Source organism: Stegodyphus dumicola, chromosome 1, assembly GCF_044657685.1.
Source record: "Stegodyphus dumicola isolate Sdum_Otavi_A_Nest chromosome 1, ASM4465768v1".
In the NCBI taxonomy this organism is placed as follows: Eukaryota; Metazoa; Arthropoda; class Arachnida; order Araneae; family Eresidae; genus Stegodyphus; species Stegodyphus dumicola.
Genome location: NC_140768.1, coordinates 161,544,165 through 161,616,253, shown reverse-complemented (window position 1 = coordinate 161,616,253; position 72,089 = coordinate 161,544,165). Strand labels below are relative to the sequence as shown.

The window sequence follows — 72,089 nt, the reverse complement described above, 5'->3', positions numbered from 1 at the left end:
CTCTGGATCCATACATTCCATGTGAGGAAATTCAAACATTAAAATCTGCATCTTTAAATTTTCAGCCTGGTTGGCTCAGTGACAATGTTATTGATGCTTTCCTTTTTATTAGTCTTTGTGGTTCTTCTTCAGTAGCAGCCAAGTGTTATCATACACCTTTCTTTCAATCAGGTAGTAAAGATCAAACTGTATGGCAAAAAGAGGATTTAGCTTCTGTTGATTTCTTTTTTATTCCAGTTCTTGTAAAAAATAATCATTGGGTTTTACTGGTAGCAAGAATTAAAGATAAAATGTTTCAATTTTATGATCCGCTTGGTTTTAACTCAGTTCAAAATTCAGTATCTTCATTAATTCAGCTGTGGCAAAAAGTCATAAATAGTATTTTAAACATTAGTGATAGTTGGTGTGTTTCATTTCCAAGTCACACTGTTCAAAATGATGGTATGAGTTGTGGTGTATTTATATGCTATTTTGTGCATCAACTTAGCCGACATTTGGATATTGATCAGCCTTTTAATACATATGATTTCAGAAAGTTTATTTATACTAGTTTAGGTGGGAAGATAAATGAAGGAAAGTAAGTTCAGGAAATAATTTTGCATGTTTTAATGATAAGAAACAGAAGACCAAGATTTTTGAGTTTTTATTCCTACACCAAAGTACACTAGTCAGGTTATATGGTTTCATCTTACACAGTTTTAATCTGTTTCATTTTTTAATACCTTCATTATGTTGAAATAACAGTGGCTTTCTGAAGCTTGCCAAAATCTTCTGCAGGTCATGATTTAAAATGTTTAATGATTTTTTTTAGTACAATTTAATATTCATGTAATAAAGTTTGTTTTAAGAAAATTTATTTTTGCTTTATTTGTATAAAAATACTGTGTCTGTATAAAAAAACCATGAATCTGTTTAACCATAGTTCTATTGTTTGTAACCTTTGTTTATAAAATTTTAATTTTTTGTAATTTTTTGCCAAGCCATTGGAAATGATAAAAAAAAAATTTAAAGATTGAAAACTCAAGTAAATGGATGTGTCTGAGATAATGAGAGCTAAAGTTTTAACTAGTCTGGTTTTGAATGATATATTTAGTATATTTGTTTTTTAAAAATTTTAATTCTCTTGTAGTATTAAATTTATGTAAGTGATGTATTTTATCCTGTTTTTCATATTCAAAATAATTAATATGTCCTAAACTTATCTTTTTATTAGTATTTTATATCATATAAGTAAACACTTTTTAAAAAATTTAAACAGCTTAATTTTTTTTTTTCTGAAACTTTCATTGTAATCCATCTCATGAAGTTAGTTTATTATAGGCCTTTAACAAACATTTTTACTTTGGCTAGCTACAAACTTTACTTTTAAAACCTAAATTATAGTAATTATGTAGAACTGAATGTAAAAATGCAAGTTTTGGGGAACCATTATGGTAACGAGCTGACACAGTACCTCCTGGGTGGCATGGAAACCTGTGTATTTTTATGCTATGCTATTTCTAAATATTAAATTTTGTAAGATCTATCTACTTTTCTACATACACTGACTTAGATCCTACAATGAACCTGGCAAATTGTCACAGGTGTGAAATAAATACCAGCACAGTAGAGGCGTGCAAAATAACCCTTTATTCACCTTCTAAAACTGGGCCGAAATTCTCATAATATAGCCTTCAGACCGGCGTGATCCAAAACAGTTTTGCCTCCTCTTTGAAATTTCCTAATGAGAAAAGTCGTTAGTCCCCCCCCCCATGGATACAGTAAAATTTACATGTTTGTCAGACGCTGTCCCATAGTAGATGAGTTGCTAGATTTGTGATTTTTTCAATATTTATTTTGCTTTCATTTAAATGAAGTTCTGAATAAATATGCAGTACTGGATGCATATCTAGTGCACTATTTATTTAGAACAAAATGTATGCAATGTTTATATTTCACTCACTATTTCTGATCAATCTCGTAAATAATTTGTGAATTTTTTAACTTTGTTTTCACTCTTCATTTATATTCGCATATTTTCGTATTAGAAATAAGAAAACAAGAGAAAAATTTAACAAAACATAATAAATACAAACTAGCTTTGTAAGTCTGCAGGCTGGAATGTGATTTTTAATAACATATTTTCATTAACAAAATAATGGTAATGACTAATTTAATGAAATAATAATAATAATATTTATTACCATTAGACGATTAGAATGAGATTCAATACAATTAGATTTTGAGATGAACTTACAGCAATAATAAAGCTTTACATAACAACTTTAAATCTGCTTTTTTTTTTTCGATAATTTTGTTATTATAAATCACAGAATTCTAATCGGTGTGATACTAAACGGATGAGGCCAAAAGGCTTACTCGAGTGACCGCGAAATTACGAAACGTGTGCTAGGCTAGCGAAACACGCTCTGAATAAACTGATATAATCACACATTTAAATAGCACTTCACTTAATTTTAAATTTATGTCCTGGAGGGAATGTGAAGGGAAATTTGAGAAGTTGAGAACAGGAAAACTTAAAATAAATATGTTATGCAAATTAAGAAAAACCATACAATTTGATACATTCAAAATTTTATATATTGAAATTTAATAATTAAATTGCTGTGATGAATCTTGTTTCGATTTCATATTTAGGCCTTGATGTCTGTCAGTGTTGGGACTGTTTCTAATGTTAATAATTTTAAATAGTCTCCTAAAACTAGTTTAAATTTTTGTTTCAGGAGGGATTTTTTTTATAATCAATTTCTTTTTCTCTGTTAGCCATTAAAATCTCTGCTGACATTTTTTTATTGTTAATATTGAAATAAGAGCTTACATGATGTTTTTGTGTCTGTTTAAAGATATAAATGTAAATTAATTTACGTAGATTTCAATATAGTTTTGACCATATTTCATGAAATCCCAATGGCACTTGTTTTTATGATTGTCTATGTAGTACATTTGGATAGCTTTCAAAAAATAAGTGCTTTTAGGATATTTTCAGATTTCCCTTTTGTGAAAATTAGGACATCTTAGTTCTATGTCTGGTGTCTGGACCCTCCTTAGGATAGCAAGTTCACCTATGCTCAGTTTTGCTTTAATATAGTTTTTCTTGATTGTTATTTTATCATCTGTTGATTATTATATGAAATAAAAATATTTCTTTAATATAATGATATTTGTCAAACATCAGTTACACATGTGCATTTATTAGTAACAACTGTGTTTTATAATGAAATTTTGGTACTGTTTTGTTACCGGGACTGGATTCAGAAATGTACATACATTCATGTGTACATATATATATATATGCATACATGAACACATACATTTCTGAATCTGATCCTGATAACAGAACAGTACTGAAATTTTTGAAGGAATTGATTTTAACAAATGATAGACAAAAAAATATGTTAGTTTTTGCATGGGGTGAAAACAAAAAATGGAAATGTGTAATCACTACTTTCAATTAAAGTAGCACAAGGGAAACACTACATTTCAAGACATAAAAGAAATGGTAAGATTTATTTCATAATTATAATATGGTTTTTTTTTTTTTTTTTTTTCTTTTTACATTCTGACAAGGAATTGCAGATATTCCATTTTAAGTGAAGACAGTTTTTTTAAGATTGCTTGGATGTGATTTGCTGTAGATCTTTGAAAACCCTTTGGTAACAGCTGTTCTGACAAGAGAGATTGGATTGATGTGAAGGTGCTAAGATTCTTGGTGTAATGAAATGAATGGCTCAGGACATTATTAAGTAAGGAATAATTTTTGTTGTACTAAACAAGAGTCGCAATGTCCGAGTCTAGTTATGAAGAAAAAGTGAATCCTGTTGCAACTGTCGAATGTCGTATTGGTGATCAATATGATATTAATAGCCAGTCATCTAATTCGTGTAAAAGGTACAATGATGGCTTGCTGGTATGTGGCTGAAAAGCTGCAACTAATCACATTTCCCTGCTTTCCAGTTGCAAATTGCTGTTCTACAACAAGATAGTGAAATAGCATCTAATGGAAAATATTTGTAGGAATTAATAAATCTCAAAATGTCTGGCATACTTTCTGTATAATCTAGCAAATCACAATACATGCTTTTGATCAATTTGCATTAAAATCTGTCTTGTTCATTCACAAATGCTACATAATTTTTCCTTTTATTTCTTTCCTTTCTCTTTGAATAATTTTCCTCCTAAATTAATTAATTTTCTTGTTTTTAGAGCAGAAAATGCCTTAACTAACTACTCATTTTCCTATGCTATTATTTTTTGAAAGAACTGTTAGTTTTCCATCATTTGTTGAAAATCGTGAATATTTTTTTATTGGCTTCACAAAACTGCATTCTTCTGAGGCTTTATATATTGGGATGCACTGATACGCACCAGAGGAAAAGTTTCCCAAATTATTTTCATATTTGTAATGTAGTATAGTTAGCTGCTGATAATTTATTGAAATATTGGGAAAAACAGCCTTAATTCATCTGCAAAATCTGATACATTTTGGTGCTATGTTTTTGTTTTTTGTCTTTTATGACCAGGGTTTAGTTTCTAAAATGCCGAAGCCCTATGCAAGACCATCAGGAAAGAGGAACAAAAGTAAATAAATAAATAAAATGGCTATTAGAAACTTTAATAATTTAAAAACCTAAGTAGTTATAATAATAATATAAAATAGCCTGGATAAGCTGGACCCAACCAGAATTTTTGGTTATAAACTTCGATAGAAAAACTATAAATAGTTTTGTGGAAATAATCCACGCCTCTCACCTGCACATCCATGTCCATATTATTTGTCTATATCAAATTTGCGGCTCCGGGTGGTAAGAGTGGGATGACAACTATAATGAGTCTTACATCAGGAAGCAGGCAGATGAATTAGACTACAGACAGTACCTTACCAAATATGTAACACGACACAAACATTATAAATAAATAATGGTGTGTGGACTGCCAGAAAAACAAAACGATAGATTACTGTACTGGTTTGCAAGATAGCAGATAGTAGTGAATAAGGTAAATTATTAGTAGTAGTACTAGCAGAGCTACCCGTTCTGAGAATGGATTTTATAGTATTCATCTTTAAAAGTTTTTTTTAAGTATATATATTTCATAAAAGTATTGCTTCTTTTAATCTGGTTACAATAACTCCTTGTAAACTACATTTGTAATATGTTCTTTTGAATCTACGGGCAATGCGATTTTTAAATTGTATCTATTTCTTACTCTACTTAATGTGACAAAAGGTTCAGCTAAGTGTATACCTACACTTTTTTGAATGATTGTCCTTGTGCTTTATGTGTAGTCATAGCAAATGCTGGTATAATTATTATTATTATTTTTTTAAGAATACTGTTTATTTTTATATATATTTTTACAATAAAAATTAAAATTTTGTTTCATTTGTTATCGCTCCTCCTTGGATCTGCCAGTGCCAAGGGGCCCCCTAGATCCTCTGCGCACAGCGCCGGAAATGAGCTTAAACCAGCACTGAAATGTACAGAGATGAATTAAAATTTAATAAGCAATTTTTAATATAATTTTATTGCTAAAAATAAAATTTTCGAGACCATATTTCTACTGAAATTATTGTTCAGTTACACAGAAGTGCCGGAGCGTTCTTATTTAGGACTCAGGTGCGCTCCGTCTAGAATTATGATTCATCTCAAAAAACCAAGCTTATACGATTTTAGGTCTGTTTATGACTATATACTGTTGGTTAGTTGGTGGATATTTTGGCACATGATTATAATGGGTCAAAAGCATGATAATCTATTCTCTCCTTTAGAAATGGTATGAAATTATAAAAATCAGCTAACACATGTTGAAAATGCATTATGTAATGAGAAAAATGCAAAACAACATAAAAGCAACAAAATAATGAAACGCCTCGTAGTAAAACCGTGATGTGAAGGGATGCATAAAATTCACAAGATCAAATAAAATATAAAGTAAAGTAAAATCTCTAATTATTAAAGTACGTTAAAACGCTTTACAACCACTTCAGATTAAGGAATAAAACCCAGTCTCCCTTAAAAACTTAAATGGATTAATATCTGGTTAATGTTTTCATTAAAGTTAGGGAGAAAACATGAAACCAGTACCTTTAGTGCGGGCAGTAATCACTTCCCAAATCTATGATTTTCTGCCAAAGTTTTGGTAGTTTTTCGGCATAGAAACTTGTTGGCCAAGAATCCAAAAAACATCACCCTCATTTCAGACGTCCTGTGCCGAATGGAAGATAGCACCAGCAAGATGTAACTGCAGATGTGAAAAAAAGTAGAAATCCGAAGCAGCAATGTCAGGGCTATATGGGAGGGGGGGTGACAAAAGATTCCATTCGAGTCCTTACAGAGTCCAGTCAGTGAAAGCAAACACATGTGGTCTTGTATTATCTTGATGGAACATTACCTCTTTGCTCCGGAACTCAATTCAACGTTTGCCCTTAATAGCAGCGCCAACACAGACTAGCATCTCGCTCTTTATCTTTTTCCAGATACATATTGCAGATAATACCCCGGCAATCCCATCAGATACAAAGCATTATCTTTTTGTTAGCCAAATTGCCCTTTGCGATGCTGCCGATGGGCTCGTCGGGTGCAGACCAACCCCTCTTTTTGGCCTGTGTTGTTGAAGTCCACTTTTCATGACAAGTGATGATCCGGTACAGAATTTTATTCTTGCGTTGATATTCGAGCAGATTAGTGCAGGCCCAAACACGTCCGTCCTTATCTGCTTGAATCATCTCATGTATCACCCAGCGATTCAACTTTAACGTCAAGTGTATGAGATGCATACTGCGACCAATGGACATGGCACTAACTCATTAACAAGCTCTCAATTGGTTGCATACTGCACTTCTTCCACATACTCTCGCAGGCGGACCTCATCAACATCAGTAGGCCGACTCGAATGCTCTGCCTCTTGAATGTCGTAATGCTTGTTTTTGAAATTTCGATACCAAACCTTCACCAGCACCAGATTTAGATTTGACGAGAGCCTAAGCTATTTGAAATATGGGGCCCTTTATGAGGGATATCAGTCAATTTTTTTTATATGGGATATGCTACAATATTTCGGAGGGCCCTAAGCTATGTTCACCTTATACATAAATCCGGCACTGACCTTAACAATGTCAAACATTAGTAGTACATAAAGCTATACGAGGTTCGAATCCCGTGAATGGGCTGGCTGCATGGGTGCTTTCGTGGTTTTCCCCATGTGTAACATGTTTACGAGACAGTTTCCCTTAGAAAGTCCTCCACGAAGGCATTCCTCCCCTTAGGCAGATAGCCCTCGAGGCTTTGCCATAGTCACACACACATCTAAAGCTATACACACGATTTGGTGACATTCTGTAGCTGACTTTTTGCAATAAAACTGAAAGTAAATGATAGTTTAAATCTCGTAGCGTGATAGTTCCATTTCAGACATCTTGTACATAATAATAATGATATTTTTTTTTTACAAATTTCACAATATAGTGTTCTAAAGCAAGTCTCTTCCTTTGAAACGCCAAAAATTGTTTGACAAAATATGATTCAACACGTCAACGCGAACTATTTGCTCAAACGATATTTGCGGTGGCAGGAAATTTTCGTGAGACCCGATTGGTTTTCCAATTAAAAGTCGAGAGAAGTACCTGAAAAAGTGAAATAGTATTTCCTGAAGTCTATCAAAACGTGAGCATTTCTAACAAAATCTGTCATACAGAACATTAACTCCGATTCGGGCAACATTACCTGGCTGCTTCTAGAGCGCCTTAACATGATACAGAGGCCTTCCTCAGTTGACTGCGCTGGCGGGGCGCCAACCCACCGAACAGCCCGCAGGGACTTCTCATGTTCATCGCCATAATCCATCACACTGAGGGCTACGCGGGGAGCCGTCCCCCCCCCTCGGCACAGCACTCAAAATCTACATGAGAGCGCCCTCACAGCAAAGGCAACGGATACGACAGTACCAGTACGGTCCCTGCCAAGCCCGCGCCTACCATAGGATGGACCTGTGGTTCTAGTCCTGTGAAGTCTGATTATTTACCCAACAAATCGAAGCTGGCAGGACACAAGTCCAGCCAGTGGTCTGGGAGAACCCCGGGTCTCCTCCCATAAATGGTCGGTTCGGGAAATTCCCACCAGTCGATCCCCTGGGATTGGTTGCTTAGCGTCATTAGGCTATACGAGCAAAGGCTTGGACCAAGGCACAGCATAGTTTCCAGCGGGACCACGAGGAGGCTGACGCTAAGCTGTGGGAGACGCAAGCAGGGAAGCCTAAAGCCATTCCCACAGTCCCCGCCCATTGATCAAACGCCAGGTCTCCTGCCTTCCGCCACTGCCTACGACGATCTCAAGCGCACGGTTCACACCGCCTACAGTGGTTTCCAGCCGGTTTTGGACATTTGTCCTCGGGAGGCCAATCGCCACCCGCCAGTCATATAGGACAGATTAATATTACAACTGGAATATACTGGTTCACTATCCGCTTTTAAGAGATAATTGTGCGTAATTTGGAAGTGACCGTTTGTCAGACAGGTTCAAATGACTTCCTCCTACTCTGATTCCCAATATTTAATTCTAGGCATTATGCTTCTAATTTTATTATTCACTTGCAGGTCCTTGCCATAGACTCAGGATTTTACCCTTGATAATCACTTTAATATTTCTCAAAGTAACAAGCTGATTTAAACAGTCCCACGGCAGATTTTGCTGTGATATCTGCCAGTTCGTTACCCGTTATCTGTATGTGTCCAAGAACCCAGCAGTAAAGGATCTCGTACTCACGGCTTATTAAGTTTTAAGGTAGTCAATAACACTTCTGTCACCATCGGTTTCTGGGTGTAGAGAAACTTTGAAAAGCTTTTTGTTCACTTAACAAATCGATGTAAGTTGTACAGACATTAGGTTATTTCGAAGCAAGAGACAAGAAAAATGAGCAATGCTCTAGCCGGGACTCAAACCAAGGAATGATAGAAAGGCCGGAGAAATAACTTTATAAACTTTTTTTGGCTTAGATGAATATTTAACAGCGTCATACACCGAATTATTTAAGTTCGTAATACCGATACGTAAGTATCAAAGTAAATATACGAAGTAACTTGAATGTATTGTAATACCGATACATTCAAGTTACTTCAGCTTTAAATAGTCAGCAAGCACATTGCAGCCTTCTTTTCTCTACGTGACGTCGAAACGCAAATGATTTTTATACAGGAGATATTCTAAAGGCTCTAGGGAAAATCCGCAGAGCTCAATGATGAATCGAATCAAGTTTCAATAATACAAAAGTCTCTACCGAATCATTAACTTCTGAGCCAGTCTAGACATCGCTGGTGGCTCTTGAGGCATCAACCACTAGGAGTTTTGACCTCTAGTTGGCGTTGTGCTCTGAGGCCTTTGGCTAGAAATAGAAGGATAAACGCTTTTGCGCGACTTAGATTAGTATCTAGATTAAGACACTGTATTCTAGCGATGAGGATTGAAAATTATATGCAAAGTATATAAATGCGCTAACACTAGAATAATAAAATGTGTTGAGAGTAATAATATGGGTTGAAGTAAGGTACAAACAAAGACCTAATCACGTTTTATCGGGAGTCCAGTCTAGAGCGGATGAATGGCCTATATATGCGGACAATGATCCCATCCTCTGCACCCCAAAAGGTGTTCGCCAGGACCTTTGAGAAGGTAAAAGTTCTGAAACGTTTCTTCCTCAGGTACATCATTCGTGGAAGGAAAGTAAGTTTCCGATTGAACAATCACTCCTAGGAATTTCCCTTCGGGCGTAGTTGGAATTAATGACCCTTCATGTTAAATCTCAGGATGCAGATTTCCCTTTCTGCAAAAGTGCTTGTGACAGCCTTCCGTTTTGAAGACGCAAATCCATTTTTCTTTGACTATATCTGGATCTTATTAATAGTGATCCGTAATTGCCTCTCCACATATCTCATATCTGCCCCTTGGTAACTTGAAGATTGTCAATGTACAATTATCCTGAAACAGTAAGAGGAAGTTCCTTTAAGATACGGTTTATTTTTAGCGTGATTAAGATAACACTCAAAACACACCCATGAGCAAACCTCGTCTTGTTCAAAGTTATACAAAAAAAAAAAAAAAAAAAAAAAAAAAAAAAAAAAACAGAGCCAATTCTAACTTGAAAACTTCTAGCCTTAAAAAAATTTTGAGTGAAAATTGGAATGTTTTCCACGTCACAGAGCATTTATTTAATTACGGATAAAAGTTAACAGACTAAATAGAGATATAACAGTTGTTTAGCGGTTCCTCGCGCTAGATAAACACAAGGAAATTTTTCATTTTGTTATACAGTCACTTCTTGCCCTCACGGAATCAGAACAAAATCGGAAGTCGATAGCCTCCACCTTCGCATAGTGTCTATCCTTGTCTGTCTCAGGTACGCAGGCGATGATCTGCCTATCAGGTTGTTGGCTGCAGAACTTAGCGTTCTTACACACACACACACACACACACACATTAAAAACGGTGTCACTTTCTGAAGATTTCCTGATGGATTACTAATTATCAGAAACTGCAGTTTATTTTTTATTCTTGTCAGAATTTGCATTTGTCTTAACTTTTATAGAAATAGGACAATTTTCATTTTGTTCATTTGTTTGTGTATTAGAAGCCATATTTAGTGAAATAAAAGATTCAGCCCCGGCAGCAGCCCAGCCCACCACAGAGTCCAACATAGGGATGCAAATTCCTGCGACAGGGTGAACTGACTTTATACGCAATCTGAAGCCCCACAGTAAGCTTTCCAAAATGCGGAAACACCCGAAACCACTGATACCAAGGACTAGTGACCAACCGACTGACACTACAGGGAACAGCTAAAAGCCTCCTGTTTTAATCTGAAGCAGAGAGCAAAGTAGTGTGTTGGGGACAGTACCCCACCCCTCAACTACCAGGATCCTCCTTTCCAGCTTTATGGGTGACAAGGCACGGCAAACGCGTAAGCGGTTTCCTGTTCATGAGAAACTGGAAAGAAAGTAATGTAACAGAATCACACATTCAGTCCCAACAACCGAAAAGGAAACCCACTAAGGTGCAAGAAACGAAAATAGAACAGAAAAGCAGAGACGAAAAAGAAAGGAAGAAAGATCACTAGGGCTCCAGGATCGCGAATCCCATTTCACCAAGAGGGTGATCTTCTGAAGGATTAGGATACTTCGGGATTGCCAGACTCACAACAAGCTCTGAGGGTGCTGTTCAGCTGTTATCATTGTTAAATTTATAAGGTATTTCTCCCGCTTTCCTAGCGTGCCTTCGTGGTGTAGTGGTTCTGCACGCTGGGCTGGTATTCCAGAGGTCCGTGGTTCGATTCTAGGCGGAGACGGTTGCTAATTTTTCATCTCTCTGGCCTCCAGAAAATACCTAATGTCTCTACAAATTGATTAAGACAAAGCACAAGAGGCTATTTCTCCAAAAGATTTAACTTTGTAGAGGACTTTAAAAGGGATTCTGGTGAGACATGGGAAAACACGAAAATTATAAACATCCAAACCAGGTCAAACTACTGGTATTCAGTGGTCCTATCCATCCAGCCATTGGTGGGTGTCAACTGCTGTTCATAGCTCGTTCACTGTGAATTTCTTATTGTATCAAATGATTCCCAGCACAACACAGGATGACTTATATTGTTCAAGCTTCTATCTCCAAGATAAAAAAGGTAAAAACGTTTACTCATTGATGATTTTCTTGCCTAAAATAGGCATATCTCTGCTTTTCTCAAAGAAATGCCTTTAGAGAGTTCTACACGTCATATATGTAGAATCTCAAAATTAAGTTACACTATAAGGTATTTCTCCCGCCGTCCTTGCTTCCTAGCACGTCATATATGTAGAATCTCAAAATTAAGTTACACTATAAGGTATTTCTTCCGCCTTCCTAGCGTGCCTTCGTGGTGTAGTGTTTCTTCACGCTGGGCCGGTATTCCAGAGGTCCGCGGTTCGATTCCCGGCGAAGGCGGTTGCTAATTTTTCATTTCTCCAGCCTCCAAAAAAAATCCCAATGTCTGTCTTTACAGTGGTGCCCAAACTAAAAGGGTTGTGGATGATGACTCTCCATACCCAGGATTTGACGATTGTCCGCTAAAAACCCCAGTCTCCCTTTAAAAGGGGGGGTATATAAGGTATTTCTCCCGCCTTCGTGGTTCTGCACGCTGGCCCGGTATTCCAGAGGTCCGCGGTTCGATTCCCGGCTAAGGCGTTTGCTCATTTTTCATCTTGCCTGCTTCCAAACAAAATCCTAATGTCTCTACAACGCCTGCGAAAAGTGTTATCAATCATATGCTTTTTTTTGGGGGGGGGGAACTATTGATCTAGAAATTTTCAGTTCTATCTATCATCGTACAGTCTTAATGTAGAGTCATTAGGATATTTTCAAGCAGGAGACGTGAGAAATAAGCACTGCTCTCACCGGGGACTCGAATCTGGACTTTTCAATGCACCGACTGTGCTAACTGTTACACCACAAAGGCATGCTGGAAGGAGGGAGAAAATACAAAATGGTTCATTAGGTTGTAAGATTCTGTAAGTAATCAAGAATATGTGATCGATGACTCATACATTCTTGATATTCAAGTAATGAAAAAAAAGTCTTAAACTTCAAAATTTGTGCATGGAAACTTGCTTGTGATATGTAGCAAAAATATATGCTCTATTTTGAAAATGTGAAGTTACAGTAGAGAAAAGCTTTTGTTTTAGTAAAAGCAAAATAATTATAAATTTTTACTATGCAACACATATGTCAAAGACAAGCATGATTGATATACACTGATGTGCAAAAATTAAGGACAAGATGGTTTTTTCAATATAACTTTGTACAAAAGCTTTCCAAATCAACACATTTAATACCGTAAGATCCCCAATACGTAAGGACATGAGTAATGTACACAACACTTACTAAAAGAGAAATCAGAGGGATAAAAAGAAAATTTATTGAAAAAGTAGCATGGAGCGCAATGCAACTGAAGGCCGAAACATCCCTTTGATGGGTGTCCAGCAAGAAACATCCGGTCTTTAATAGGGGATATGAACTCCCCTGACTGCTAGGCAGGTTTCACAGTGTTTGCCCATGCTGAGAATGAGGGTGTCAATGAATTGTTGAGGCATTGCTGCCCATTCGTCTTGCAGCGCCAATCAAAGCTCCGGAATCGTTACTGGTGGTAAGATACGAGCTGCCAAGCGTCTGCCTAGAAAATCCCATACATGCTCGATGGGATTGAGATCCGGTGATCGTGCCGGCCAATCCATACGTTCAATATCCTCACTCTCTAAGAGCTGTTTGGCAGCTACTGTGTGATGACATGGTGCATTGTTGTCCATGAAAAGGAACTGCGGTCCCATAGTGTTTCTAAACAGACGCACATATGGAAGAAGAATCTCGTTACAATAACGGGTCCCGTTGACTGAACCTGCATCGAAGATGTGAAGGTCTGTACGACTACCAAGCATGATGCCTCCCCAAACGAGAACACCACCACCTCCATACCTGTCCCTTTCAATGATGTTCGAGGGATGATTGCGGCTTCCCCGCTATCTCCAGATGAGTATGCGATGAGAATCGCTACTCAGACTGAATCTGCTCTCATCTGTAAAGAGTACTCGTCCGCATTCATTGTCTTTCCAATTCCAGTGTTCCCGGCACCACAGAGAACACCTTCTCCGATGGGCAGGCATTAGAGGTACACACCGTACAGGGCGTCGTGCAAACAGACCACCACCGTGCAGTCTTCTGGCCATGGTAAAACGCGATATCGGTCGTCCAGTCACCTGTGTTGTGTGTCTAGCGATTTCTCCCGCTGTCTCCTGCTTGTTTCTTCTGGCCTGTAAGTCAATATACTGGTCATCTGCGGGTGTGGCTCCTCGTGGACGACCACTACTAAACCCCCGGATAGCTGTTCCTGTAGTTTGAAATTGTCTCCAAAGTCGTGAAACGATGCTGTGAGCAATTCCGAACTCTGCAGCCACACTTGTCACACTGCGGCCTTCCTCCAACTTCCCAATGATTCGACCTCGGGTAAAAGCATCCAGGTGTCGTCTAACAGATTGATTATTCGCCATTTCTCGCTGAGGCAGCAACTCGGTGTGATTTTAACTGCTATACGGCGTGCAATCTCTTTGCCAGAAATACTGATCTTACACCGACAACATGCTGTATAATACTCAGACACTCCCCCATTACGTCTACCTGCATATCTGCGCATGTGCTACCATACATCACCTTACTTAATCTCCTGATTGGTCTTTCTGTCCGCTCTACCTCTTCGTTCAGCTGATATGCTAATTTTTCAACTTCATCCTTAATTTTTTCACACCAGTGTACACAAAGCATCCTATGACTCTAAGCCTGCAGAGTATCGTATGATGGTATTGACAGTTCAAGAACACTGGCTACTTATATAAAGGCAAGAACCCCAGATGGCCAGTCATTTCCAATGAAACAGTGCAAAAATTTAGTTTCACATATAAATTAGTAACTGAGCTATAGGAAACTTGCATTAGCCCCTTATTAAATTTATATCTAAGCTATAATAGATACAACTTATTCTTCTTGTTTAGACTCAGAAAATGCTGCTGCTGAATCTACACATGCATGTATAATGAATGGTTAACATTCATACCTATTTTTTTAAAACTATTTGAAGAAAGATTTAATTGCAGTTTGTTCACATACAGCTGGTGTGACATTAAGAAGGGAAAAAAAGTAGCTGTAATCAAACTTTTAGATATTTTTCTTAATATTGTAATTTATTACTGTATACTGCTTAGCTTCTTATTTACAGTAGTATCACAAGATTCAGTAAGCAAAACCATTAAAGAAATCATTTTGAAATATTTCTTGATACATTTTATCACCAATCAATGAGATTAACCCTCCAAAATCAATGAGATTAACCTGAGACTGGTAAAGGTAAACGTATTGAAATATTTAAAAATTGATATTTTGTGATTTATTGGTAAAAGATATTACGTTTTTCTCATTCATATACAATTATTAGTATTTTCTGTTTTTGTAAAAAATATAACAGTTCATTAGAATTGCATAAGTTGTTTATAGAGAATAAAATGCAAACTCTTTGTCAAGTTTTTCATAGCTAATCACTGCATGTAATCCACAAACAGGATAGGTCTACAAATTACATTAGTAGCAAATATGTGTTCTATAACCAAACATAGGGAAGATTTTGCAATGTTGATTACAACTAAAACCATATTATTTACAGATGCTGCAATATAAATTTTGCAATCGTATGCATGGAAGACAATTCTTCCACTATCTAGTGGTGAAGCATTTGTTGGATAGGTACGTTTGTGTACTGGACATGGAAAATTGTCATGCTGTTACTGAATAGAAATTATATTTACTTGAACATTTTATATGCCATTTCACTGATAAAGGTACATGGGTCCTTTTTTTCTACAGAAACACTGTAAAAGGTATGTCAGATTTTAATACGTTATAGTTGTTATTTCTCTAAATGAAATATGATTCAGAAAAATACACATTTCCTCTCTGAAAACTGTTGTATTACCTAATAATAAATTTCTATCTTTTTTTTGGATTGATCAATATCAGAAGATGACTCAATGTTGTTCAGATGACCATGAGATCATTGACCATACACTCCGCAATCTTTTGCTTTTGGAATGTGCTTTAGACTATATTTATATGCTCCTATTGCTAATAATATCAAAACTCCAAGCCTGCATTATAGCTCCTTTGATGACCATCAGCAGGGAAATTTTACTATGTTTGTGAATAGAATTGTGATACCCGGTCGATATGTGTCCTGTACCAACAGGAACACACAATGACCTTTATGGTATTATGTCAAATTTGATGAACTTTTATTTCATTTCATGTAGTAATAATTTTTTATCTGTAATATGTTACAGAATAAAACATTTTAAAACTTACAAATCATGTAATATCTGTATATTTATTAATTTCATTGTACTATAGCTCACTGTATGACTCCCTCTTGAATTTTTGTAGTAATTTAATTGATTTGATTAAAAAAACTGCACCAAATCACAAGGCAAAAATAAAATCCAAATATTGTAATCTGTTTTAGCAGAGTGAATGTACCAAGAAAACAGATAATTCACCCATTTAAATTTTTCATTCAACTCATTTAAGAAATGAAATACGTTCTTAAGTTTGTGTACGATAATTTTAATATTCAATCCTCATACCTTACCTGATTTCACAAAGTAGTTTCAATCTGAAGTATACATGACTAATCATAATTTATCAACAATTCATATCAAAGAAAATAAAAATAGCAAATTATGTATCATATTAAATACATTTAGTGCAACTTTTTGAGTGAATTTGACATCTCGTGTAATTACTCATCCGTTTCCAATTCATCAGATCTGTTTTACTTTTCGTTTTGGAACCAGACAGCAAATTTCATTTTGTGAAACCACCAAGTCATTTATCTGAACATGATCAACCATTGACTACTTTTTGAAAATAAATAAATAAATAAACTGAAAGCTTTCAGATTTTATATTATGCCCTGAGGTTTTTTTTTTTTTTTTAACATTATGTGCTATCTTTATTTATTAAATATCATGTTCTTCCCACTTAAATCATAAAATTCAATTCAACAGCAATATCACAAATATTTAAAAGAGCATGCCTTTCGAATTCCCAGTACACAGTCTCGCACATTGGAGATAAAAATGTTCCCTCCTCCCATACAGAGTTGCTATTGCTAACTTTGAAATCATTGAGTTTCTTAATCAAAGACTTATAAATGCGTTACAAGATATGAAATAGATAATAAAACAAATTCCAAATTAGGGCTTCCAGATGCCCATATTCTAATGGAGACATACATTATTCAAAATTTGATGGCCCTAAACACAGTTGTTTTATCACAACGTGAGAAACATACATACATTTATGCAGATTCTTCATTATTTAACTTCTTTAAATATAAAACTCTAATATTTGGTGGCAACAATTGAAAAAGTGATTCACCATTTATAATGAATCAACGCAAAATGCCAAAACAAAATTAATAGCCTTTCTGGGCAAATTGCCCCTTTGAGCTAAAAAGATTATCTTCAAGAAAGCTGAAAATAAAAAAGCAGGAAAAAAAAGAATGGCCCACTTTGAGAACAGCACATGACACTTTAGGAGACATTAATTTTTCCTCCCAAAGACCCATCCTTTAAGGAGTTGGGAAAAAAAAAAAAAAAAAAAAGAGGAGGAAAAATATTTAAAATAGAAAGCAGATGTCAAATTAAGCATAGCAATGCATATCATAAAGATGAGGTAAATAAAGGTACAGTGAGGACTATACATGCTCTTAATAGAAAAGAAAATAATTATTGATAAAATATTGTAAGCAAAAGCTACAATATCATTTCATCAGAAGTACAGGCAATTATATAAAGCATCGGTTAGAGTAGACTGAAGGGTACCCCTTGTATTATTGCGAAGATGTTGTTTCATTTATTGCCAAGTTGTTGTTTCATTTATGTTGATTGCTGAGTAGTTGAATGTTCTGTACATCCGTAAATATACTCAGTCAGTAAATAAAGTCAAGGGAGTGAACAATGCCAAGTTTCTGCAATTCTCTGGTGATTTTTTAAGTGAAAATAGGTCAACGTGTTCATGGATAAAGAAAGTCAAGGCAGTGCACAATGCCTAGTTTGTGCAATTCTGTGATGTTTTTTTCCATTAACAAATGTATTTGTTATACCAATGTTTTATTATAACTCTCTTGTTCTGATCATAATTTGTAATTTTTCGTGTCGCATTTATGTAGGTCAATGTGCACAAACGAGGTATCCATGTGCCGCCAAAAATCACCAATGGGTACTCGTAAATATACTTTTACCAAAACATCCCTGTGCAAGTAGTAATACTTTATTGATTATGCCAAAGCATTCAACTAGTTGATTTATACATGTATAATGGAGAGAAAATTTATGTGAAGAGGTCCTTTGCGAATGATTAGCATACTTGATATAAAATAAAATAATGGCTGATAATAGAACATCACTAATAGCACATTTCCTTAGATAACCACTCCCATAATACAAATCTATTTAAGTAAGAGGTTATTCTCTTTGGAAAGTTCGATTGCATTTTCTACAAAAAAAGCACACACTGTTTTGCATATCATTACATTCGTCCATATCTGTGTTGATAGCAAAAACTGAATCATAATATTAAATGATGAGAAATATGCCCAAGGAAATTGCAATACAGTTTAACTAAATAAATGGTTGTATAATAGAAATATAAAATTGCATGTTTCCACAGGACTTTTATTAAGAAATAAGAGCTAAAAATTCAATAATAGTGGAGAGCATGCAGTTGTCATGAAAATACATTCATACACAGTTTCATTCATACACAGTTTATGAGCACTGGGTGAGACAGTTTTGAGAAATAATAAGTAAGAAAGTTTTCTCATCATCATATTCAAAGACATTTTTTTCATATTTTGTACTTGGATCTGTTTGGGAAAGTGACTGATTTTGCCATCAGTAAAAGTTATCCTGCTTAAAACAGTTTATTATTGTGTTTTCTGAAACATGGTTTCAAAATATGTATTTAGAAGATGCAGAAAATACACCAAGGAGGTTAGTCCTTATTAATTCATTTGCACTTTCATCCAAATTTTCCACATTATGAAGAATACGGCTCACCTCACGAAGATCATATTCTTTCATCGCTCTATAAAAATTCCTTAATCGCAAACTGGAATAACAGATATCATGTTTTCTGCAAGGAATAAAATTCCAAATTTTCCTCATTATGAAGAATACAGCTCCCCTCACGAAGATCATATTCTTTCATTGCTCTATAATAATTCTCTGATCACAAACTTGAATAATAGATATCATGTTTTTTGCAAGGAATAAAACTTCGGCATACTTTATGAAGTATGTTTTGCGACATGCAGTTGTGAATCAGATCAAAGGTAAAATTCTTTTCATCTTACAGTTTCTAAATTCATTCATTAAAAATTTCTGTCATCATCTACACCATACGTTATTTTTTCATAATTTCAAATTCATCAAGAAAAAAATCAAATACATTTGCTCACATTAAATGACATAATAATTACAACAAACGATGAGTCAATTTCCCATGTTTCTGCACAAGTGCCGATGGAACATTGACATTTTGATACACTTAAAAACTCGCAAAACATTAGAATAAATTTTTATTTCAGAGGCAGAAACAATTTAAAAAATCATCACATCTGAAATTTAGTGTCATTCACTTCACAAATGATGTTAAATTATGCGAAAGCACAGTCATTTTACGATTAACTAAATTATCAACAGAAAAAATGCGTTCAAAATTCAGTATTAAAATAGTATTTTTATAATTAAACAGTTTCAGTGCTTTCGTAAGAGGAAAAAAAACTCAGTTTTGTATCCCTGATGGTAATAGTTTTAAATCAATATGCACAAAATTTATTCATACCACTAAAAAAATTATATGAAGTGCTAACAGAGATATTAAAAATTGAAATTGTTTTGTTCTTTTATTTATAATACGTTTAGCAGGAAATAAATGTTAATTCAAAGAACACTGCAATGGAAGTTCTCACATGTCCTATCAAACTTTTGTCAGTGATTTTAACTGAATTATCACCAGAAGAAATTTATTAATAAGCGAACACTACAACAACGAATATCTAAGATATTCTTTGACTACAACAACGTTTGCACCCTAACAAGAAATCTTCGATGTTTGTTTACATCGCACGATAAAATGTTAATCTTTGCCATAATTCACCGCGAAACATGATAAAAAGCCAAATATTGTAACCCATCCAGAAGCCAGTGACGTCACGGTAAACTTTTCCGTACACCTTTGGCATGTTCTGTACATAATTGTGACGGACTATTATTACGGAATAATGTAGGAAGTTCTACAGAACTATATTCTTTCGCGTCATTGCACATTGTATCCGGCAAACTACTAGTTCCTCGTATTCTTCCGCAAATCCGTAAACATCTGTCTGATTTGAAACGAAATCCAACTTGTATGGATATTTTTTGTTGCATGAAATGTAAGTTCATTTGCAATACTTGTATGTTTACTTTTTTTGCTTTTCGAATTTATGTTATTTATGTCATTTTGACAGTTAAATGTTTCACAGCTTTATGAATTCAATTGTTACCATTCTGTCGTGTATCTCAATTAGTGCTGTAGAAGTAACGAGAAATTGTGTACCCGTATGTATTCGTTACTCGGTGAACCAGTACTCGTTACTATCGTATCGTTACTCGTTACTTTCGGTAAAATCGATCGGTATCCGTATCCTGACCCTTTTTTTATCGGTCTACGGCCCTAAAAAGGGCCTTGAAACGTCGCATTGCATTGAATCACGTGAGCTATTCTACCCCGCGGGAACTGGGTAGTGCTGCGATAGGGAGTTTTGCGTCGCATTTTTGGGTAGAAATATTTCACTTTATTTTGGCTATTATTTTTTGGTACACTGGATTATTATTAATTTTTCTATTGCTGTCAGGGCTTAGTTTCTAAAGTCAGAAGGGTGTGCGGTAGGCAGCCAGGAAAACAGGAAAATATAAAATAAATAAAGAAAGAAAGGAAATAAATATTACAATAATAACATTAATTAGTAATTAAAATAACAAAAAAATTACTTATTAAAAACCTTAATAATTAAAATAATAAAAAATAGTGATTAAAATAATGAATAATTAAAGTAACATAATAATTAGCAACTGAAATATAAAATACTTATAAGTACAATTTAATAAAAATGTAAAAACAAATAAAAATTAAAATAATTTTTAAATTTATGATGACTAATTAAATAATAAAGTAAAATACCAGATCTTGTCTTATTGGCTTAGTATCGTTTCGTCCTTTCTCATTTCATACCCAGCTCGAAAAAGTGTTATTTCGTTCGCTGCCTTCCCCCACCAATTCTCTCTTTCCCGTTTCATCCGATGTTTGAAAAATAGGTGTTTACTTTACGATAAGGCGAACGTCTGTTTACTTCAATTAAAATGGTTTAGAAGAGATGACTGTTTCTACTTCGACTTAGATTTTGATTTTTTAATATTATTTAATATTTTATGCAGACAAATTATGTTGAGCAGAATAATGAATTTCAGACGTGTTCAAAAGGTGCGTATCTGAATATAATAACATTTTTGTTGTATAGTATGCATTTTTTTAATATCACACATTTCTAAAGCAACAGAAGTACGTTATCACTATTTTGGCACACACATTAAAAACATGTATAATTAAGATTAATGTTACATTCCTTAGTAAAAGTAATGGGTCCTCATTAAATGCAACCATTCATGCTTTTAGAGGATTTTACATATGGTGGTCTTAAAAACATGATGTTCACTACCAATGTTTGTTTATGTTCCCAAAAATAGAGATCTCTTAAAAGGTGACCTCTTAGAGATGTCGTAAATAGATGATTTGCTATAATTATTTTCCGATAGATAATGAAATTAATGTAATTTAATGTCAATAACTCGAGGAAGCAAGTTTAAATACGGTGCAACAAAAATACAGAAGTATTTTAAATGACGAAAATATTCATATTTTGTCAATGTCAAATTTAAAAAAGAATTAATTTTGGACAAATTATGAAATCTAACTTTTATGTCGTCTTCTGGTTTCTCTATTTATATCTGGCAAAGTTTTATACTTGTTATGAAAAAATAAAAATACAAGAAGTTTGAGTCCCGTAGGACAAAGATTGACCGGGAAATTTAGTTTCAAAATTTGCAATGTTTGATGCCATTTGCCACTTGCCTTCGGGTATCGCTTAATTGAGTTAGAATAATTCGAGGAAATAAGTTTAAATGAAGTGCAGAAAAAATAAGCATAATTTAAATAGTCATAGAAGGAAGTCAGGCGGAATCCATATCAAATTTTCACTTTTTCATAATGACCATAAAACTTTCCCAAATACAAATACAGAAACTGGGAGACCGCATTAAAGATTAGCTTGCGTTATTTGTCCGTTATTCGTTATTTCGTTTGCTGCTTCCCCCATTCCCTTCATCAGAACCGCTAATGACGAAAAGGTGAAATTTCCCCGATTCATCCTCTCTCCAAAAACTCCTTGTTGAGACTGTTCAGAGTCGTAGCTAGGGTTTTCAGCGCCCAGGGACAACTGAAGATTTCGCGCCCCCTACTGCTTGCCAAGGATGGAAAACATTTAATTCTAAAATGTCGTAACATCAGTTTGGCGCCCCTTGGATTCTGCGCCCGGGGACAGATGCCCCCCTCTAGCTACGCCCCTGAGACTGTTATTTGTTGAGACAAGGAATGCTATATTATAAATATCAACTTGCTTTTTACACTTAACAATAAAATCGATAAAAACATTCGCAAATGTATAGGTTAAGTACGAATAAGAACTTAAAAGAAATTTAGAAATCTATAAAAGGTAAGGAAAGTTTTATGTTACTTTATTAGAGATAATAGTGAAGCGCTAAATATTTCAATCAGTGTTATTTCATAATGCTATGAGTATACCTTTATTCATTTAAGAAATGGCCCACCAGCGGTCGAGCGGTAAAATCGCTGAACACTGGTAGTTCCGACCTGGGTTCGATCTCAAGCAAACGGGTTGGCTTCATAAGCGTTTCGTGGTTTTTTTCCCGTACCAGCTTACAAGCCAGCTTACCACGTACCATACGAGCCAGTTTTGCTAAGAAAGTGCTCTACGAAGGCATTTTTGCTTTTAGGCACATTGCCCCAGTGTGTTTTGTCATAATCAACTAAACCAAATTATTTAAGAAATATATCAGTTGATCACTGCTCAGTGTACATCTGCTGTTTGCTTATAAAAACACTTTGTAAAGACCACTATTTTTCTAATAATTCTGGAAGGCTCATAGAATCCGAAATTATGTTATACTAACATCCGAAATTATGTTACACTAGCTAACAGAAAACTGAAGTCTGCTTAATACAACAAAAATCTGCTTGACTTGCTTTCGTGTCTTTGGGAAACGTAAGTATATGCAGAAATAAATATTAAAATCTATCACGTATATTTGTAAGGATGTAAAGCATACTGTTTTGGTTCACGATAATGATAAATATGCATCATGTTACGACAGTTTTAAAAGATCACAAATAACTATACATATGCTAGACTTCTAACAAAATTTCTGTTACAATATGAATATGCATTTATTATTATATGAGCCGTAAAACGGCACACCAGCGGCCGAGCGGTAAAGTCGCTGAACACTGGTAGTTCGGTCCGAGGTTCGAATCCCGCGAACGGTCCGGCTACATGGGTGTTTTCGTGGTTTTCTTCATGTGTAACGTGTATACGAGCCAGTTTCCCTTAGAAAGTCCTCCACGAAGGCATCCCCCCTAGGCAGATAGCCATAGTGTACCTTGCCATAATTAAATACACCCATACACACATGAGTCGTAAAATTCAGTATTCGTCATTTTTAGATTCTAGGTATATGAAAAATATTTTTTTTTTAAATTTTCGTTTTAAATTTTCGTTTAAAAATTAATTCACTTTATAGCTTTTCTTCAATTTATTATAAAGGAACAGGAGTTTAAATTTTGATTTATATATAATATGATATAAATTCATCATTCATTAATAATATTTTATGTATAACAAAAAATTATCATTAATGTTCCAAATTTTAATTTTTTTAACGATTTGTCTTACATTTGTTGTATATTTGTTGAATGCATAGCTAAAGATTTCAATTATACACAATAAAGGTTATGCAGAAAACAATTCAGCTGGCATGATAGCTAATTGCGAAAGAAAAATTAGAATCTTATTGCTCTTAACTGTTAGTACAAGCAGCCATTTTTAAATTGATGTTAAAATAAATTTATTCTATAGTCTGTTAGAAAATAACTATACTGAATCATTTATTGACGACTTCTAAGAGGTCGCTTTCTGAAAGAAACCTGTATTTTTGAGAACATAAACATACGTTGATATTGAACATCATTTTTTTAAGATGCCAGAGCAAATGCACAGAGCTCCAAAAATCCTCTAAAAGCATAGACGGTCACGTTTTGAAAGGCTGACTACTTTTAATAAAGCCTGTATATTAATGTTCATTATACATTTCTCACATTTTTACTTTCTTTCAAAGCAGCGATGCTGTGGTTCAGTTGCTTTAGAACTATGTGAAACTAATAAAATGTGCCCTATGTTATAAAAACCTAATTATATTCAGATACACAACTTTTGAACATGTTTGAAATCTATTATTCTAATCAGAATACTTTGTCTACAGAAAACATTGAATCAATATTAGAAATCAAAAGCTAAGTGAGATTAAAGTAGGAAGAGTCATATCGTCTAACCCATTTTAATTGAAGTAAACGGGTGCTTACTTTATCGTAAAGTGAACACCCGTTTTTCAAACAGCGAATGAAAAAAAAAGAGCCCACCAGAGCTCGAGCGGTAAAGTTGCTGAGCACTAATAGTTCGGTCCGGGGTTCAATTCCTGGCTAACGGCTAGCTGCACGGGCGTTTTCATTGTTATTCCCGTGTGTAACTCGCATATGAGTCAGTTCCCTTTAAAAAATCCTACACGAACGCCTCCCTGCCCGTAGGCAATAGCCTAGTGTGCTTTGCTGTAACCGAATAAACCGAAATTGGAAAAAAAAAAAAAAAAAAAAAAGGGAATTGGTGGTGGAAGGTAGCTACGAAACGTCGTTTTAGAAGAATGGGCTACATAACCAAATTTCTATCTATACTCTGGTAAACAGTACATTATTTGCTCATCAAAAGCCTAAATTTATCTAATGCTCGGCTTAGTTCTTAAATTGTAATTTTAGCTACAGCCCCCAAACAAGACGATGTCTGGTATTTTATTTCATTACTGAGTTATTCATCATTAATTTAAGAATTAATTACATTTTCATTTGTCTTTAAATTGTTATTGAATTATAATAATAATCATTTAATATTCTAGTTGCTAATTATTTTATTATTGTAATAGTTATTTTATTTTTATTTATTTATTTATTCATCTTTCCTGATGGCCTTCCATAGAGCTCCAGCACTTCTAATTTTAAAAATTAAGTCCTGACTACAACCAATGATTGCGAAAATAAAAGTCAAGTAACTTATTTAGTGATAATTAAATAAAATAAAAGCCAAGGCTTTTATTTTCGCCTTACTTGGCTTTTATTTTATATTTATATATATATGTGTGTGTACTTTACATTTAATTATAAGTACATATATATATGTACTTTACATTTAATTATAATTTATTTGATATATATATATATACATATTTACGTTTGGTAGTATTACCGATTGCAATAAAAAGGGAGGTGCACATCTAGATGTTATAATGGACCCATATACAAAATTTCAACGTTCTATAACTAACCGTTTTTGAGTTATGCAACATGCATACATACGTACTTACACATCACGAAAAAATCCCTTTCAAGTATCTACTTAGGCTCATAATCATTAGTCATAAGTATCAGCTTAGAGTAAATGGGATTACATTTAACAATAAGTTTTTGAAAAAAAAAAAAAAAAAGAGAGAGAGAGAGAGAGTTTTTCATTGTGTTCGTACGTACAGGCGTCAGCCCAAAAAATAATTCACATGGATTCCGTAATCGTCAAAAACAGATATTTCCGTTAAAATATGATACCCAAAAGTTTTCTCGATTACAATAATTACTGCGATTTTATTGGATACAAGGAAGTAAAGAACCTATATTAACCTACATATTCTTATATAAACAATACCTAAGTGCAGTATATAAATATTTAAAATCAATAAAATCTGACTATGGCACGCTCAAGGGGAAAAAAAAAAAAAAAAAAAAAAAAAAAAAAAAAGATGAATCATCTAAATTTTCAAATTACAAACATAAATAGCAATAGTAAAAAGCAAATACAAAATAACGCTTCACGCTATCAAAATTGCTCATTTTCTTAAATATCAACAACTAAATAGTATTTCAACTAAAACACATAATGTAAACAAGAGTTTGCCCGATGCCGAAAAAAATTCAAAATTATCTATGAAAAATATGAGCGCATTGTGACGCAACCGTATCATTCGTATTCGAACAGCAACCGCATCATTCGTATTCGCATAGAAACCGCATCATTCGTACTCGAACAAACCGCATCGTATGACAGATGCGAGTAACGAAGAGATGCGAGTAACGAAATGAATTTGTGAGTACCGAATCGGTACTTCGAGTCAACCGATGTACCCGTTACTCAGTAACGAATACATGCGGTTTGCTCCAGCTGTAATCTCAATGGCTGGCTGTCTTTTCAAATATCTAATTTGCCCTGCTATCCAAATGTTTATGATTGAATTTTTTTTAGTCTAGTTTATGCATTCAGTTTCAAAATAATATGTGTGATCAGATTGCTTATTATTTTATTGCAGCAATAAATTTATGTTAAATAGTTTGAACAATTGTATAAAAATAAGAGTTTGCATTGTTTTGTCCAAAATATGTATGGTTGAAACATTATCTTAATCTAGTTTGTAATTCAAGTTTTTTTTGGGGGGTACTGTTCTGTTATTGGGACCAGAATCGGAAATGTATGAACCTGTGTTCGTAAGTATGTGCATAGATGTGTATATGTTGAATATTTTATATATAATTTTTGTTGAATCTTGCAAGTTGCCTAACATTCAGAATTATTACTACCGAATTTTACTGATAGGTTTTTTCGAGTTGACATAATCTGTCTGATAAATAAAATAAACTGGTGTTTAAATTATATGCATTTCTCTTTATGTTTCATTGAAAGTGAGATGGAAATATAAATGCTATCCAGAAAAATGAATTTTTTTTGCCTGAAAACTGTACTAAATGATTAATGTTTATATCATTTTAGAAATGTCAATATTAAAGTTTCTCCCCCTTCTCTTCTTTGATTTTGAAATAATTTATAATAAAATAATATATGCATAAGTGTAATTAAAGTGTCATTCAATAATATAATTTATTTTTACTGATATTTTTATATTTCTTATCTGGGTTTTCTTTTGGTGTTAGACAACACCTCCTAGAACTAACTGAAGGCCACGGCGCGTTTCTCAGGATTATGTGTGACGTCAGTGTTAGTAGGGATTGTATTTCATTTAACTCTCCCCACCCAGGACTGTGGTGGGTGGATTTCCGGAGTTTTGACGGTCACTTGGTCAGAAATCGTCCATAAGAACAGTCGACATTTTCTTTCTTTTTTCAGATATTTCTATATTATAAGTATTCCACTTTATTATTTGTTTTTCAAATTTTTGATATGGTTTACACATGCTGTGTACCTAACTGTAAAGGGAACTATCCAAATGGTCCAAAAGTACAGGTTTTCTCTTTTCCGAAAGAGAAAGAATTCTTAAATAAATGGATAAAGGCGATTCATAGAAGTAATTTCAAGCCAACAAAATTTTCGAAGGTAAGTTGCGTTTTTTTTTTTTTTTTAATGAATAAGTTTATACTTATCTGTGCTTTAAAAAGTGCTCCTGTGTTAAGTATGTTATAATTATCATAAACTAAAGCGAGTACATACATTTATAGAAAGTAAACATATTTAATCTTATTGTAAGTCTAATAGTGATTATATAAGTATGATGATTTAATCATACTATTAATTTAATTTATAGCAGATAGTACTGTTTATCATCATGCTAATCGTTCAATCTATAGTTCAATTAAATAAAAAAATTATAATTTATTTTTACTGATATTTTTATATTTCTTATCTGGGTTTTCTTTTGGTGTTAGACAACACCTCCTAGAACTAACTGAAGGCCACGGCGCGTTTCTCAGGATTATGTGTGACGTCAGTGTTAGTAGGGATTGTATTTCATTTAACTCTCCCCACCCAGGACTGTGGTGGGTGGTTTTCCGGAGTTTTGACGGTCACTTGGTCAGAAATCGTCCATAAGAACAGTCGACATTTTCTTTCTTTTTTCAGATATTTCTATATTATAAGTATTCCACTTTATTATTTGTTTTTCAAATTTTTGATATGGTTTACACATGCTGTGTACCTAACTGTAAAGGGAACTATCCAAATGGTCCAAAAGTACAGGTTTTCTCTTTTCCGAAAGAGAAAGAATTCTTAAATAAATGGATAAAGGCGATTCATAGAAGTAATTTCAAGCCAACAAAATTTTCGAAGGTAAGTTGCGTTTTTTTTTTTTTTTTAATGAATAAGTTTATACTTATCTGTGCTTTAAAAAGTGCTCCTGTGTTAAGTATGTTATAATTATCATAAACTAAAGCGAGTACATACATTTATAGAAAGTAAACATATTTAATCTTATTGTAAGTCTAATAGTGATTATATAAGTATGATGATTTAATCATACTATTAATTTAATTTATAGCAGATAGTACTGTTTATCATCATGCTAATCGTTCAATCTATAGTTCAATTAAATAAAAAAATTATAATTTATTTTTACTGATATTTTTATATTTCTTATCTGGGTTTTCTTTTGGTGTTAGACAACACCTCCTAGAACTAACTGAAGGCCACGGCGCGTTTCTCAGGATTATGTGTGACGTCAGTGTTAGTAGGGATTGTATTTCATTTAACTCTCCCCACCCAGGACTGTGGTGGGTGGTTTTCCGGAGTTTTGACGGTCACTTGGTCAGAAATCGTCCATAAGAACAGTCGACATTTTCTTTCTTTTTTCAGATATTTCTATATTATAAGTATTCCACTTTATTATTTGTTTTTCAAATTTTTGATATGGTTTACACATGCTGTGTACCTAACTGTAAAGGGAACTATCCAAATGGTCCAAAAGTACAGGTTTTCTCTTTTCCGAAAGAGAAAGAATTCTTAAATAAATGGATAAAGGCGATTCATAGAAGTAATTTCAAGCCAACAAAATTTTCGAAGGTAAGTTGCGTTTTTTTTTTTTTTTTTAATGAATAAGTTTATACTTATCTGTGCTTTAAAAAGTGCTCCTGTGTTAAGTATGTTATAATTATCATAAACTAAAGCGAGTACATACATTTATAGAAAGTAAACATATTTAATCTTATTGTAAGTCTAATAGTGATTATATAAGTATGATGATTTAATCATACTATTAATTTAATTTATAGCAGATAGTACTGTTTATCATCATGCTAATCGTTCAATCTATAGTTCAATTAAATGTAGGATTAATAAATATTCAAAATTGTAAATACATTTTGTATGTTGCAAAATGCTTGCATTTAAACATCTCGATACATTTGTCACAGGAACAGCGTATTTATTAAAATCCGAAGACCTTGAAAAATCTTGATAATATCTCTGTAACTAATACCAATTTTGTTTCTGCTGTTAATGCGAAAAAATACGCTATTTAAATTTTTGTGAGTTCATGCCTGATATTCTTAAAATTCACTTAATATAACATAAATCATTAAATATGAAGTTTTACAAAATCTTGTATTTAATTCTAGTTTAGATAATTAAATCCGATTATAACAATCTTTGCATACAAGTGTTTCGTATTTTTTGTAAGTAAATAATTAAATTTATGCAACACTTTATTTGACAAAAGATTTTTCTATCTAATTAGACATTATTCTTCAAAACTAGTACCTGTTTCACTTTATACAATTAACAGATAAGTAGGATTTTCTTTCTATTAGTCGTGAATAAACATTAACTTATATTATTTTAGTGGCCTGCTGCAACGGGCTGACTGCATGGGTGTTTTCCCCATGTGTAACGTATATACGAGCCAGTTTCCCTTAGAAAGTCCTCCATGAAGGCATCCCTCCCCTTAGGCAGATAGCCCTCGAGGCTTTGCCATAATTAAAATAACCTAACCTGTATTATCTTATGCTACAAATTTAATGAAATTTAATAATGTATGCTCAGTTTAAAGCCGAAAAACTTAATGTATACAAATTCTTGCTGATAGGTTTGTGCCCTTCATTTTCACCCTGAGGACATTTCAAAATGTACAGAATTCGTTGATGAAAGGACTGGAAGGAAGGTGACTGCTCCCTTATCGAGGTACAAATTAAAACGTTGTGCGATTCCTAGTATTTTCCCAAACTGCCCAAAATATATTTCAAGGGAATTTATCGTGAGAGAAAGCCCAGATGAATGTCGTAAAAGGCTAGAAAATAAAAACCTTCAGTGGGCTGTAACTGAAAGTATATCCCAGTTTCAGACGAATGAAAAAGAAAAATCCTTTTCTTCTTTTTCTGAATTTTTAGATAAGATGGGAAAAGAAAAGCTACCTGGCTTGTGGAACTGTATTAAAAGAGCACGGGAAGCTATCTTTTTAATTATTGAGCTAACACCGTGCCCTGAAATAAATATTTCAGCATTAATAAACGAAAAACTTGAACTTTCAGTTTACATTGGGAAAACTGAACTTAAAAAATTTAATAATTTAACTTTGCCAGCATCTGTTGGCAATGTAGATGAGGTAATTTCTATTTTAAACGCTTTGTTGTCGTATGAATTTAAAAGTGATGTGCAGAATTTAAGAATAAATTCTGTTTGTGAAACTTTAGAAAATATTGAAGAACAATACGATGAAAATAAGCAGAAAGCCATACAATTCATTAGGGAGCAATTAACATTAATTAATACATCCAAAGAAAACTTACGGTATTCTCCAGAGAGTATGATACTATTCAGTATTTTATGTACAATTTCACCCCATGCTTATAAATTTTTAAGGAGTTCTGGGTGTATTTTGGCTCCTCACCCTCGGACAATTCAAAGGTTATGCTCATCTTTGGTAGCTAATTGTATATTTTGTATAGCAGTATGTCGAAGCAATTTTTTTTTCCAAAGAAATCGAATATATTGTCATACATTTATACGCATGCATATACATACGTATGGAAATAAAAATGTATGGCATGATATTTCATAAAGACTACAATTTAAATTCTTTCTAAAGATAGAAATGTAGTCTTTATGAAATATTATGCCATACATTTTTATTTGATGAAATGCAGTCTGTGATAAAAAAAAGCAATATTTATCGTTCCCCGTTTACAGACAGTTTTGAATAATTCTGAATTGACTGCAAAGACAATTTCGATGATTTTCTTCTTTTCCTCTATCCTTCCTCTTTTTAGTTGACTGATTGAAAATAAGCATATACATATTATCTAAAGTATTTCTGTATAAATTGTTTCGAATTGTAATGTATAATTTAGTGCATCCTAAGGGCATTTATATGTTAGTAATTTTATTCGGCAGTAATAATGCAATGATAGTGTTTTTCATTTGTTGTGTTTAATATCCCAGTTTAGGATTTGTTACACTTGCCTTCCACACAATACTGCTAAACCATGTTATAAAATTTCCCTGTAAAGATCAGAGGTTAGCTATTTAGATCTATATCAGACCTCTATCAGAGATTTGATATTTGCCATTTAAAATGCAAAATAATATGCAATTCTCTCTGTGCACCTAATGTCTCAAATAATTATAAAAACTTATTTAAATCGTTGCAAGCTTAGCGTTATTTGTTTCAAACATGAGTATTTATTATTATTCGGCAACATATGTCAAAAATAAGATATATTACTTATACTTATCAAAGATGTTTATTAGTCAAGGCATAAATTGTTGTAAGTATAATTAATACGACCTTTGACCAATAAACATCTCTGATTAATTATATTTGTTTTCAACTAATGATTTTATGTTGCTACATGATTCCAGGTAAATTAGCTTCATAATTTAAATCAGTTAGAATTTATCTCAATTTTTTAGGATCTATATCCTGCCTTCATGTCTTAAATTGTCTTTCTGTTTAATTATTGCGTACAAATAAAATTCCGATTCATTAAGTGTGAAGTTTCTTTCGTTAACAAGAGTTTCTCAGCGATTAAATTTAGTAACATCAGTAATAACTTTTAACGGAATTAAAAATTCTAGTTATTCGTATCGAAAACATTCTAAAAATAAAAATCTCGGTTCTTCACATTCTAATGAAAGCAAGGTATTTTCCAGATTTATAAACGATGAGAATTAAATATAAAAATTTCAGTTTTTAAATAAGCCTGTCAAATGGATATTTAAGAAGGCACCCTTAAAGTTGGCGAGGACGAAAGTATCCCTACTGCAGTGACGTCACGAACTGCGCGCCGTGGCCTTGAGTTAGTTCTAGGTGGTGTTGTGTTAGAAGGAGGAAGAGACTGTAATGTTTTAATTAAGGAAATACGAGGGCTATCCAGAAAGTAGATTACGTTTTGGAATAAAAAAATAAACAAAGTATAGGAAACAAATTTTATTATATACAGATGAAAGCCACACTCAAATACTACTTTTCTACATAGTCACCATACAAATTATGGCATTTATCGTAGCGATGTACGAGCTTGGAAATTCCTTCGTCGAAAAATTCGGCCGCCTGCGCCTTCAACCACTTCGTTACCTCTTCTTGCCTTCCATCTTGCACAAAACTTGTGGTAAACAAGCTTTTCGCTGATGATTTCGTGCAACAAACTTCGCGAAATTTGTGGAAAACTCAAAGAAAGTTCCGTTATTGTGAAATTTCGATTTTCACGGACTTTAGCATCGACTTTTTCGAGAAGTTCGGCGGTCACTATGCTGGGTCTCCCACTTCGATCTTCGTCGTGAACATTGGTTCGGCCATTTTGAAATCTTATGACCCACTGACGCACTCCACCTTCAGTGATAATGTTGTCCCCATACACTTCACGAAGCTGCCGATAGATTTCTATCGGTTTACAGTTTTTTGCAGTCAGAAACCTTATTACTGAGCGCACCTCGCAGCTCGCGGGATTTTCAATTAACGCAGACATTTCAAACCGTCACAGTATCTGAACGGAGCACAGCACGAACCTCTCACTAGCACGGCTAGATGCAGACTGAGCTGCGCAACGCTCTGACCCCAAGATGGCCGCGCTAGCCCCGCCCCTAGCGGACACAGACGGAAACGTAATCTACTTCCTGGATGGCCCTCGTAATTAAAACATTACAGTCTTCTAAATAACACAGTTACAGTAATGTTTATTGAAGCAATCAGTACTGTGTGATTGCCAGTGATTGAATAATGTTAAAATGCATTGTTCATAAGAAAATTTGCTTATCTTTGTGTTATAGATTTTATTTTGACACAAGCTGAAATTTGAATTATTGGAAGCACTTTGAAAACCCGAATTATTTCCTGAATCATTAATCAAGCCAATATATAACATACAAATTTTCATACAAAATTATTTCTTTGAGCATATTATAAAGAGCTCATTTAATTTTATTATTTGTACAAATTTTAGACAAAAGTAGCATGTAACAGTTAAAGATTTATTGAAGCCTACTTGTTACTTGTGGTAACAAAGAAGTGTAAAAGATATTGCCACATTAGCGAACATGACGATCATTGATGCTTAGTTTAGTAATTTAATAATACATTGAGAAATGCTGGGAACTTTCAGAAGTAGACATTTCGGAAATGATGGGCTTGATAAGAAATTTACATGGTTTTATTATTTATTCTTTAGTTAAGAATGGGTTTTAGATGTTCATGTGAAAGAATTCTGTTTAATTATATGTGAAAGAATTGTTAAAGTTTGGCATTTAAAAAAATGAATTAATAATATGCAATCATCTTTTTATTATACATATATTACTATATATTTCTAATGCGCTATGTAAATGTCAGTGCTATCTGCACTCATGCAGTCAGGGCAATCTTTTCTTATACATGAAAAATTCTGATATTTTCTTATCATCTGCCCTCACAGCTTCAACTTATGCTAAAACAGCAAGAGTATGCACACGATAATAGCAAACTATGAATATGCATACCACACACATGTATTTACATGCTTTATATTTAATCTTTATTTCTGAATAGTATTCCATTGGATGAAAAATATGTGAATATTGACCCAATATATATATTTTTGTGTGTGTGCATCCTAAAATTTCTTGTTTCTTATAAAGTGCTTATTTGAATTACTACTTGTGAACAGAGCAGTAGATATGAACCATAAACTAACCATTTTGCCAATTTTCACAGCTTTGCAGATAGTCAGAAAGCACCAAAATTTGTAATAATGTTAAGTTTAAATGATGTTCTATACTTTTGTGTTAATTTTTCTATTCTATTAATTCTATTACTGTGTTATCAAACTTTCTGCAGGAATTTGAACTGGTTAAGATGTTATTACCATGTGGAGAAAAATTTGGTTTTCAAGCTAGAAAAAATTGCAGCTGAAGGATTTTGTAGAAGGTCAATCAAACTGGTTTTAGTTAATTATAATTTAATTTTGGGTGAAGAATTCTCAAATTTATTTATCATAAGTGTCTAAAGGTATCATAAGTGTCATAAGTGTCTAAATTAAATTCTGCTTGTTTTTGAAATTTTTCATGACATTCATTCTTTGATTATTATTATTTTTTTTTAATTTACTAACTTATGTCCAGGCACATAATGTTGCATTTAATGCCATACCTTAAATATTGTAAAATGTTAAAATAATACATTTCATTTAAAAATGTGGTTGTGACAGTAAATTTTCTGTTACATTTAATCATATCTATAAACATTGGTATACATCATTTTTCAATAACCTGTATATTATTTTGTGTATTTCTTTTACATCCAAGATCTGGCATATGACTTGCTTTTCAAACTGATAACACGGTTTAATAATGTAATCTAATGGTTAAAGTTTACTATGGAACGGGCCGAATTTAATAAATTATTCTTTGATAGAAATTTATTCATGTGTTCAGTGTGTCTCATCTTTTTAAATTGCTAAAGTAAATTTTATGTACTTGCATTTAGGAATTTTGACTGTATCAGAGTAATTTTGTTTCAGTTATTATAACATGCAAGGGAAAAAATTCATTCATAGCTCCGTATTTAAAATTAGTTAATTAAAGTCCTTAATAAAGAGGGACGTTTTGTTGTTTTTAATGTCAATAGAGTTTAATTCAAAAATATGCCACATTAAGGGTTACTTTTTAACCTAATTTAAAATTTTCATTACTTTAACATGTCCAATAATGGTTATTTTAACTCCGATATTGTAATGATATCAAAATTCCTTACTTTTTGATAGGTAATCCAAATGTAAAACAAGAAAAGAAAAAATTAAAATCTAGAAGTATATTTATTTCATGCCTCTAACAAATAAAAACAACACAAGCACTTTTTACTGTCTATCTGCATAGTGTGGCATGTCTCGTAAGACTGAGATTTGTATGGTCAAATCCATGTTTCAGTTAAAGGAAAATGCATGCACAGTCTTCTGATTTTCCCATCGATTTAGGATTCTGTATATACTAGCATAAGAAATATATTAGTTAATGCAGTGTTATACATCAATATTTATAGACAATTATTGTGGCTATGTTTATTATAATTTTGTTCACTGTAATGACTGGAGTGCCTAAACCACCATGCTGTGTAAACAAAACTTAAATCTTCATCTCTGCATACTGCCCCACTAGTGTTTAAACCACTGAAATGGTGATTATGGTAGAACATCTTTGGTAAAAATTTACTCTACTGTAACCCTTGGCGAATCGTTTCTTTTTTTTATATCAAGATCGTCACCTGAGAGGATCGGCACCAATTTCAAGGTGGCCGCTACACAAAACCAAAATAAGAAGTCAAAGACATAGACAAATTCTGTGTATATGTACACATTGACCTATTAAAACAGAGAACTGCACAAACTGGGCATTGTGCACTGCCTTAACTTTGTCCATGTACACATTGATCTATTTTCACTTTAAGAAAATCAGAAAGTTAAAAATATCAGTTACCAGAAAAAATTCGCCACTCTCTTAACACACAGACAACCAAAAATACACAAACAGAGAGAAATAAGTTACCAAAAATACATATTTCCTAACATAAAAACATTAAACAACAAATCTTCTAACAAAAATTAAAACACAGAGACAAAAAAATAAATGAAACGTCATTTTTTTAACATACCTTTTTTTCACATGCATATGTTTAGGCTTATGTTATGCAAATTTTTCGTCTCTTAGTCACCTCAGACATACTCAAACGATGGTACCCACACCAAAATAATAAATAGCATGTTCAAAATACAAGACCATACCACTTCCGTGCAACCAAACACAGCAATTGAAAAGAATGGTAAGAACCAAAAACCTGGGACCGTACAAAAGGTTTACTATTAAAAAAAGTAGCCCAAAACTAAATTTATCACAACACGTTGGCAATATTTGCAGAAATAACTCCTTTTTATTGACAAAAAAAAAGTTTTTTTTTTTTTTTTTCTTCCAAAGGCTACTTTCGCCAACATTATCAACATTAGGGTTACCGAAAATCTTATTTGACGCAATGGGCTTCCACATTTCACAAACAACCAATACCACTTTGCGATTTTTTTTCAGACAGAAACCAAGGTGTACCATACAGTAAAGATTAGCCACATCTTCATTTACTACTGTTACAAGTACTTCTTTGGTAAATTTCTGCGGTTAAGTTCAAAAGTTTAAAATTGCATTAACATGATCAGATTCAGAGTCATAGCTAGGGTTTTCAGCACTCAGGGACAACTGAAGATTTCGTGCCCCCTACTGCTTGCCAAGGATGGAAAACATTTAATTCTAAAATGTTCTAACATCAATTTGGCGCCCCTTGGATTCTGTGCCTGGGGACAGATGCCCCCCTCTAGCTACGCCCCTGATCAGATTTTATTTTCTGCATGTAGCTAACAATTACTTATGTGTTGTCAGATAAATGTTACCAGATGCATTTAATTGTTTTACTTGCCAATCTCATGAGACAAGTTTTTTTTGCTCCTGCAAGACTTTACTTTGTGTTGCAAAATAAATTCATTCTCACTATTTTTGGACTTGCCTACACATTAAATTTAAAATAGTTTTATGAATAGGTAAGATGTGATTATCATAATTTTGTTTCTCTCTTTATCTTGGCAACTTTATATGTTGATTCAGTATCCAGGTTACCTACCAGTGGCTGATTGATAAAACTGCTCATATGTTCAGCTGGTGGTTTGAGTTTATTTTCTGACATAAAAAATTTTAAAAGGCATCCCCCATGTTTATTTTACTATAATCGAAAAATCAAATAATTGCTATTCTGTTTATAGGTACTAAATGTTAAAATATTTTAAATGCTTCCTTTAATTTGCATTCTAATAGTCATTTGTTTAAATTTAATTATGAATTATATTCACATATAGTAATTGTGAGTGTTTTTTTTATTGTAGGTGCTGTGAAAGGCAATGACAGAGATCCAATTTATCAAGAGTTCTTATATACTACATAAGAATACATGGATATAAGATTGTTTTTCATGAATTCAAATAAAATGTGATAAATTTGATTAATAAAAACTATTTTGAATTTTGAAAAGTGTTTTTCCTCTGTTAATCATAATATAGTGCCATAAATTTCTGAATGTGTTTATTTTTCATCCAAATAAATAGCTTTACAAAAATTTGTCATATTAATAGATATTGCATAATTTAGCATTATTATAAACATTTATTATAGCAGATTTAGCTGAACTACGTTTTTAGTCTCTCTGCAGATGAAGTCACAAAGGTAAGTGGTTAGATATTTTTCTGTATTCCCCATTAAGTAATTTTATCTAATAAATTACCATTACTTATATACTAAGGGTGAAAGAATAAGCTTTCCTTGAAGATACAAAAATTTGCAGATATTTCAAAAAATTGGTGTACGTAAAAAAGTAAGAACTTTTTTGCCACATATACGAAACTAAAAATGTTAGATATGAAATAGTTCAGAAATATAAATATTTTCACTATTTTTTAACTATAATTCACTGCATTTGTTATATATAATCACAGTTTAAGGTAGCAGTGCTTTTCTCACTGTGATTTCTCATGTATTTTGATTCATAAATACACGTACATAAATCCACGTATTTTGATTTCTCTTTTGAGACCGAATAAAAAATGAACTAAACATTCTCGTTGACATTGAGAGTTGAATAAAAGCTCACCTCAAAATAAAATGAATTAATAAATTTATGGAAAATTTTACATAGCATATATTGAGCAGAAAGAGTAAACTGAATATACTTAATGGAATTAATAATTGGTAGAGTTTATTGCAGAATAAAATGCCTTAATTGCATGGTAAACAGTAGATCTTTTGAAGTTTTTCTATGTTGCGTAAAATGCAGATTTAAATTTTTGATATTGATTGTCATATAAATGGCAATTACTTTTTTATTTTGCTCTGAAATGAATGGTTAGTAATAAAATTCTGGATGAGACAACCTTTAACATGCGCTAGAATTTACAAAGTTTAATTTGGTGCTGATTTCAATGGGTAAATTTCATTTTACTGAATTTTGCATAAAATAATACCAATGAACCATTGCAAATTATATTCAGAACTTTTTTTTTTTAATCTAAAAGGGCTATTAGTTTTGAAATGTGACTTCATATCGTCAGTCATAAACTTGTTTCGCTTTTCATTCAAGTCTTGCCATTTGGCAAAATTTAACAAATTTACCTTTAAAATCTAATATATTATTGACTAACAAGCCAAGCTATTTAAAAGCATTACACACAGTTCTTAACAATGCTTTTTTTAATTTTTAATCTGATTGATTTAAAATGCATTTAATTCATGATATATCTAATTGAAAACATTTTAATATTTTACATAATTACATGATATATTTCTTCATTTTTCAAATATATAGAAGATATATAACTTTTCTGGTTTCTGGTAATTAACATAATTACATGATATATTTCTTCATTTTTCAAATATATAGAAGATATATAACTTTCTGGTATCTTATAAAATGTTTTGCTATTTCCACTGCCCCATCTGTATTGATAATCTATGCATTCATAAACTTTTAGCCTCTTTGAGTGACTGCTAAAATCTGAGGCCTTTCAGATTTTTTTTTTTAATTGTGTGAGCAGAAAGATAGAATTTTAGAAGAGCTTCTTGAGTTACCTTTTGAATGATATAAAGAATTGTTAACATAATGTCAGATTTTTACAACTAAATATTAAATATATAAAAAAGCCTGCAGCATTCTCATGTTATGAAAACATATTTATTTATTCTGAGGCTAGGAATTGATTTAGTTTTAAAAGTACAATTTATTCCTTTTAACAATTTCCCAACAATGTCACCAAAACACTATAAATTCCTTACATGTTTTAAAGAAAGATGATTCATTTATGTAAAGATTATTAAATGGCTAATTTTATTATTCAATTTTTAATACAAATTAACTGAAATTAGAAACTGATTTTATAAAATAATTTAATTATGAATAATTCAATTTGGGGGCTATTGGATGTTTAAAAATGATCAAAAGATTTTTAATATCTTAAAAATAAAAGCAAAATTTTCAGTTTTAATATTTTGTATTAATAATTCACTTTAATTTCCTTGCTCAGTTTTAATATATTCACAAATTCAGATTTAAAAACAAAATAAGTTGTATAAATATTTTCAACATTTCTGATTTTTCCATAGTAACCATAATAGAAGGATTTGAGACTATCTTTGTAAAAAAAGTAGGTTTTAGATCATCACACCTTCACATACTTTCACTGTAATTTTCCTCTGTATATATACTGGGATGTGACACTAAGCAGTTGAGAGTATGTATTTAAGAGGTTAAAGGGATATTGTAACTAGTGTTTCAAATCCTGATAACATCCCATACGCTGTCGGTGGGACGTAGATAGGATGTCCTAAGGATATACTGGGATGTGACATTAAGCGCTCAGGAGGAAATTGGGATATTACGGGATGGCCTGAGGATGTAGTAAGTAGGACTTTAAATCCTAATAACATCCCATACGCTGTCGATGGGACATAGATAGGATGTTTTTAGGATATAATGGGATGTACTTAGGAGTTTTGTGGGATGTCCTGAGGATGTAGTAAGTAGGAGTTCATATCCTAATAACATCCCGCACGCTGTCGATGGGACTTGGTTAGGATGTCCTGAGGATATCCCGGGATGTGACATTAAGCACTCGGGAGGAGGAGTTTAGGAGGTTCGCGGGATATTCCGGGATGTCCTGAGGATGTGCGCATATCCCGCGAGCAACATCCTTGGGATATCCCAAGGATGTTTCTGTGCTATGTGGGAAAGAGAAATTTAAATTATCACAAATTTTGAATTATCAAAGTTATGTTTGATTTATGAAGAAAAGTTAGTATCCATTTTTAAAACAACTCATCAGGGAAAGAGATATCTAAATTTAAATTATCACAAATTTTGAATTTCTATTGTCTAATTGAATTTCTAAGTTCTATTGTCTTTTCAAACTATTAGATATTAGAAATAGTATTAGTAAGTCTGAATACTATTATCAGAAGCTCTATGCTAACAGGAATAATTTTTTAATGCCATAACTTCATATCAGTGAAATCTCCCATCTGTTAGGTACAATTTTATCTTTATTTCCAACATTAGCAATGAGATTCATTACATTAAAACAAGAATTTTTATTTTAAAAAAAGTTAAAAATTTCCATAAAGATGATCTGAGAACTTGCATTGAGATCATGCATTGACAAATTATGTATGAATAAAAAATTCAGGATGTTTATTTCATTAACACATCATGATGTTAAGTTTTCTTTTCCCCCCTTGAGAAAGTAAATAAAAATTCCATATTAAACATTTCTGAAATGTGAAAAAATTTAATAATATATACTATTGGATTAAAATTATAAATTTTTATTAAACATATTTCTGAAAATCTTTTAAGCATCATGCATATAGTTTATGTGAGAGAGCAGAAGCAAATAATGAGTAATGAAATAGCAATAACTAAATATCTACACAGTGAAATCTCTGCAAGAAGGGCATCCATGGCTCTTATCTTTCATGGAATCCATCATCTTATAGAGATATTTAAAGTTTAATATTTAAAAACGAATTCTGTGAAGTTTGATTTATGATCTTAGAAACATTACTCATTTTCAGGAAGTGGTTGACCTAATGATTTCACTGTAACTGTTAAAAATGATCAATAATTATAAATAAGTAAGCAGTAAAATCAAAACTTCTGCCCATTTCACAAACCACTGCATTTAATAATTGTTATTGGCAACTTATGTTAGCACACAGTGATGAAATAGCACATATATACATATATGTGGCGTTCCGACAGATACTTCAACTTCTATTCATGAGATGGCGCCATGTGTAAAATCCAGTTCTTAATCGGAGCAGCAAAGCGACGTCATTACTCACTCAGACTTCTCGTGAGACAACTGTACGCGACGGTAGCATGAACTGTGTTCCGAGCTCTGTGTTGATCTCTGCAATGTAATTTAAATTGTAATTTAGTACTTAATATATTCTTTTGTTATAGGAAATTGTCTACTCTTATTTTCTTTAATTATATCATGCATTAAGCATACGACCACCAAAAGTGGTGACCTTTTGACTGAGCACGCTACTGACAATGGAATTTCAACGACCCTAAGCCACGTGCATCCAAGGCATTCTGAAGAACTGACTAAAAATAACAACGAATATGGACATTAAACGTATGCTACAACGTACCCCTTCAATTATTTCTAGAAGTATTGATATATATTGCTTGTGTTTTTTTCAAAGTCGTGCATATCATCGCAAGGAGCTTCAGCAAATCATCAATGTGATCTGTTCCGTTCCGCTGACTTCGCCAGTCGTGCAATAATTCTTCGATCATTCAACTTTTGTGACAAGTGTGATACAATAGTGATTTTCGCTAAATGTGCTACATCAGTAATTTTTCTGCAGCGTACTACGGGAAAATTCTTCCCCTCAGTGTTCGAAAGTAGTGAATTTTTTTCCCATGTGCTACTGAGTGATTTCCTTTTTTCCTTCGAAAGTGCCTTAGCAGTGTGAAGTGGTGATTTTGTGCGTACGCGATACAAAATGAACGCATCATTTTTTTTCTCAAATAGGGGTTTCTTTTCAAATGCATTTCGGTAAAATATTATTTGTGTGTGTAATTGCTGACCCTGTCTTATTTGTGTGTGTATCGTTACGTAAATTTTTTCTGTATGGTTAAAATATCAATAGTGTATCCTCATGCTACAATATTTGTGCTGTTAAGTGTTTATTAATTAAAGTGAATATTATCTATCAGTATGCCCGACGATATTCCACCAGAGCCACAAATCACACGCGTTGCGGTAAAGCCACCGCCTTTCTGGATCCTTCATTGTGGTTCGCTCAGATCGAAGCACAATTTTCTATCGCTCGCATTAGTGAGGATTCCACAAAATTCAACCATGTAGTTGCAGCAATTGAGTCTGATATTCTGAATTCAGTGCATGACTTAATTCTCAAATCACCTGATTGTGATAAATACTCCAAACTGAAACAGCGGCTCATTGAAATCTATTCAGAAAGTGAATCTTCAAAAATACGTACTTTACTACAAGGACTTGAACTTGGAGATCAGCGACCTTCATACTTGCTGTCACGAATGGGTGATCTGGCAGGAAGCCATTTTAGTGACGACTTGTTGAAGTCACTATGGCTTTCGCGTCTCCCTCCAAATAATTCTCGCTGCTTCCAATGAAGATCTAACCCGTTTAGCAGCAGTGGCTGACAAAATTAATGAACTTGTTACTCCAGATTATGTCAGTGCTGCTAATGCTGCACCTTCCAGTTCACCCCTCGAACAAAAAGTGGCTGAATTGACCAAAAACGTATCTGAACTCTCTACAAGTCTTCATGCTTCACGGAGATACAATCGATCAAATCAGGGCCCACGTAATAAATTTCGTGCCCGAAGCAGGAGTCCATCTCGTCTTAATACTCGAACGCAGTACAAAGAACCCACAAGTGGCATATGTTTTTATCATATGAATTTTGGAGCTCAAGCTCGCAAGTGTGCCCCTCCATGCACTTTTGAACAAGCAGGAAACTAAATGGGCGGTCTTCTGCTGGCCAACAGAATGTCCGCCACATCGACAGAATAGTACTGGCTGATCGTTCAACTCAGTTATGTTTTCTAGTAGATACTGGAGCTGACATATCAGTGCTCCAGAGAACTAAAACAAATGCTCACCAACTTAATAAACTTGTACTGTATGCAGCCAATGGTACCCAAATTGCAACCTACGGCACCAAACTATTGACACTTGATTTAAACTTGCGCCGGACTTTCAACTGGCCTTTTATTATTGCGGATGTAACTCAAGCAATTATTGGTGTCGACTTCTTGACACATTTCCACCTTCTAGTGGATGTCAAGAATAATTGCTTAATTGATGCTACAACCCAGCTGACATCACAGGGCCAAGCTTCTCACATATCGAACGTACCTACCAACATAAGTGTTGTATCGGGCAGCACACGGTTTCATCGGTTATTAGCAGAATTCCCTGACATTTTAAACCCATCCAAATCAGCGCAGCATACTCATCAACCAGAAGTGTATCATCACATTGAAACACATGGCCCACCTGTATTTTCCAAGCCTCGTCGTCTTTCTCCAGAGATGCTAAAAGCTGCTCGCAAAGAATTTGAATTCATGCTAGCACAGGGAACCATTCGCCCATCTAAAAGTCCATGGGCCAGTCCACTTCACATGGTTAAAAAGTCTAATGGTGACTGGCGGCCTTGTGGAGATTATCGTCGACTTAATGCCGTCACAGTCCCTGACAGATATCCAGTCCTGCATATCCAAGACTGTACCCATCTTTTTCATGGAACAAACATATTTTCTACCCTCGATCTTGCCAGAGCATATCATCAGATCCCAGTGCATGCTGAAGATGTTCCCAAGACCGCAGTGACTACACCATTTGGTCTCTTTGAGTACTTATATATGCCATTTGGCCTTCGCAATGCTGGCCAAACATTTCAGCGTTTCATACACCAAGTACTGTCTGGCCTCGATTTCTGCATCCCATATTTTGATGATATCCGGGTTGCATCTACAGATGCGGAAGAACATTTTCAACATCAGCGTCAGATTTTCACTCGCCTTAAAGATCATGGATTAAAACTAAATCCATCCAAATGTGTACTTGGTCAACCCTCAGTCTCCTTTCTTGGATGTCGTATCACCCAGAATGGAGTCAAACCTTTACCGGAAAGAGTCAAAGCAATTAACGACCTACCTCAGCCCAAAACCATCTCTGAACTGAAGCGTTTTCTAGCAATGTTAAATTTATACCGACGCTTTCTGCCAAATGCCGCAAAAACACAAGCCTGCCTACATGAGTTTCTGAAGAATAGCAAAAAAAAAAAAAAAAAAAAAAAAAAAAAAAAAAAAAAAAAAAAAAAGATCAACGAGCTGTCCCTTGGACTGAATCTGCATCTGCAGCATTCGTGCAATGCAAACACGATCTGGCAAATGCAGCCACACTTTCTTATCACTCACCTAGTGATCAGCTCTCTATAATGGTAGATGCATCTGACACGGCCATAGGAGCAGTGCTTCAAGCCCATACCACTAAAGGACTTTCCCCAATGGCATTCTTTTCCAGAAAACTTACTACTGCAGAAAGGAAATACAGCACATATGACAGGGAGCTACTTGCTGTGTACTGTGCTGTTAAATACTTCCGGCACAACTTGGAAGGACACGACTTCATCATTTTCACCGATCATCGACCATTAACCTTCGCTTTTAGGAAAAACTCTGACTCATGTTCTCCTCATCAGCTTCGACATCTGGATTTCATCGCCCAGTTTAGTACAGATATCAGATATGTCTCTGGTACTGATAATTGTGTCGCTGATGCCTTGTCTCGGGTAAACAATACCAACCTCCCTACCCCAGATTTCTCTGAAATTGCAAAAGCTCAATTGCATGATGAGGAACTCAAGAACCTAATCTCAAATCCACAAACCTCCCTTCAGTTACAACCGCTGCACATTGATCCAACGCTTAAAATTTACTGTGACATAGAGAACAATAGAATACGTCCCTATATTCCTGTCAATTTTAGACGTGAAGTGTTTAATGCCTTGCACAATTATGATCTGTACAATTATGATCTATAACAAAAGTTAACATATAACACATATGAAATTTTATTATTGTACAAAATCTTTGGTAAAACAATTTTGGAAACTTCTGAAAGTTAACAACAATTCTGAGAACATAAAAAAGCTTTATTATTGGGCATTAATGATATGTAGTTATTTTCTTGTTTGAGCAATCTAAAAGCTATTAAAAGAAACAGAAATTGAAAAATCATCAGGAATCATTATATGGTCATCTTAGGGAGATTTCATTACATTTAATAAAACTTATGTAATAGTTTACTATTTATATATTTGGTGGTCGTGTGCTTAATGCATGATATAATTAAAGAAAATAAGAGTAGACAATTTCCTATAACAAAAGAATATATTAAGTACTAAATTACAATTTAAATTACATTGCAGAGATCAACACAGAGCTCGAAACACAGTTCATGCTACCGTCGCGTACAGTTGTCTCACGAGAAGTCTGAGTGAGTAATGACGTCGCTTTGCTGCTCCGATTAAGAACTGGATTTTACACGTGGCGCCATCTCATAAATAGAAGTTGAAGTATCTGTCGGAACGCCACAGTACTCCCCCCCTCCAAGTACCATCGGTACGTTATAAGTACTTTGGGTTAAATTTAACCTTTCTTCCAGATCTGGTAGTTTTAGGTTGCTCTTTAACGGGATGTAAGCTTTATTCCGGGAGTGATGTTGATGAGGAAGTTGTTGGATCTTGCATTAGAAATGCTCGTTTGAGACGATCGATTCCAATCACTGATTGTTTGACATTGCAGATGATGGTGAAATGTTTCGGTGTTCGTTTGACAACTTTGAATGGACCATCATATGAAGGTGTTAAAGTTGGCTTAATTGCATCGTTGCGCACGAATACGTGCGAAGATGTCTCAAGCGCAGGATGTACAAAATAGCTTGGCTGGTTACGCGAAGATGCTGGGGTTGGCGAGATATTGCTCATGGTCTCACGTAAACGTTGAAGGAATGTTGGAGGGTCGATAACTGGAGTAGATTCTGGGTGAAAGAATTCCCCTGGCAGACGGAGGGTTGCACCATATAACATTTCAGCACAAGTGCTACCAATGTCTTCTTTGAATGCTGCGCCAAGACCAAGCAAGACTAGGGGTAAGGCTTCTGTCCAGTGTGTGCTACTGTGGCACTTCAGACCTTGTTTGAGAGATCGGTTAAAGCGTTCTACCATCCCATTTCCATATGGATGGTATGGTGTTGTGCGAATATGGCGAATGTCAAGAAGAGAGGTGAAGGATGCGAACAAGTGACATTGAAATTGTCGGCCTTGGTCAGTAGTGATGGTGATAGGCATGCCAAATCTTGAAAGCCACTGGGAGATGAATGCTCGAGCTACAGTTTCAGCGGATATATTTTCAATAGGAATGTCTTCAGGCCATCTCATGTACCGATCAATACAAGTGAGGAGGTAAGTGTAACCATTTGAAGAAGGCAATGGGCCAACCAAGTCTAAGTGCACATGATCAAAGCGTCTTGCTGGAAGGTTAAATTGTTGAATGGGGCTGTGAGTGTGACGGGATACTTTACACCGTTGACATCTAATACATGAACGAGTCCATTCTGTGATGTCTTGATTCATTGCTGGCCAGACAAATCTGTCTGCGATCAGCTTTTTGGTGGCACGGATTCCAGGATGTGCCAAAAGTAGTTAGGATTTGAGTATCCCTGCACCCCGGAAGTGCAGTCGACCTTCAAAAGTACTTGGATGTAGTAGTAGGCGGTAATGTAGGCGAGACTGTTTGTCATATACCATGTTTTTCTAAAATAGCGCGTTAAATGAAGGATGAGAGGCTTGTAAAAAAAAAAAAAAAAAAAAAAAAAATGATTTAATTAAAATTCACGAGTCGAATGTAATATGCGCATTTGAAAGGGTTGGTTTCAGTTGAGTGGGCTGGGATAATATTCTGCATTGCTAAATTAGGAACGAGATGGTCGCTTTTCCTTGAGAAAGGTTAAGATTTTGAGGGGGAGGTGAAAGTAGTATTTGATGAAATACGTGTTTTGAAAGCGTAAACATCCTGTAAGCGCACAAGGCGAGACTTGGGAAACTTTCACTTGATCATTACATTTCGAAGCGGTGAGGTTGGTGCTATCATCCTCCATAAGGATTACAATGGAAGCTCGTAATGGTGAGTGAAACGTAAGGTTTTTTTTTTGTTATTGTTCTCTTATTGTTAAATACTTTCTGCGATAAATGTTAAGCATAAAATTATAATTAAAATTAGTTTATTTTAGAACGCAAACGTAGATGTGTTGACACGTTGGGGGATGTGCAGCCGTCGGAAGATCTTATTTTAAACCTTGCTCCCGAGGAAGGCGAAACCTCCCGCAAAAAACTCAAAAAAATTAAAATATACATTGGAAAAAATGTTTCAATAGAAACTTGTGACTTCAAAAATGTCAATTATGTTTCATTTGTAAGGGTGTATCCCGAAACCGCCGCCACCCCCAAAAGATTTAATATAAATATGAATTGTATTGATCGTATAATCGAAGCTTTGGGGGTGATTAAGAGCCACTGTATGTAAAATTAAAAAAAAAAAGATATCAAAATGCTGATTTTGCTGGAGAGCGGTAGTGGAAGTTAGTAAATTAATATGAATTTTATATAATATTGTAAACAAAAAAGTTCCATTATTTATTTATTATTTTTTTCAAATGATGAATTTTATTCAGTTAGCGCAAGCCCACCGAGGCTATTTGCGCACTTTAAGAACAACATTCGATGCTTCTCAGAAAGATCCGTATGAGATATTCAGAACGGCACGCCCTGCCATATACAACATTTTAAATACTAGATCGAGTTTAAGACTCAGGATTTTAATATGTTTGAAAATATGTTTTGAGAAACTGGGGAAAGATGAAAAAGAAATTAATCAGTGTTTTTATTTTTGTTCTCATTGCGAAAGGATTTTATCCTCTAACCAAATCTACGAAAGCATTGACAGATGCTTTAAAAAGATTTTAAATTTGATAGATAATTTTGTGCGTAATGGAAGCGGGTGGAAAATAAAAAAGTTAGAGTACCTTGACTTACACGTTGGAAACTATCGGGAAAATCGCGGTGGTTGCAAAAACATCGCTTTACCGACGGGATTAAAAAATAGAAAAGCGTTGTTAAATATCAAATGTGGTGACGACAATTGTTTTTTATATTCTGTTGCCGCAAGTGTTTTTCCGAAATCCACTAGAAATCCTCAGAAGGCTTACTTGTATAAAAAGGATATATCACGTTTTAAATTAGGATCCCTCAAATTTCCCTTAGCGTTAGGCGATGTAAAAATGTTTGAAAACCTGAACGATGTATCCATAAACGTGTATGGATATGAGGAAAATGAAATATTACCTTTGCAATTAAGTGAAAAGCGAAATGCGACAAAAACAGTAGATTTGCTATATTTTCAAAAACATTTCTTTTGTATTCGAAATTTTAATCGTCTATTACACGCAAACGAAAAACGAGTAAATTTTTTTTGTAAAACTTGTTTAAGTGGGTTTCAGAGAAGGGAAACGTTAGAGTATCACAAAACTCTTTGCAATGAAAACAAACCGCAGAAAGTTAGCATTCCTAAAAACACACTTCTTAAATTTACAAATTTAATGAAAATGCATTATCATCCTTTTTGTGTCTTTACCGATTTTGAATGCCTCACGCGCAAGATTCAAACTGCGTTTCCTTCTCCGCAACAGAGTCATACTACCCCAATTGAACAGCATATTCCTATTAGTTATACCCTAATAGTTACTGACGTGGAAGACAAGATTATTTTTCATGAATATTTTTGCGGAGAGAATGTAATGGAACATTTTTTCACAACGTTGAGCGAAATCAAATCTAAAATTTTGCAAAAGATGAAAGAGTGTTTACCGATGCAGGAGACGTCGGAAAAAAGTTACGATTCAAATATATGTCATATATGTTTGAATCCTTTCTTAGAAGGCGATGTTCGGGTCATAGATCACTGCCACTGGAGTGATGGGCATGTGAGAGGTCTTGCACATCGCTCCTGTAATTTGAATTTTAAAGTGTCAAACTACATTCCGGTGGTAATTCATAATTTCAGGAATTATGATAGTCACCTGTTACTAAAACACATGCCGAAAATGTATGCAAATAAAGTTAACATTATTCCGGTGAATTTGGAAAAATTCACCATGTTTACACTAGATGAAATGAAATTTATTGATTCGTTTCAATTTTTAGATGCGTCTTTGGACACTTTGGTGTCGAATTTGAAAACGTCGCAACATGAATTTAAATTGTTTAATGCATTTTTTGAGAAAAATCCCCAACGAGAATTGTTATTGCGGAAAGGCGTATTTCCTTACTCATATTTTGCGTCAACATCGGTGTTGGATGAAATTTCGCTTCCACCGCAGAGCGCGTTTAATAATGTATTACAAGGAGAAGCAGTTTCCGACGAAGATTATGTACATGCCACACACGTGTTTCATTCGTTTGGATGTAACACTTTTGCCGATTACTTAGAGTTATATCAAAATACAGATGTTATTTTGCTAGCCGAAGTATTTTTATCCTTCAGACGCACCGCTCTAAAATATTACCAGTTGGATCCTGTACATTTTATAACGGCTGCCGAATTAACGTGGAATGCCGGACTGAAAGCGTCTAAAATTGAATTAGAGCTTCTAGGAGATGTGAATCAATACATTTGGTTTGAAAACCAAATGCGAGGAGGTATTTGTTTTCTGGGTAGACGTTATGCTCTTGCAAATAATCCTTATATCCCCGAGAGTTATAAACCCGATTTACCACACACCTATATCTTAGCCTTAGACGCAAATAATCTATACGGGTGTGTAATGAGCCAGCACCTGCCATTGGGAGGTTTTTACTGGTTAAAGGAAAATGAGGTGGAGGCGTTTGATATTTTGTCTTGTGTTGAAGACGGTGATGTGGGGTATATTATCGAATCCGATCTGTTATATCCCTCCCATCTGCATGACCAACACAATGATTTACCGCTAGCACCGGAACATTTTGAACTCACTTTTGACATGCTATCGCCTTATGCCAAAACCCTGAGCAAAAAATTTCAGTTAGAGACGACACTCTCCATGCAAAAAATTATTACCCAATTTTTTTGAAAAAAAAAAATTACATCGCTCATTATTTAAATCTAAAGTTTTACGTAGAACAGGGTTTAATAATTAAGAAAATTCATAGAATTTTAGCTTTCAAACAACGAGCGTGGCTTAAAGAATACATTGCTTTCAATAATATGAAAAGACAAAATGCGTCTAGCGAATTTGAAAAATCTTTCTTTAAAAAGATGAATAACGCTTTCTATGGAAAAACCTGTCAAAATGTTAGGAAACGTATTCGCGTACAGGGCGTTTTTAGTGAGGAACAGTGCCAAAAAAAATTAAACAGTCCTCTGCTGGAATATTTTGAAATAATTAATGAAAATTTTTCAGTTTTCAAAATGAAAAATCCAAATTTGTGTCTAGATAAACCGATTTATATAGGTTTCAGCGTTTTAGAATTAGCGAAGTTGCACATGTATAAATTATTCTATTCCCATTTTAAACACTTTTACAAAGAAAAGTGCGAGTTGTTATACACAGATACAGATTCTTTGTATCTCTATATAACAACTGAAGATGTATATAGTGATTTAAAAACGAATTTTTTAAATATTTTGGATTGCAGTAATTTCGAACCCAATCATATAATGTTTAATGAAGAGAACCGTGGAAAACTGGGATTTCTAAAAAGTGAGACACTCACCCCCATATCGGAATTTGTGGGTTTGAAATGCAAAATGTACGCATTTCGTTTCGGTGATACTGTTAAAAAGACCGCGAAAGGAATCAAAAGGAGCGCGCTCAAAAACATTGGATTTGAAACGTATAAAAACGTTTTCGAAAATGCTTCCCTGATTAGGAATTCTCAATATTCAATCATTTCAAAAAAGCACGAACTGCAAACGATTTTTCAAAATAAAGCTAGCCTTTCGGGATATTATGACAAAAAATATTTGTTAGATGATGGAATTCAATCATTGTCTTATGGTCACTATAACACGCGTGAAGAAGACATGAATTAAAAAAAAATGATGGAACTTTTTTGTAACATTTTATTGTAGAGTGTGACATTGTATTTTTGCAACTTATATTTTTTTATGCTAATGATCGACAAAAAACAAAAATGTGTTTCCCTCCCATAGAATACCCAGAAGATATGGCTTTATTTCAACCAATTTCTTTGCAAGATATGTGTATTCAAACTATTTTATCTTCGATATTATGTATAGCTGAACTGTATAATGTAGAACTGAATATTCCTCGTATGATTTTAAGAGATATAATAGAGAAAGGTCGATTCTGGATTGATTTTGAAAGTAGTTTCTCCTTAGAGAACAGAGATGTATTTTGGGATGAAAGTTTAACTCTCTATGAAAGAATTCGATTTAATAAGTGGTTTTCTAAACAATTTATTGCCTGGTTTTTCTTTGATGATGATGTTATATTTCTTTTACACCTAAAGATTGCACATATCACATTTGTAAAACATGTAATTGTTCAAAATAATGAGTCTAATATTTATTTGAAAAGCTGCAACAAATGTTTAGAATTGTGGTTACGATGTCAAACAGACACTACCAGAACGAAATGTAAAATTTTCAGAAAATTCAATCATTTCTTATGTTATAATGAAAGGGATACCTTTTCTTATATGCGAAATGAAGATAACTGGTGTGAGATATGTAAGCAAAGTCCTCTGTATTTCATTTGCGACGAGAATTCATGTTGCATTTCTTTTGGAAACTTGATACACGAATGTCCCCGAATTAACCATGATCACTGTTATAATAATTGCTATGGAGGTTATGTAGAAAACTTTTCTTTTAACTGTCGAATATGAACAAAAATACTGATACATTATGGCAATATTCTGATTAATCATTTTTATTTTATAAACACCCTGAAATTTTTGTTGATATGTAATGATTCCATTTATGTTTGTAACAATGTGAAATGTACTTTTTGTTTTATTTGATTACTTATTGTATTATCAATATAACATCTCACATGGTGTAATGAAGATAATGGGTTAGTTTCTATATAAATTTACAACGAAAAATCGTTTTGATTTCTTTAAATGTTCATTTTAATTTCTGATACTTATATGCGAAATGAAGATAATTGGTGTGAGATATGTAAGCAAAGTTCTCTGTATTTCATTTGCGACAGGAATTTATGTTGCATTTCTTTTGTAAACTTGATACACGAATGTCTCGCGAATTAACCATGATGACTGTTATAATAATTTTTATGGAGGTTATGTAGAACAGCGGTTCCCAACCGCTGTTCCGCGGCACACCAGTGTGCCGTCTGAAGCACCGTGGTGTGCCGCCGGGTCTGGATGTCACGGTGCTGTTCGCCCGCTATAACTCTTCCCGTCACTCCCCCCGCCAGTGTCATAGGTGGTCACGGCGCTGTGCAGTGCTATAACTCCTCCCCCTGCCAATCTTGACAAGTGTCCGCCGTGTTCCCGCCCCCATGAGACGCAGGCAGACGCCTCACACAGTGTCAGAGAGACAACGGCTGCTGTGAGGAGAGAGACACTGATACTGCAGTGATGGACAAGTTTTTGAAAAGGAAAGAACTGGACTCTGAACAAAATCTGGAGCCAGATGAGAGCCCGAGTATGAGTGGGGGTCAAAAGAAAGCAAAGATGGTTAAATTCTCTGGCGTAAGGCAATATAGCGAAAGCTATATTTCAGTTGGATTTACTTTCACTGGAGATGAACACAAACCAACTCCACTGAGCGTGGTGTGTGGTGAAAAGCTAGCTAACAGTGCTATGGTCCCAAGCAAACTTAAACGCCATCTCCAAACGAAACACCCTTTGCTTCAAAACAAGAATGTGGACTATTTTGTTCGCCTGCGTGACAACATGGAGAAACAGGCAACTTTTATGAGAAAAACAACAAATGTAAATGAAAGAGCTCTTAAAGCTAGCTATCAAGTTGCTGAACTTATAGCCAAGACAAAAAAGTCGCACACTGTGGCAGAGACATTAATACTTCCTGCCTGCAAAGCTATTGTAGAGGAGATGCTCGGACCTGAAGCAGCAAAGGAAATAGCCAAAGTCCCTCTCTCAAACAACACAATTTCCAGACGTATTAATGACATGTCTGCAGACATCGAAAGTGTGGTTTTGGAAAAGATCCGTATCAGTGAGAAATTTGCATTGCAACTTGACGAGTCTACTGATATCAGTGGACATGCTCAACTCTTAGCTAATGTGCGTTTTGTTGATGGTGATGCAATTAGAGAAAATTTCTTTTTTTGCAAGGTATTGCCAGAAAAAACAACAGGAGAAGAAATTTTTCGGGTCACATCAGAATACCTTGAACAAGGAGGACTTAAGTGGGAAAACTGCACAAGTGTCTGCACCGATGGAGCTGCAGCCATGGTCGGGCGCACCAAAGGCTTTGTAAGCAGAGTGAAGGAAAGAAATCCACATGTGATTATTACGCATTGTTTTTTACACCGCGAGGCCCTCGTAGCCAAGACTTTACCATCAGCCTTAGTTCATGTGTTGGATGATGTTGTGCGCATGGTAAACATTGTAAAGTCACGACCCATGAAAAGTCGCATATTTGCAGCTTTGTGTGAGGAGATGGGAGCAAAGCATAAAACCTTGCTGTTTCATACGGAGTTCCGGTGGTTGTCGCGTGGCAAGGTCTTGGTTCGTGTGTATGAGCTGCGGGAGGAACTTAAAGTGTTTCTGACAAATGAGGGGTCATATTACGGAAAGCAACTTGCAAGTGATGAGTGGTGTGCAAGGCTGGCATACCTGGCAGATATATTTCATCATCTGAATGAATTGAACACCCGAATGCAAGGCCGAAATGAAAACCTGCTTACAAGTACAGATAAAATAAATGGATTCCGTTCAAAGGTGCAACTCTGGCATCAACACGTGAAAAGTGGCAATCTTGAAATGTTCACACTCACCATGCAATGGCAAGGTGTTCACACTGCTGCACTGTGTGAGATAATAGTTAAGCATTTAAAAACTCTTGAGGAGAAGTTGTCATTTTATTTCTCTTCAGTCTCCACTGAATGCCTTGACTGGGTTAGGGACCCTTATAGCTCAGCATCAGTTGTTGGAAAGGAAATGACTTTACAGGAGCAGGAGGAACTAATTGAACTGAGACAAAATCGTGGTTGCAAGCTAAGATTTGCTGATCTACCTTTGGACAGTTTTTGGTTGGATACTGCCAAGGAGTTCCCCCTTCTGGCAAACAAAGCTATTTTGACATTGCTCCCTTTTTCCACTACATATCTGTGTGAGATTAGCTTTTCAAGCATGATTGCTATGAAAACCAAATACAGAGAGAGACTGAGAACTGTTGACGAAGAGCTACGTGTGTGTCTTTCTTCGATTCCAGCCAGAATATCAGCTTTGTGTTCAGCCAAACAGGCCTAGGTTCCACACTGAAAGTATTTTATAATTTTTCACTATTCTGTTTACTTAATATTTCATAATAAAGTAATTATAAAATACTTTCTTTGTGCTTATTTGATTCCTATTCAAGAGAATTACTTTATTATAGTCAATATAGGCACAGAGTTAATTTTTTAACATTTTCTAATGGTGGTGTGCCTCGTGATTTTTTTCCCCGCGACAAGTGTGCCTTGGCCAAAAAAGGTTGGGAAACGCTGATGTAGAAAACGTTTCTTTTAACTGTCGAATATGAATAAAAATACTGACACATTAAGGCAATATTCTGATTTATCATTTTTATTTTATAAACACCCCCTCCATGTATGTTTCGACGAAAAAGAGGGGGGGGGAGGGAAAGAAATTTTTGTTGATATTTAATGATTCCATTTATGTTTGTAATAATGTGAAATGTACTTTTTGTTTCATTTGATTACTTATTGTATTATCAATATAACATCTCACATGGTATAATGAAAATAATGGGTTAGTTCCCATATTGGATTTACATCGAAAAATCGTTTTGATTTTTTTTAAATGTTCATTTTAATTTTTGATACCTTTATATATTTTACAACAGTAATATGTTTTTTGTTTCATTTGATTTTTTCATTGTATCATGCATACAAGAATGATTATTTTGTATTAAGCTTCTGTAATCCTTTAGAAAAAAAATAAAAAAAATGGACCTTATCCAAGAGGTCCGGTTTTAGTATCTTCTTGGAGGAATTTACATTTTATTAATTTCTTCAAGGCAGATGCTTTTACCGGAAAACAAAACAGTGGAATAGAAAAAGGCAGCTCATAAATAAGTGTAAAAATGTATTATTTATCTATATATCTGATATTTGTTTTCAGAGACAAAAAAAAATTGCATTTGAAAGAAAAAAAATCCTTTTTATTGATCAAATTGTTTGTGTTACACACAAGTGCGATGTAATTCTCGCACAATAGCATCATCATTCAGAATAACAAAGTAAGCAATTTTAATTACATAGCTTTCATCTCTTATACATTCACTTTCATATTCAGTTTTTTTCGAAGAAACACAATCCAACATGCTATTATATAATTTACTACATGCCGAAAAAAGAGCTATTTGTTCATTTTGAATGTATAAGTAGCAATATCCATATTGTTGTTGTGGTTGATGGTCAGCTTTATGAATATGCTTGACCACTTCGGCATTCTTCAAAATTTTCAGGTAATGACGATTTCCTTTCCCGCTAGTGTTTTCATCGTAAAGAGCATTACGAATGCAGTCGCTTAGGTTTTTAAAGAAAAAATGATTAATTTTTTCAACGTGTACTTCTTCAACAGGACTGTTTTCGGAGTTTCCAGTGTGCAAATAGCCGTAACGTTCCATCGTCGACTTCTGAAGCGTTAGTGATGTTTTGCAGGAATAACACGCATATTTATCAAAGACACACAATTTTGTTTCTTGGCATGAAAAGCATGACAACAGCGGCGACGTTTGAATTTTTTTAAAAAAAATTCCCTAATAAAAATTTCATTTTTTTTCTTATCTTTCGGGCAGAGGTCCTTCAAAGAGTACCCTCTTACCATACAAAATAAAAAATAAAGAGCAAATTTTCCGCAGGATGTACTGGTATCATCTTGAAAGCATATTTTATTATAAAATGTTTTGTTAGCGTTGGTCATTAAAAAGTTTAAAATATTTTTGTTAGATGGAGCAAGACCATAACTGTCGAAGTAATATGCCGTGCTGTTTTTCTTAAAATATATCGAAATCCAGTGGCTCCCAGGTAAAGTATGCGGATCCGAATTCACTATAAATGAGGAGTAATGTCTCTTTCGTAAGGGTATGAAATCGGAAGGATATACACCTCCAAATGTTTTTTTGATTCGACTGTCGCCACAGGCATATTGACACAGAGTTAAAGTATCCATTACCGCCTTTGTTCGAAATGAATATTTCTGTATATGCTTTTAAACACTTCTTCGTACACTTGATGTTTCTTTGATGGGAAAATTTCAATAATTTTTTCGGCAAAAGCGAGAAAGAATGCAATGCGCAGGTTTGCTATTTTATTGGAAAACATCATATCGCCTATACTTCGAATTACCTCCTCGCCTGCACCCGCCTCCTTAGCTAGTTCGATAATTTCATTTCCGTATATTTGCAAAACTTCGTCCATGATTTTTAATAATCTGTCGTGACTCCGCGTGACTTGTCTATTTCAATTATGTTCCTGTATTCAGCATAGACTATCAGGGTAACTGTTTCTGGCAAGGCCGCTGCAAATTTGATATCAATGGCTATGTTTCCGCTCTTATTTATGCTTACGTGGCTTTCATTAGATGCCATATCTGGAGTCAAATCAACGGCATATAATGTATACCCATCTTTGTATTCATCAAAGGAGATATTAATGTTGGGGCTTGAATGATATCGATTTAAATCTGTAAAGATGCTTAAATAACTTCGCCCATAAAATGTTTTTTCGAAATTGGGCTGATAGGGTTTGGAAGGTATCATCTTTCCCCCATTTAATATGCATAGGTAGTTTAGGTTATAGTGATGAAATTTAAAAGGATTTCTGTTGATGCTTCCCTTATAGGCGGCGTTAGATACAAAACCTAGAATGAGACGTGTGGGTAGCTGACCAATAAAAGCGTTTGCTATAGTTGTCGATTGCAAACCGCTCGATATTGCAAAACTTTTTATGTCAATCCTACGAATGGGCATCTTAATAACTCCTTTTTCTAAAGCCTTTTCGTGTGCTATTAGGATGGAGGGAGCCACGCTGACTTTTCTCACGTATAGTTTTGCTAGCTGAATTCTAATTTTATAATTGTCGTTTGCCGACATCAAAGTGAAAACATCTTTATGCCTTTCCAGTTTAATGCGTACATTAACCCCGTTGACTAACAATTTCGGTTGAGTGGCCAAATCGAAGTGCAATGGTCCCACGAGGTCGAGGCTTTGGCTAAGCTTGCAACGATTTGTACGCGTTGTATAACCTTCGTTTTCGTCTCCCACAACATCATGCTTAGATGCAGTATCTTTTGCAAATAAGCCAGCACTCACTAGATTATTTTGACCTGATTTGGAATAGAACAACAAACTTTCCAAAAGGGCTCTATAAGAATAATTCACTTGTGACGAAACCTGTTTATCATTTAAAAATATTGAACAGTCAGAAAACAAAGTGTTTAAAATATAATTAACAGGTGCCACCCCGTCGGCGTCGGTGAGATTGGTATCGTTTTTTTTTCGTTATTTTAAGTCGTGTGTGTAGTATCGTATGCGCCAAATCCAAATAGTGTTCACCATTACCGCTAATGTAAAATTCTATGGGCGTCTTATCAGACAATGAAGATACGGGGTGGATTTCCACGAAGGAAGAGGAATCGATGCCCAGTTGTACGGCGACACCATTAAAGAGATCCAATTCGCTCTTAAGGCATATAACCCCCTGAGTTTCCATTACTATTAATCTTTATGTAAAAATATCTGCTTTTGTCTTACAACGCTTGCTCTTTGATTGACGATTTTTCCTCTTGCGCTTTCTTTTTATACCTTCTCCCCTCTGTAATTTTTCAAAAATATCACTTTTTATTTTATTAGAGGTCTCACGTAACCTGCTCCGAGCAGAGTCCTTAAATGACGATCCCGCTGCAACATCTGACAAGACGTTCTTTCCTGTTTGCATCAACTGTTTGCCCAAATAACGACCGGCTCTAAGTGCCAACGGCGTAATGTATCGGCGCAAATCTCCAAAAAACCCATAACCTCGTTGGTGAGGTATACCTTGAAAGTAAACACCACCGCCACCACCAACTTGAGCACAATAATAGGATTCGCACTCTTTCTGATTTAAGTGCATTTCTCTAAGGATGTTTTAAGAAAGTGAAATGAAAGCTTGAAAAATCTTCAATTTATATAGTTTTCTTACGGCGAAAAGACAGGACTACAAATGTTTTTCCTCCCGTAAAGGTAATTTTTTTCCCGCTACTCGTTCTCAGTTCTATTTCTATCGTTTCCACATAGTGCTTTCGCAAAGGAAAATATATAGTTTTTTCATAATGCTTCACAATTTGATCATTTTTTTCATTCACGCAGGGAATAACCCTTAGCAGCGGAACATGCACATCTCCAACGTGATGTGATTCGATTAAATCGCTGTACACAAAAATTTCTGTAATGCCCCCGTCCAGTTCTAAAGGATAGTCGCTTATATATTTTCCGCTCTTGAAATGGGTGTTGACGAATCCCAGCATGTCTGCCAGCCCTTTCCCAAATGCCAGCTCCGATTCTGGAGGAACTTCTAAAAACACTTTTGAATTCGCTAATTGTCTTAAATGTACGTGTTGAAATTCGCGAAATAAAGTTTCCGGTGATTTATATACGCCTGCGCTGACATGCAAATGTAAAGTTTCTTTTTCAGTCATAGTTACTTCGGGATATCCTTTAATTATAAGTTCCACAGCTTCCCCCTCCTCCACAGTTAGGGGCAAAAGCACAAAAAACTTTCGCGTTTGCGAAATTATAAGGTTTTCGCGGACGCCGAGTATCCTTAAAAGGGAGGATGCTCTTTCTTGAGTAATATGTTTTCTGACACCTTTATTTCTAGTTGGGACTTCGTCTGATCGTAGGTGAAAGTGACAAAATTTTCCAATTTAAGATCTTGGATATTTTTTGCTACGTCGCCAAAGAGACCCCTAGATACATCTGCTTTTATTAAGGTTAACGGAATCAAATGCAGTTTCGTGCTAGAAGGGCTCCTATTTATGATTGAAAATAACTGATCTTTGTTTTCAGCTATTGATCTGAATCTCATCACTTGAGATTTTTTAATAATAGTATCTTCATCTGGTAAGTAAAACATCTGTAACATTTTAGGAGCTTTTCTTTTAGAAATGTGTACTTCGAAACCATTCGCAAGAACCCAGCGAATACTCCTCCCTTCATGTTCTAGAACGAATTTCACAGCGTCCTCTCTACCGAGAATGGTACTAATTTTATCATTCAGTTTTGATAAAAATTCCTCTAGAGAAACATCTGCGTTTACCGAAACTAAAACGCCATAATTAAATGATAAAGTATGGCGTGAAAATTTAATAGGAATGCTTTTCTCCACATTCCTAGTTATTACATAGTCATTATTATACTCTCCCACATTATACCAATTTCGTGGAATAAAAATTTCAGTTAGACCTACTTCCCAAGAATCGTTCAATAACAGAGGAGAGGCGAGTTTTGTTCGATAAGATGATTGATTGTTTTGAGGGAAATACTGCATGCTCGCATTGCTGGGTAGAGTAACGTAGAATTCGTCTGTCATTTCATCCATGACGCTTTCACCCACGAATTAAACCGTCGATCAAAGCCTTTCCACTTGACGAAATATTCTTTCTTAGCACCGACACCTCTCGTTTGCAGAATTTTTTCCACTCTCCAGAAATCGTGAGAACTCTTTAATACTTTTTGTATCTCTTGTTCGTAAAACCTTCCTTTCAGAACTGTTCCTTTTAAATCTTTAAGCAGATATGTCGGAGGACTCGAAGGATATCTTTTATATATGACAAAAACCTCATCCGTCCAACTGGGCAAATAACCTTTGCGAAATGCTCGCCTTGTTTTAGAAATCCTCACCTGGTCGTTTACCTCAAATTTGTATCTCGGTTTTATGCTATAGCCATACAGTTTTTCAAAAATTTCACTTTCTAGTTCCGGCTTTACGTCGGCAGGTGCATAACCAGTACTACGATGAATACTCAAATTATAGCTTTTCAAAACTGATTTCAAGACATGCACATACCTGTAGGAATTGGTGTAAGTAAATATTCGATAGAGTTTAGATTTTAGCGTTCGATTAAATCGCTCTACAACACTCGCCTTGTATTCGCTGTTAGAAGCATAATGATGTATTCCATGTCTTCTAAAATAGTCACGAACTTTTTTATTAAAAAATTCTTTTCCCTCATCTGTTTGTAAATTCACCACAAAATTTGTCTCCTTAAATAGCTTCTTAAATCCTTCGAGTACAGAATCTGCACTCTTCGATTTTAAAGGAATGGCATACCCGCGTTTAGAAAACACATCAATTGCTGTTAATAAATATTTTACACCATCGTTATATTTAGAGAGCTTAGACAAATCAATCAAATCGCATTGCATTAATTCTCCAATGCCGAAAGACAACACCTTCCGTCGTTTGAAATTAAAGCGAACTGGTTTATGTAACGTATAAGCATCCTGTTTCATTAACCATCGACGCGTCGTTTTCAACGGAAGTTGTGCGGCACGAGCCAATTTTACCACTCCGCCATACGAAGCGGGGTTTTCTACATCGTAATAGATATTTTCTAAAATTGCGTCGGCATCGTTTAAAGCTCCTCCCATTCCTCTTTATAAGGTGCTTGACTTTGGGATCTCTCTCTTCTTTCCTGCTGTACTTTATATCTCTGCTGTTTTCTTTTTGTTTGATGATCGAAGTCTTTCACATTTGATGGGGGCCATCGAAAGACATTTTCCTCGCCGCTCGAGGATTTATTTTCCGTGAGGGGGTAGTGCGATGAGGTATCTCTCATGCGAGACAACACATTCTGATTCCCTATCCATGAGCGCGGTATATTAATTTCTTCGATAGCCTTTAGAAATACATCGAAATGCCTTGGCTCTTGAGCATTTTTTATATTTCTCATTAGGTAATTAAAGAAATCCACCATACTGGATCCCTGAATCGTTTTACCGTCAAGAATCATTTCTCCGCGATCGTTCCATGAATAAAACCTCGATTTTAATTTTTCGGCGACCAGAGGCACCAATCTAGAAAATTTCTGGGGTGTTGATAGAATAATATCCCTAATAACAGGATCTTCCACTTGCTGGAATCCCTTCTCTTCTTTAGTTTCTTTCGCTTCATTCGCAAGGCTCACACGTATAGGTTCTGGTAGTGCGTGCACTGTTCTGTGATACCGCGTGATTAGTTGCCCCAACAACTTTGCTTTCATGTCGTCGGGTAATTTTGCTCTTTCTAATAACGTGTCTATGTCATCTTCCAATCTCAATTCTGGCTTCTGAAGATGATAAGACGATACCAATTCTTCGGGTATGAAAGCCACTCTTTTGGCCATTGTAGCCCAAAATTGGGATTAAGAATTTTTTTTACAGTCGTTTGCTAATAACTGGTCCTAAAATACCACCCAAGGCAGATATTATTGCCGGAGCAATCAATGGTAAAAAGCCTCCCGATTGGTTGACTAAATTTTTTTTTTCTTTTGTATGCTTTCGTGTTTTTTAGATAGCAACCTTAAGAGATTCTTATATTTTTTCAGCTTACGTACATTAACGGGGATATTTCCATTCAAAATATTTAAACAAACTTCGCAGAGAGATAAAATTTGATCCTTATTTGCAGTCTGTAACAAAGCACGTTTCTGCGATGGGTGGGAATGAGCTAATATTCGCAAGAAATGATACTGCTTTTTCAAATTCTTCTTCGTCATTTCGGACGAAATAACCACAGTATTCCGTCTTTATCTGGAAACAGATTTTCGCGCATCCGATACTCCTCCGATGTTTGAGGGTGTAAGTCAATAACTAAATAACCAAAGGGTTTCGTTGTTGCTTTTATATAAGCATCCGTCAAAAAATGCCAGTTCTGAGGATATAACTGTCGTCCTAAGCAACTAACTTGGGAGACATCTCTTGCATTTTTAAACAAAATGATATAATGCGCATTAAGACTAATGTCGCGCATAACTTTTAAACGAGGGAATAAGTTTTGTAATATCACTATAACGCTGACTTCACAATGGTGTGAGGCGGCAGTAAAAAGATCGGCAATTTTCTCATTTAGTCGATGCATCAGGTCATCGACCACTATCAAATCCCCTTTTTCGTATCTATCCGGAAGACCTTGAATGAATTCAATGTCTGGTTCTTCCCAAAACCAAGGTGCGGAATACGAATAACACCATTTTACTTTTCTGATAGGGGCTTCATATATTCGATTTCGTATCATTTCGCGTACCAACGAAGTTTTACCTGATTGACTCGGGCCAATAACCAAACAGGAACTTGGATGTTTGAATTTTAACATCGCTGATAAATTCCTTTTTTTTTTCTTTAACAAAAATATATTTACATTCATCCAACCGTTTCCGATATCCGAGGACTCAAATGTCTATACATTTTGTCTGCAAAAACTGCATAGTTTCATAAATTCCCCCCTCATCATTTGTACGCCAATTATATCGGCTTTCAACATATCGATATCTTTCCAAAAATAACGTATATCATAAACTGTTTTATTCTCTTTTACACATACATGCAAAAACAATTTTCGACCAATATAAACCGATTCCTTACAAGTAGAATTTCTTAAATCCACTTTCCCTTCACCCCATTCACAATTCCTCATTAATTCTCCGAAAAATATTCCTACGACGACTATTGTTATTGCCAAAAATAAAACGAAATTTATAATAAAAATACTCCATTTTGTTGCACTCATCTTGCATCTACTACTCTTAATTCTCACTTTCAACTCCCTTTTTATACTAAATATTTCCAAAAAAAAAAAAAAAAAAAAAAAAAAAAAAAAACGAAAATGCACAAGCGAACTCAAGACAACGAACCCAATGAATGACCTGACGTTTTATGGGTTACTGCTGGTCGTCTCCGACCCCCCGCCGTCCAAAGAAGGTTAAAAAAACTACCAAAAAGAAAAGAAGAAGATACTACTTTTAAGAAAATCGAAGGCGTTTTATGAATGGTGTACGAGGGGGACAAGCATTCACAACGTCGCTGCTGTCCTTCACTTACACCATCCAAAAAAACGTTAAAAATACTACAAAAAAGCACTCACAGCTGGTGGCTATCAAACAAAAGAAACCTACCGAACGACAACAAACATGTTCCAAAAGTCAACAACCGAGAGGTCAGTCTCTAACTAAAGCAATCCCATTTTAGAAAAACATAGTATATGACAAACAGTCTCGCCTACATTACCGCCTACTACTACATCCAAGTACTTTTGAAGGTCGACTGCACTTCCGGGGTGCAGGGATACTCAAATCCTAACTACTGCCAAAATTGTTTTACCAAAGATTTTGTACAATAATAAAATTTCATATGTGTTATATGTTAACTTTTGTTATACTTATTATAAGTAATGTACAGATCATAATTAAATAGCCAGATTAATTTTTCAAACTGCAGATTGGTATTTTTGCTTTCATTGAAAACATCAAAATGGATGTGTCCAATAGTATGTGGATTTGTGCCTTTATGCAAACAAAAGCAAGCTCTTATGATATAAGTCAGTTGCATTTAAGAAATATATAACTTACAATCGTTACACAAAATACAATAAATATCAAACATCTTTATCATGACTCATCCTCGCCATTTTAGGTCAATACTATTTCTTACTGCTGGATAGAAATTTCTATTAAAATTTTATATGCTGGATATGAAGGTTTATATATTCAGGAAAAACATGACTATTGATTTGACCATTTGTCATTTTTTATGGAAATTTTTTTCTATGTAATTTTATTCCATAGTACTGTTTTGTTTTTAAAACAGTATTTTATTCCTTTATTATAAATAAAATGACAAAATAATCATATTTATCACAATATGGTTTATTTTAAATCCTTTTTTATTATTACTTATTTTTATTTTTCGCCTTTTAGGGGTTTCATTCTGTCCATCAGAATATATAAGTGAATAGTAAAAACTGATGTTGAGAGGATGAAGGATAACTGAATTTCTGTTTAATTATATTTAACAGTACATATCTAAAAAAATATAAATTTAATACAGATCTCCACTTTGCAAAAGAACAGCACTGCTGTAAAATCTTTAATAAGACAAAATGGTAAAAAGTAATGAAGCAGCTAAGGTGAATTTATATAGAAAAACTAACCTTTATTAAAGGATATTATATAGAATCCTTTTTCTTAAAAAAAGGACAGCTATTAAATCATCATTGGCATTTATTTCTGTATGGTTAGCTTCTGTGCTTGTGTTTCAGATGCTAATGTCTGAAATGTTGACTCATACCTGATACTCTGAAGAAACTTATGGAAATGATTCACCACGAAAATTTTATCACAAATGAAATCATGAATGCTTAGGAATACGCAGAGCTAAAATGTCTCACAACTAGTCCGAAGACAGTATGAGAATTATAATAATCTGCCTGGGGAAAATCTTAAAGCTGATAATGTAACCAAAGTCATAGGTAAGGTTTTCAGTGCCCAGCTGAAGTTTTCACACCCCCTTTTGTTTGCTAAGAACGGAAAATATATAATTTTAAAATTTAGTAACATCAGTTTGGCTCCCCTTGGGGGGGGGCCAAGGGACATATGTCCACCCTCACTCCCCTCTAGCTATGCCCCAGGGGGTAACAATGAAAAGAATGTTAGATGCGAACCACCATGCAAGGAGACCAATTGTCCTCCTTTGGTAGACTCTGTCCTTCTTCAAGAAGTGTCCTCCCAACTGTCTTCCTTTTCAATATTTTACAACTAATCTGTTTATCTCTGTATTAGTTAAAGAGGCTGCTTTGAAATGTTACACGTCAATGGTCATGTGATAGTGCAGTTCGAAAAAACATGATTATAAAATGCACAGACAGCACATTCTGGGCATATCAAAACATCACGCAGCCACACTTGTCATGCACCCTCACACTTTTGCGCACTTTACTTTGTTTATTTTAATGTGTCTATAATATTATAGTTCGCATTTACATCTGATGCAAATACAAATTTCCTTTCACTGTATAATTATTATACTCTGAGTATAATAATTGTGACAATATACTTGCAGAATACTTGAAAAATGCAGTATTTGTAACAGTTTTATCTGAGGCATCGAATCATAATGAAAAAAAATTGTATCCAATACTAGTAAGATATTATAATGTTAACAAGGGCACTCATAAAAATTTTTAATTTAAAGTCTATTGAGGGCGAAGAAATTTTGGTGAACCATCTATACAGAGTAATAAATGAAAACAATTTGAAATATAAAGTTGTTGCACTAACAGCAGATAATACAAATACAAATTTTGGTGGGAAAAGATGCAAAAGGAGTAAATAATGTCTATGAAAAATTACCAGATTTACTCTAAAAGAAAACACTAGGCATAGGTTGTAATACACATATTTTGTCAAATGCAATAAACATGGCATCATCTGCCATGCCAATTGATGTAGAAGTAATAATAACAACAATTTATTTGTATTTTAGTCGTTTTACGGTTCGTGTGACTGCTTTAAAAAAATTTTGTGAAGACGCAAATGTCCTGCTTTGTTCGCTTTTTGTCCTCTTTTTCATTGTAAAAAGAAAAGGGTCACCTTCATTAAATCATTTTCTTATAATATAAATGTTGTCCTTTTTTAAATTCATATCAGTTTCTTAAGAAATAAAACATAAATAAAAGAAACAATCATATGATGAATACATAGATTATGTAGATAGAAGTACATGTATATTCGGTGTAAAAAAATGAGTCCATTGGAAACTGTAAAGGAGATGGCAGTGAAAATGTAAAGTGAGTTGTGAAATATCTGGTTGTGCAAGATATAGGAGACAGGTTGAAGACCACTTATTAATATCTAATTATTTGAATCTATAAGATCACTATGTCTATAATTTAGGTGCCCAAATGGGTCAAAAAGTTAAAAATTTGTTACACTTTGACTAATGTTTAGGATAATATACCTAGCTGTTAAAATTGATATCTGCAGATACTTCCTTAAAATTGTTGGTTTCCTTGTTTTTCCTGTTACATCATAATTGGTCCTACTTTTCTGCAGGCATTATATGAAATAAATGTTGCACCATAATTCTGCTTTCCAACTTTCTTCATAAAAGTGAAAAGATGTAAAAAAGAACAACTTTTTAAACAGAAACAGTAAATTTTACATAAGCTGCAATAATAAGTGTAGTTGGTACTTTTCTGTTTCGCCGGCGCAAATCTCGCCAAGCAGACTTTATTGGCGACATCATACAGTATACACATAAAAAAATATTAAAAAAATGTTAGTTCTAAGAATTCTCTCTTTTTTTTTTTTTTTTTTTTTTGAAGGCATAAACATTTTAATATCGCTTAAAATTTTACAAAAAGCCAATAAATAAAGACAATAAATTTGTAAAAAGACATTAATTTAAGAATTTACTATGCTTTCATGGTTCAACATCCTGTTTCGCCGGTTCATATCACGTGACCCCAAGCGATTTCATCGCACGTAAACTACTCTACAAAAATATAATGCTCTCAGTAATTATCTACATTAATTTCAAGTTAAATCTTAATTTGGAACACAAGTTTAAATGCAAGAAATACTTCAATTCGTACGAATAGCTTACTCAGAAATTATGTAAAACTGCAGTGCTTTACTTCGCTAATGCATTCTCATTAGAATTGATGAATTTAAACCCTTGACTTAACATTTTCTATATTTTCGGCTTCGGGTAAGCGCTGTGATTGCATCCTAATTGATTTAATTACCGAAAATGGCCTTAGACATAAAACTGAACTATCTGAATGAGGCGTAAAAGGTTACCAGCGAGAATATTCGTTTGGCATCAATTGTACCATTATTGGCGACTTTATCGCTTGCGCCGGCAAAACGGAAAAGTACCGTGTAGTTAAATATAGTAATAAGCAATAAAATCTGTATCTAAAATTCTCGCATTCAAAATTCTTTAGTTTTTAGTCATCTAAATTTTCTCAGTAATCTGCTGATTACGCCCTAATTTGTAAATAAAGATAAAACAATTGATATCTAAGACACTACTTAACAGTCTTACTTTTATTTTCAAAGAAAATATATCTATACTTTTTGCAAATATGCAGTTTTACGATTGTAAGGACAAATATTGTAGAAATCAACACGGAATTGATGAACTCTGACATAATTGTTCATTATACATAAAAACAAATTCTGTTAACATGAAAATATATATGTGGACAAGTTTTTTTACATACACAATTCTTTTGACCTAAATATTTATTTTTGATTGATTTCAAAGGTTGCAATCATAAAAATTCCACATTCCTTACATAATATATAAAAACAAATATTAGAGAAAATGAATAATAATTGCCTTCCTTAAATCTTTTAGGGAAATATGTTTTTAATACAATGTCAGTTTTCTTTTCATAATACAGTGGACATATTCAACAAAGAGTTAACAGAGCGTAATGTTAGGAAAAAACTTGCTTAGCAAAACAATCCATTATACAGTTTTTATAATATTTCAAAGATTACTCCACTTGACAATAAAAACGTATCTCTCCATTAATTCAGTAATAAATAAGTATCTCTTCATTAAAAAGATAATAAAATATAACACAGATTTCAATCTGATTTCATAAATTTCATGCATTTTAAAAACTACTGCACACTCCAAATATTATATACATATATGCCAGAAATATATATTTCTATTTGTGTATGTACGAAGAAATAATGCATGAGTAAAATCAAAAATATCTAATGCATTTTTTGAGCAGACTGATTAGTTTTAATGCACGCTTATGTATAATGATAATCTTAAGTTCTTGCTACTATACTATATCACTAAAGAGAAGAGTCGTAAATATTTTGTAAAAACTTTCACATAACAATTACAACATACGTAAAAGTATGATAACAAAAAAATAACCAGTACGGCGATAAATAGCCAATTACAATAACCCTTCATTCGTCAATAGCACTCGTGTGTCGAGAGTATTTGCCCTGAGGCCGGTAAATATCTGGGTAAGCCTCCTTCGTCGGGTCTCAGATATCAGACAGATTCTGTTTTGAAGCTGTGTTGTTATTCTGTTGCCACTAAATGTTATCGCCCTGCTTTATATTTAAAGAAATTAAATATTGAAAAATCTGCATAAATGTTTCTCGCATTGTGATAAAACAACGGTACCTAGAGCCATCAAATTTTAATTAACATACGTTTCCAACCTAATATGGGTATCTGGAAGCCCAAACTTGGAATTTTTTTTATTATCTGATTGATATTTTGTAAAACTTGAACGAATTTTTGATTAGCAAACTCAAAGATTTCAAAGCGAGCAACGGCAACACAGTACGAGAAAAAACACATTTTTAAGTGCAGAGTGCAAAACTGTGTATCGGAAATTCTAAAGATATTCTCATTTTAAAATTATATTGAGATATTGCTGTTGAACTGAATTTTATGGTTTAAGTGTAAAGAACATTCATTATATTTGATAAAGAAAGGTAACACACAAAACGTTAAAAAAACGCCCCTTTGGGCGTAAAGTAAAATCTAAAAGCTTTCATTTTTTAAAAATTTATTTATTTATTTATTTTTATTTTTACTTGTTAATTCTGTTGCGGTTTGAATATTCTTATGCGGCGGTTCTTTTTTTAATCGAGTGCTTTCCCCCCTGTGGGTTTTAGCCTTTTTTCTGCATATATTACGGAAACGGCGTATAAAACGTTAGTAAATTTATTTAAAGATGAGGAGGGATCCAAAAGGGTTTCCCCCTGAGATAAATTCATATATAAAACCCCTCTAAAGCCAATGTATTGTGCAATGCCGAGGTTTTGCGCGATGCCGAGTTTGTGCAATTCTGGGATGTTTTTTTAAGTGAAAATAGATCGATGTGCACATGGGCAAAGCCAATGTAGTGCGCAATGCCGAGGTTGTGCACGATACCGAGTTTGTGCGATTCTGGGATTTTTTTTAAGTAAAAATAGATCAATGTGCACATGGGCAAAGCCAATGTGGTGCGCAATGCCGAGGTTGTGTGCGATGCCGAGTTTGTGCAATTCTGGGATGTTTTTTAAAGTGAAAATAGATCGATGTATACATTGGCGAAGCCAATGTGGTGCGCGATGCCGAGGTTGTGCGGGATGCCGAGTTTGTGCAATCCTGGGATGTTTTTTTAAGTGAAAATAGATCGATGTGCACATGGGCAGAGCACTACAGACCAGGCTTCCGGCTTCAGGTATAACCAATCGGAATAGTGCCTGACCCGTAGAAATTATCTACTATCTACTTCCGCCACTGCCAGGGCGAGCCCCGCAAACCAGCGACATTTATTGAGTCTAAGTCAGAAGTTACCGATTCACAGTAATGGTTGTTACAATGGCACCTTTGCAGACGTTGTCTGCTACATGAAAAGATGTAAGTGCTGTACTGAGCTGAGTATTATTCATACGCGCGTGTAATTACAATTGCTCTGATTGTGTAATGTTCCATCGGCAGTAATGGGTTAAGAGCACTGCATGAAATTTAGTACATTGAGTTAGTAAGGTGTCCGGACTTCACTACAAATCGTTATTGGTGAACTTGGCTTAATCTATGCTGCGTATCTGTCCGTGTCACATACTAAAGACATACTGTACATACATACATACATAGCATGATGATATACATAGCATGAAGATTACATACATAGCATGAAGATTATACATAGCACTATAAATTACACATAGCATTAAAAAAATATACATTGCATCAACATTATTTTTGCTCAATGAACAAATTATATAACTTACTATCCGCACAAATATACTCATTGGTAGCTGTGCACACAGAATATTATAAACATTAAATAGGTGCTTGCAGCCACACGTTATTTACATATTACATAATATATGCGTTTCATAATATGCGCTTACATAATATATAGGATTATAAGATAATCAATTAAATACTCGAATGCAGAACATTGCAAATTTGAATAGGTAAGTAAATGAATGATACTGAGATACTTTAATAACGATTAATAGTGAGTAACTAAAGAATAGTATTTAATACTAAAGCTCATAAGTGCATAACAAAGTTCGCAAATAGTACTATAAGTTTCAAAATTTCTTAATTTAATGCAAAACATACAGCTGTGTTTCAGGAATTTTGTGCAGAAATCGAAATGATGCAACTATCTTATAACTATTAATACTAAGTAAGCTCATGATAAATTCTAGATTAGATATGCTTGCTTAGTAGGTTACACGATTTGCAATAAGGCATAATTACATAGCAGTAAAATAATAAAGAATATAGGGAAGTGCTATGGCTGACATGACTTAGTGCGCATTTTGATTACATGACACTTCTTGGTAATATGCAATAAAAACATAAGAGATAAAAATGGCAACATACTGAGATGAATGAGTACTAATAATGAAGTTTCTGAGTACAGTAAGCAAAGCACAGAATACCATGGTACAATGATTAAACAAGCATGAAATTTTGTACAACTGGCAACACATATTATTGATACGCATACAGGATCTTGCTTACATTACTTATGGCAATGCTTAAATATACATAATATAATACATTCTTAAGATAATTTGCTTATGAAACATACTTATAAGAGTGTCAGTTCATTACTTAATGCTGATGGGAATCCACTTACATATATATACGTTGGATTATGTATTTACTACATTCAATTTAAGTGGAAGGCATAAGATTACGATTATAATGATTAAATTAATATATTAGACACGTTAATGTGTTGACAGCATATACTGTAGTTACAAAATTCAGATTAAAATGAAAGCATATGATATCAATTATAATAATTAAGTTAATACTATAAACACATCGAGGATGATTATTACAGTCAAGTAAAAGTCACATAAAGTGTAGTATTTAAGGTAATACGTTAAATGCATCTAACGAATAGGATAAGAGTATGATGAAAATAATATGGACATAACAGTAGCAAACAGATATTACTTATCTGGTAGCAGGGTTATGCTCTGGGAGGTATTAGGTGACAAATGAAAAGTGTACAGTGCAGAACTTGATGATCTTGTGAAGCTTAAAGCACGCACCCCTCCGTTCTAGTAGCACTTTTGTCCATTCCCTCCAATATCTATCTGAAGGAGGACGCATGTGGTGCGCCTCTGTCAATCTGCATGTAAATGCATAATGGTCTGGCGTTCCGATTAGTCCACATTCACAGAGATCATAGTCTCTAAGTCCAAATCTGAGTAGGTAATCAGGAAACGGGCCGTGCCCAGAGAGGAACGTAGTCAATGAAGATGAGTTGGAGAAGACAAGGTCTGTAACTTTTGGGATAAATTTATACGTCCTTCGACCTGTCCGGGAAGTATCCCATCTCTGCTGCCATTCTGCGTAAAGGTCGCCGCGTGTAATCTTTTTGAGATAAGAGGAAGGCAGAGGTAGAGCATGTTCTGGCAGGAAGATACCCGAAGCCGCTTGTTTTGCCTGTTCATCCGCCAGCTCGTTGCCGACTACACCTGTGTGCGCTGGTACCCAGCTAATGATGGGACGATAATTGAGTGGGAGGTTGACTAATGCCCTTTGTATGTTGAGTACGAAGGGGTCTCGGCTGGCTGGTCCTTCTATGGCGGCTATGCTCGACAGTGAGTCACTATAGATATAGACAGTTTCTTGGTGACCATATGAGAGATCGATTGCTTTTTTAATAGCTAACAATTCAGCTTGGTAGACTGTGTTGTTCGGATTGAGTCTACGTTTCCAGCGGTATTTGATTTCTCCATCGATCATTGTGCATAAGCCGCATCCAGTGCCATCCTTTGTTTTGGAACCATCCGTGTAGATGGCTATTGAGTTCTGCCGACAGAGAAGTGTCTGCGTGTATATATTTTCCGCGAGG

General features: G+C 34.3%; 4 protein-coding genes across 4 annotated transcripts; 3 read left to right on the top strand and 1 right to left on the bottom strand.

The window, feature by feature from the left end:
- Positions 1-26,237: 26,237 nt before the first annotated feature.
- Positions 26,238-37,353, top strand: LOC146999377 (THAP domain-containing protein 1-like). Its single transcript, XM_085822733.1, has 4 exons — positions 26,238-28,887; positions 29,909-30,003; positions 34,130-34,219; positions 37,209-37,353. The coding sequence occupies exons 1-4, from the start codon at positions 28,735-28,737 to the stop codon at positions 37,225-37,227; spliced, it is 357 nt and encodes a 118-aa protein (XP_085678859.1). The 5' UTR covers positions 26,238-28,734; the 3' UTR covers positions 37,228-37,353.
- Positions 37,354-47,031: 9,678 nt separating this feature from the next.
- LOC146999376 (uncharacterized) lies at positions 47,032-52,277 on the top strand. Its single transcript, XM_085822730.1, has 2 exons — positions 47,032-47,116; positions 47,223-52,277. Exon 2 carries the CDS (start codon positions 47,646-47,648, stop codon positions 50,094-50,096), a length of 2,451 nt encoding a protein of 816 aa, XP_085678856.1. The 5' UTR covers positions 47,032-47,116; positions 47,223-47,645; the 3' UTR covers positions 50,097-52,277.
- Positions 52,278-52,593: 316 nt separating this feature from the next.
- LOC146999375 (zinc finger BED domain-containing protein 5-like) lies at positions 52,594-54,453 on the top strand. The gene is made up of 2 exons (XM_085822688.1): positions 52,594-54,013; positions 54,077-54,453. Exons 1-2 carry the CDS (start codon positions 52,594-52,596, stop codon positions 54,451-54,453), a joined length of 1,797 nt encoding a protein of 598 aa, XP_085678814.1.
- A 2,179-nt stretch (positions 54,454-56,632) lies between these two features.
- On the bottom strand, positions 56,633-58,319 carry LOC118200107 (uncharacterized protein F54H12.2-like). Its single transcript, XM_035372031.2, has 2 exons — positions 58,013-58,319; positions 56,633-57,534 (listed from the first exon to the last, which is right to left on the bottom strand). Exons 1-2 carry the CDS (start codon positions 58,317-58,319, stop codon positions 56,633-56,635), a joined length of 1,209 nt encoding a protein of 402 aa, XP_035227922.2.
- Between the last annotated feature and the right edge of the window lie 13,770 nt (positions 58,320-72,089).

Bases quoted from the DNA above. Each gene is read 5' to 3' on its own strand.
- LOC146999377 (XM_085822733.1), top strand. From the start codon at position 28,735: ATGGTTTACACATGCTGTGTACCTAACTGTAAAGGGAACTATCCAAAT. The intron at 28,888-29,908 runs GTAAGTTGCGTT...TCTTGCTGATAG, and splicing joins AGCCAACAAAATTTTCGAAG to GTTTGTGCCCTTCATTTTCA. The intron at 30,004-34,129 runs GTACAAATTAAA...AACTTTCTGCAG, and splicing joins GTGACTGCTCCCTTATCGAG to GAATTTGAACTGGTTAAGAT.
- LOC146999376 (XM_085822730.1), top strand. From the start codon at position 47,646: ATGATGAATTTTATTCAGTTAGCGCAAGCCCACCGAGGCTATTTGCGC.
- LOC146999375 (XM_085822688.1), top strand. From the start codon at position 52,594: ATGGACAAGTTTTTGAAAAGGAAAGAACTGGACTCTGAACAAAATCTG. The intron at 54,014-54,076 runs GTGAGATAATAG...ATTTCTCTTCAG, and splicing joins TGTTCACACTGCTGCACTGT to TCTCCACTGAATGCCTTGAC.
- LOC118200107 (XM_035372031.2), bottom strand. From the start codon at position 58,319: ATGCACTTAAATCAGAAAGAGTGCGAATCCTATTATTGTGCTCAAGTT. The intron at 57,535-58,012 runs GTATAAAAAGAA...ATTCCAAATCAG, and splicing joins AAAATTACAGAGGGGAGAAG to GTCAAAATAATCTAGTGAGT.